Source organism: Emys orbicularis, chromosome 24 (genome assembly GCF_028017835.1).
Source record: "Emys orbicularis isolate rEmyOrb1 chromosome 24, rEmyOrb1.hap1, whole genome shotgun sequence".
In the NCBI taxonomy this organism is placed as follows: Eukaryota; Metazoa; Chordata; order Testudines; family Emydidae; genus Emys; species Emys orbicularis.
In genome coordinates, this window is record NC_088706.1 from 9,800,597 (window position 1) to 9,871,945 (window position 71,349).

At 47.4% G+C, this 71,349-nt stretch overlaps 3 protein-coding genes across 3 annotated transcripts; all 3 read right to left on the reverse strand.

The window, feature by feature from the left end:
* Positions 1 to 24,353: 24,353 nt before the first annotated feature.
* LOC135894239 (E3 ubiquitin-protein ligase RNF167-like) lies at positions 24,354 to 25,364 on the reverse strand. Its single transcript, XM_065422303.1, has one exon. It carries the CDS (start codon positions 25,362 to 25,364, stop codon positions 24,354 to 24,356), a length of 1,011 nt encoding a protein of 336 aa, XP_065278375.1.
* Positions 25,365 to 34,589: 9,225 nt separating this feature from the next.
* LOC135894277 (E3 ubiquitin-protein ligase RNF167-like) lies at positions 34,590 to 35,672 on the reverse strand. The gene has a single exon (XM_065422341.1). The coding sequence runs from the start codon at positions 35,670 to 35,672 to the stop codon at positions 34,590 to 34,592; it is 1,083 nt and encodes a 360-aa protein (XP_065278413.1).
* Positions 35,673 to 37,805: 2,133 nt separating this feature from the next.
* LOC135894326 (E3 ubiquitin-protein ligase RNF167-like) lies at positions 37,806 to 38,708 on the reverse strand. The gene has a single exon (XM_065422389.1). The coding sequence runs from the start codon at positions 38,706 to 38,708 to the stop codon at positions 37,806 to 37,808; it is 903 nt and encodes a 300-aa protein (XP_065278461.1).
* Positions 38,709 to 71,349: the final 32,641 nt, after the last annotated feature.

Sequence of the window (71,349 nt, forward strand, 5' to 3'; positions counted from 1 at the left end):
CCCACAATGCACTGGGCACTGCTTAGGTGGTCAGTGTGGTCTACTTTTTGCACTCTTCTGCACAGGGATTAAGTTACTCACTCTGCTTTGAGCAGAGCTAGACATGGTGGTAAAAAAAGCCATTCCCTTATCTACACTCGCGAGCCCAATGTCGCTGGTGGAGTTGCGTCAACGCTAAAACAACAGTGGGAAATTCTAAACCTAGGCTTAGTACTGACATAGCACCTTAGTGCCCCAATTAAGTAGTAGTTTGACAGTTGTACCAAGTAGGGTGTTAGATTCCTGCTGGATGATTTGCAACACAGGTCAGGCTATCTATCTATCTATCTATCTATCTATCCCCATACACCCCATCTATCTATCTATCTATCTATCTATCTATCTATCTATCTATCTATCTATCTATCTATCTATCTATCTATCTATCTATCTACTTGTTGCTTCAAAAGGGCTAATTTCCCAAAGTCGATGGAAATTATGAGTGACATTGATTGGGTGGAAAAATTAGACAGAAAGTTGTGAATGAAAATTGGGTGTACTTTAAGAAGAGTTTATTAGATGGCCCATATCCCATGATTACACAATCAAGAAGGACAACGTTGGCTAAAAGCCTATCCTGGTTCAGTGGCAACGTGAAGGCAGCAAATAGAAATAAAAAATAACAAAATATATCAAATGGAAAAAAGGAAATAGATAGCAGCCAATGTAAATTAGAAGTTATGAAGTGTTGAAAATTGATAAGTGAAGCTAAAGACAACAGGGAAAAATCTATGACTCACACGGCTGTGGACAATCAGGAGTTTTTAAAATTATATTTGTAATAAAATAAATTTTAGCAATAGTAGAGACCCATCACTAGATGGGGATGGTAAAATTGTCAGTAATGATGCAGTAAAGGGAGAAGTATTCAATAAATATTTATTTTCTGTATTTGGAAAGAGGAAAGTACTTCATCATTCTCATGTGTACTCATATCACAGGAAGATGATTAAGTACTTTCCTGTACAGTAATAACTAAAGAGGATGTTAAACAACATCTACTAGGGATAAACATTTTTAAACCAGCAAGCCCCAATAACTTGCATCCAAGAGTCCTAAAAGAGTTGGATGAGGAAATTTATGGCCCCCTGATGTTAAATTTTAATAAAACTTGGTATATCCATGAAATTCTGGATAACAATTGGGATGGCTTAGGTAACTATAGGCTGATTAGCCTGATATCAATCCTGGGCAAAATAATAGAAAAGTTGATATAGGCTTTAATTAATAAAGAATTAAAAGATTGGCATTAATTATATTCCTGTCAACATGACATTATGGAAAATAGGTCTTGTCAAACAAACGTGATTACATTCTTTGATAAAGGTAGCAGCATAGATGCAATATATAGAGACTTTTGTAAGGCATTTGACTTATTGCTGCACAACATTCTGATTTAAAAATTACCTCTATGCAGTGTCAATGAAGCACATGTTAAATGGGTTATGAATTGGTTGATTGACAGATTTCAATAAGGACACGTCAGTGGGGAATTATTATCGAATAGGGGGTTTCTAGTGGGACACTACGGGGATCAGCAGTAGACCTGATCTTGTTCAACATTTTCATCAGTCATCTGGAGGTACATATAAAATCACTGCTGATCAAATGTTCAGATGAGACACAGACGGGTGGAATAGTAAATAATGATGAGGATGGTCAAACGGTGATCTGGATCTCATGGTAAGCTGGGCCCATTCAAGCAAAATGTGTATTAATAACAGCCAAATGCAAAGTTATACATCTAGGAACAAGGAAGGTAGGCCATACCTACAGAACGGGTGAAGTTCTGGAACAGCCTTCCGAGGGAAACAGTGGGGGCGAAAGACCTCTCTGGCTTTAAGATTAAGCTTGATAAGTTTATGGAGGGGATGGTTTGATGGGATAACGTGATTTTAGTCAATAGGGCAATAACGTGCCATCACAGGTAATTAGTATCAATGGTCAATGCGGGTCTGGCTGGAGGATCTTGCCCACATGCTCGGGGTTCTGCTGATCGCCATATTTGGGGTCGGGAAGGAATTTTCCTCCAGGGTAGATTGGCAGAGGCCCTGGAGGTTTTTCGCCTTCCTCCGCAGCATGGGGCAGGGGTCGCTTGCTGGAGGATTCTCTGTGACTTGAAGTCTTTAAATCATGATTTGGGGACTTCAACAGCTGAGTCAAGGGAGAGAATTATTCCAGGAGTGGGTGGGTCAGCTTTTGTGGCCTGCATCATGCGGGAGGTCAGACTAGATGATCATAATGGTCCCTTCTGACCTTAAAGTCTATGAGTCTATGAGTCTATGACTGTATCCTGGAAAGCAGTGACTCTGAAAAGGATGTAGGGGTCAGTGGATGAGCAACTGAACATGAGCTCCCAGTGTGAAGCTGTGGCAAAAAGGGCTAATGTACAAACATGGGAGTTTTGAATAGGAGCAGGGAGATGCTTTTTACCTCTATCTACAGCATTGGTGAGACAAGTACTGGAGTACTGCATACTGTCCCAGACTGAGGTGTCAGTAGAGGAGGTTTTGGAACAAATTAAACAGTAATCAGTCACCAGGACCAAATGGTATTCACTCAAGAGTTCTGAAGGGACTCAAATATGAAATTGCAGAACTGCTAACTGTGGTATGTAACCTACCGCTCAAATCAGCCTCTGTGCCAGAAGCCTGGCAGATAGCTAGTTTTTTTTAGAAAGCTCCAGAGGCGATCCTGGCAATTACAGGCCAGTAAGTCTAACTTCAGTATCAGGCAAATTGGTTGAAACTATAGTAAAGAACAGACTTATCAGACCCATAGATAAACACGATATGTTAGGGAAGAGTCAACACACTCTTGTAAAGGGAAATCATGCCTCACCAATCTATTAGAATTCTTTGAGAGTGTCAAAAAACGTGTGAACAAGGGTGATCCAGTGGATATGGTGTACTTGAACTTCCAGAAAGCCTTTGACAAGGTCCCTCACCAAAGGCTCTTAAGCAAAGTAAGCTGTCATGGGATCAGTCCTCTCATGGATCAGTAACTGTTTAAAAGATAGGAAACAAAAGGTAGGAATAAATGGTCAGTTTTCACAGTGGAGAGAGGTAAATAGTGGTGTTCCCCAAGGATCTGTACTGGGACCAGTGCTGTTCAACATATTCATACATTATCTGGAAAAAGGGGGTAAAGAGTAAGGTGGCAAAGTTTGCAGATGATAAAAAATTACTCAAACATAGTTAAGTCCAAAGCAGACTGCGAAGAGTTACAAAGGGATCTCACAAAACTGCGTGACTGGGCAACAAAATGGCAGATGAAAGTAAATTTTGATAAGTGCAAAGTAATGCACAGTAGAAAACATACTCCCAACAATACATTCAAAATGATGGGGTCTAAATTAGCTGTTACCACTCAAGAAAGAGATCTTGGAGTCATCATGGATAGTTCTCTGAAAACATCTGTTCAATGTGCAGCAGCAGTCGAAGAATGTTAGGAACCATTAGGAAAGGGATAGATAATAAGACAGAAAATATCATAATGCCATATATAAATTCATGGTATCTTAAATACTGTGTGCAGTTCTGGTCAACCCATCTCAAAAAAGATATATTAGCATTGGAAAAAATACAGAAAAGGGAAACAAAAATGATTAGAGGTATGGAACAACTTCCATATGAGAAGAGATGAATAAGACGGGGACTGTTCAGCCTGGAAAAGAGACGACTAAGGGGGGATATGATAGAAGTCTATAAAATCATGAGTGGTGGGGAGAAAGTAAGTAAGTAAGTGCTACTTACTCCTTACATAACACAAGAACCAGGGGTCACCCAATTAAATTAACAGGCAGCAGGTTTAAAAACAAATGAAAGTACTTCTTCACACAATGCACAGTCAACCTGTGGAACTCATTGCCAGCGGATGTTGTGAAGGCTAAAATAATAATTGTGTTCAAAAGAGAATGAGATAAATTCATCCAGGGTAGGTTCATCAATGGCTGTTGGCCAAGATGGTCAGGATGCAACCGCATGCTCTTGGTGTCCCTAAACCTCTTATTGCCAGAGGCTGGGATTGGATGACCCAGAATGGATCACTCGATAATTGCCCTGTTCTTTTCATTCCCTCTGAAGCATCTGGTACCAGCCACTATCAGAAGGATTCTGGGCTGGATGGACCATTAGTCTGACCCAGTATAGCCATTCTTATATTCATAGACCGTTTTGTTGTCCTCATTTTAAAAAAGAATGTTGAAAAATTGGAGATGATGCAGAAAAGAGCCACAAAAATGATCCGAGGGCTGGAAAAAATACCTTACAGTGAGACACTTAAAAAGGTCAATCTGTGTAGCTTGTCAGCAAGAAGACTGAAAAGTGACTTGACAAGTATGTGTATTTGTACAAGTACGAGGAGAAAATACCAGGTACTAAAGGGCTCTATAGTCTAGCAGAGCAAGGCATAACAAGAGCCAACAGCTAGAAGCTGAAGCCAGACAGATTCAAATGAATAAGAAATCATGAATTTTTAACAGGGAGGGTCATTAGCCATTGGAGTGAACTACCAAGAAAATTGATGGATGTCTTCCCTTCTGGAAGATACACTTCCACCAAACAGGAGTTATTGGGCTCAATATAGGGGTAACTGGGTGAAATGTAAGGACCTATGATATACAAGAGGTCAGACAAGATGATCGAATGGTCCCTTCTGGCCTTAAGCTCTATGAATGTATGTAGCCATTATTAGAGCAGCCGACGCGTGACGCTTGGGTAGTTTTAGTCTCTATTGCGAAGTCTTTACGTTGTTTTCTTTCAACTCTGTCATCTTTTATTGTGATGTTGGCAAATTGTTCTGAATCTGCCTAGAGGGTCAGCTCCTTTCATCTCATCTGCTCTGCGGTGTTTCTGTGACAGCTGTCACCTTGGTAGCTAAATGCCGAAGAGTTTTACTTCGGTTTTGTTCGGTACCCAGGCACAACTTTTGTTGCCTTGAGAAAGTACGTCAGAAGCCGAGATGGACACATCTTGCATAAATCCCTCCGTGAATGGTGTATGAACTTTTTAAGTTGGCAAAATCCCCTTAAGTGAGATTTAAATGGGGATAGGCCCAGCACAGGGGTGTATTTTACCCTCCATGCACAAGTATCTACCTGCTCACCAATGTACAATTGCATATGCAGGCCCTCCCTTACCACACTCACATGCAAAACCCATGTTAATATTTCCCCTGTGATTAGCACGATGGATACATCATCATACAGGTTGGGTTTAGTGTCTGTCATCAGCTATACCCATGAATATTAGCGTATGGATTCATGCAGGCCACCCAATGATGCTGTCTGAATCCATACGCTAATAGTCATGCCCAGCTGATGACAGACACTAAACCCAACCAGGCCACGTGCTGCTGCATAGGTTTTGACTGGGTGGCTGAGAATGAGGGTTGCTACTATACAGTGTACAGGCAGTACTGCATCATTTATACTGGCATAGCTGTGTGGCCAAGGTAGATGTTGCCGTGTGAGTCCCGTTAGCATTGCTGTATGGTAGATGTGGTTGATATATTTTTGTTAGGTAATGGGATATTTCTAATATCCGATCATTTTCATGGGCGCTTTTCTTATAGATGCATTGAGTGGGAAATGATCCTGGATTAATCCAGTGAATTCCAGCATGATGCACAAGCAATCAGTAACATGGACCTAACAAACCCCACGTTCCTTTTCTGTTACTGCAAGATGTTTTATTTAATCACACTGATGCTCATACATCCTGCAATCTACCTTCCCAATCCTAGCCTAGTGAAGAGATGGCCCCGGGCTGAAATGCAACCGCTGGGGTACAATCAAAACACAACTATGCAACTCGTAGCACCAACAGAATGCCACTCGGTAAATGGGTACCCTAATTTGTCTTGTACTCCAAAGAGGCTACAAAAAGCCCTGCATGGGTTTGCCCCGTATATTGTTTGATCAGCATTCAACAGCGCTGCCATCTCACGAAGGGAGAAATAACAGAGAAATTTGAGAAGGAGCTGGAGATAAAAGGAAAGCAGTGAGTAGGAAAACATGCTGTTTCTTAATTGAGCCGGAGGTGGTGGGGGAAGGAGGATGACATAGCCTGCAGCTCTTAGCTTAGGAGAGCTCCGACTGATCTATCTCTTTCTCTCTCTGCATCAGGTGGGAGTTTGGGTGCCACCTCTCATTGACTGTCATGCAGGAATGATGGATTGATAGGCATGTACAAAAGCAAATGCACGATATGTGCATATATTGCCTTTGCCTCCCCCCTGCACTGCACGTACTATGCAGTGTGATGAGTCGCCTCTTGATTGTGCCATGGGGTTATTTTTTTTTTTACAAGATCCCACCCTCTTCATTTACCCTGAGCAAAGGACCTGGCATGTGGAACAAAGGGCTGGCGGTGACAAATATGCTGGGCACGTGTGGGCACAAAGGGGCTTCTAGTGTGTCTTTGTTCACTAGCCAGATAAAAGCCAAACTCTTTGGGAGTTGGCTTTGGGGTAAGGGAGAAGAGTATCTTACAGATCTGATTCTGTTCTTACTCATACCGGTGTAAATACCGGTGTAACCCCACTGAAGTTCCGCTAGGGTGAGAGGCAAGGCCATGGTATTAAACGAACTTTTGTTCACTTTGCAACAGCAGATGCTGCTTTGCTACTCTTTCTTTACACACACAGATGCATGCATCGTCTCTCTTCTACAACTGGGGGGAAATGAGACATGCACGAGGTGGGACCATGCACTCTGAATTCTCTGTCTTGGTGCTACATCATCTTGTTGTTTGCAGACTAAAACCACTGAGCCAGTGTGGGAGAGGGGCAGAGAGGAGTCTTCTGTGCTTCTCAGTTGCACAGTTGTTTCCCTCAGTCTGGCAATTGGCAGCAGTTGTGAGTGTGTGGGTGGGTGGGTGATGAAGTAGAGAAATGAATTTTGGCCAAGTGAGATGACTTGCCTGGGTAGGTATGGCGGTTTAGTGGGTTAGATGCCAAACTATGAGTTACTAATCCTGGGTTCTAATCCTAGTACTAGCTGACCATGGGTGAGTCTCAGTGTATGTCTACACTGCAATTAGATATGTGACTGCAGCACCTATAGACATACCTGAGCTAGTTTCACTCTAGCTAGCTTCGATACCATGCCATCATGGGCTAGTGCACACAAGTCCAGGGTCGCAGGTGGATTTGTACAACCCATGCTGCTGCCGCTTTGCCGCTCTTGTCATTCAAGATTGTCTAGATCTTGCTAGCTCGGGTATGTCTACACATGCTCCATTCACACTTTGGATTGCAGCGTGGACATACCCTCAGAGTCACAATTTCTGCTCTGTAAAATGAGGATAGTGATATTTACCTAGTAAATAACATTTGGCTTTGGAGTGGGAGAGATGGGACTAGAACTTGAAAAGCCCTTCCTACCAACTCTGGATTAATCCACTGGAGCAGTCAGTATGGATTCATATATAATTGTATCTCTCTCCTCCACCTCCTATCTGCTACCTGTATTCTTAGGCCTCGAGGCCACGATGGGATCTGTGTTGGTGGTCCCCTTTGCCCCTGGACAGCTCCATTGAAGTCAATGGGACTCTGCACAGGTGTAGAAGTCTGCCCGCTCTGATGTGATTGCAAGCTCAGAGTCTTAGACCCGATGAGGGTACTAGCACGGTTACAGTTAAGCAAATGTGGAAATCTTTGCAGGAGTGAAGCCTTAGATTGTAAACTCTTTGAGGGAGGAGCATGTCTTCAAATATTTGTACAGCACGTAACTTAACTGGGCCTGATCCAGATTGGAGCCCCCAGGCACTATTGTAGTGCAAATATTTAATAAATATATTGCTAATGTGAAGTCTGTGAGATTTTTGGATGAAAGAGGATCTAGAAGTGTAAAGTGCTGGTAAAGAACTAATGCTCAATTCTGCACTCCATCCCAGCTCCATTTAACAGTGGAAGAGAGTCCTTCCTCCTTCATGGGAAATTCTCCACTGGCTATCTGCAGCCACTTTAAGTGTTTCACTGCTTTCATGGTGCAAAGTGGCCTTAGCAAACCAGCAAATCCAGGCCTTCTTTAAATAAATAAATAAAATATCTATAGATATAGCTAGAAACACATGTCAGATGCAATCACATCTGAGTGGGCAGACATGGTCCTTGCCCCAAAACGTCTGTCTGTCTGTCTGTCTGTCTGTCATGGATAAATATAAAATATTTCTCTTCCACACTCAGTGACAAAGGGAGTCTTTCAGATGCATCTGATTTTAAAACATAACCTCACTGAACTATCATCTAGAGCTGGACATGAAATGACTTTCCCAGTCTGTGAGAATTTTTGAGATTTTGAAAATTTCTCCTGTCTTGAATTGCAACAAAAAGTCAAAATCTCAAAATTTTTTGAGAACCAATAATTTGACATTTGTGTGTGTGTGTGTGGGGGGGGAGGGGGGGGAGAGAGATTTGGGTAATTGAAACATTTTCTTTCAAATTTGATCTCTTTTCCTGTTTTAACTCTTTTTTAGTTAATGTAAATTAACTAAAATTTCAAACCAAAAAGTCATTTTGAACTGAAAAATGAATCTTTCCATTTAGAGAATGCCAAAACATCCCGTTTCAACAACTTCTAAACTTCTTTTCTTCCAAAAAATTTTCGAATTGGAAGATTTGTCCAAACAGATCTTTTCCGTTAAACAGGTTTGGTTTTGGGACTAATTAGCATTTTCTGACAAAGGCCTGGTCTACACTGGGGGGGGGGGGGGGGGATCGATCTAAGTTACGCAACTTCAGCTACATGAATAACGTAGTTGAAGTCGACGTACTTAGACCTACTCACTGCGGTGTCTTCACACAGTGAGTTGACCGCTGCCGCTCCCCTGTCAACTCTGCCTGCGCCTCTCATGGCGGTGGAGTACAGGAGTCGATGGGAGAGCGCTCGGGGATTGATTTATCGCTTCTAGACTAGATGCGATAAATCGACCCTTGCTGGATCGATCGCTGCCCGCCGATCCGGCGGGTAGTGTAGACATACCCAAAGAAACATTGAATCGGAGAATTCCCGGCCGGCACTACTTTAATTTGCTTCTCAAGATGTTTTGCTACCTTTGCTGATCACAGGAAGAACTTTATACGTAAGCCCCACGTGAGTGGGAACCAAAGTGCTAAGCCAAAACCTAGCTCGTAAGGGACTACTTTCAGAGAGCAAGCCTGAGATCTGTGGGACTGTAGTAACCTGTGAAAGGTGGTAGTGACAAATTTACTTTAACTCTTTCACTGCTGGTTGCAATGTGCAGACCGAAGTTCCTATCCACAGGGATGCCCTGCATACAGAGGGACATGCACCTTTTGTGTTCAAAGGTACCTGGTGAGTTAGTCCATCTGTAATATACCTACGCAGGGAGGAGCAGCACATCTGCTTTTCCAGCCTGCGCTTTGATCTCCTGGCTATTCCCTCCCACACCTCCTGTCGCCCCTCCTCCCCAGGCCCCCTCCTTCCTTTAATTACGTTGTAGAAAAGTCTCTCAACTCAGCGATTCAAGGTGGCATTTGAGAGAAATGATTCCCTTTAGCATTGCTGACAGCTAATTTGTGTAAAGTTTAATTACATCTAGCATTAATTAACTGGCAGTGTGTTGCGATACTAAAGCGAGACCATCTGTTCTTAAAACCGCCTCCCCTAAATTTCAACCCCTAATAATCTTGTTGCCGTGGAGGTTGTTACATTGGACACAATGCAACTGCAGCCACTCTAGGAGGAGTTCATCCCTCACTTTATATAGAGGGCCAAATGCTATGGATGATTCCTGGAGCTGCTGTCACGTAGCAATCAGCGTTTGATAACATGGATTCGTTACACTTCTTACAGTCCTCTCCAATGTTAATTCAGGAAAGTTCTCCTGCAGTATCATCTATCATGTATTACCCATTTGTTTGTGTGCATGTGTGTGTGCTTGTGTGGGGTTCTCTTTAATTGTCTTACACCATTTGGACGCAAGCAGTAGATGAAATTCCAAAAAGCTATATAGTTTACTTAACTGTGCACTGCACCTTTAAATCTCAGACTTGGTCTACAGAGACAGACAGCCATTTTGTGTTCAGCTGAGTGCAGACTGTTACAGAAGAGACACATCTGACCTTATCTATGATGTTCCCCTTACAAGACCCAGCATAGAGGGCATGCAAGGTGTGGGCCTGTAGCACACAGAGCTCCAGGGATTCTAGGATGCAGGGACAAAACTAGTCCTAGGAGTTGTTTACACTGGAAATCCAGACACTTGTATAGCTGCACCGGTGCAGGTCTCTAGTGTAGACATGACTTATACCAGTGCAAATAACACTGCACACTGTGTCTCCACTAGGGGGCCTCACTCCCTATTACTCTGAATCTTGTGCAGCCAGCCTGGGACAGGCTGGTGTATATTGTAGTAGCCAGGGGCTGAAATAATCTAATATCTGGTGGGTGCAAAAGTGGCATGAATGTGACTTTGCCCCCTTTCTCTTGGGGTTGCATCTCCTGGAGATGCACCACAAAATCCAATCCTGGGATAGCTCTTTTGGTGCAGATCCCTGGGTCCTGATTCTCCATTGCCTGTGCAAAAGGGAATCAGAATGGTGGTGGTTTACACCCACTTTACAGTGATGTAAATGGCTGCCCAAGATTCAGAGTAATGGGAAATCAGGTCCCCTATTATTATTACACATAATGCAGCATGGTTTGCACTAGGGTAAGTCGTGTCTTCACTAGAGATTTGCACTGGTGCAGCTATACTAGTAGCTGGATTTCCCGTGTAGACAAGTCCTGGGACTAATTTTGTCTCGTAACATGGGCTCAAGACACAAAATTGGTATTTGGATTTCAAAACCCTCCAATGTTTGGGTAGATTGTGGATCCAGGGTTACAAAGGAAGGGCCCAGATCCAAACTTTGGATCAGCAGCTAAATTCAGGTTTCGGGCCATTCCAAAGGTGACTGAGGTTTGTTTTGGTTGGGGCCAGTTTCTAATTATAACGAAGCCGCTAATTTCTCTTGCGCAGAGGAATTATTCTTGGATTCCAGCTTCTCCATTCAAGTCACTCACTTTTTAGTCATTTTCTTTCTTCCCATCTTTTAAGTTTTATTTTGTTTTCTGCAATTGCTTTAGGGCTCAGTCCTACCTTCTCTTGTGCTGTGTCTGGGTACAAGCATGTGTGTGTGAGAGGGGAAGATGAGGGTAAGGAGCCTTTTCTACCCCCTTCAATCAGAAAAGTACAATTCCTCTGTAACACTCAAGACAGCGATAGTACGTGAGCTGGCCTGGGCACCACATCTCTGGCTTGTATGATCCACTGGCTGGAGGCATATTCAGCTGCTCTCTAATTACGATGCAGTGGGCTAAGAAGAACAAACAAAATCTAGCCCTCCTCCCCACCAGTGGGGGTGAAACAGAGAAGGGGGCAAAGCTGTTTAAGCCAACCTCCCTCCCCGAATAAATAAACCCTGTCTAACCGCAGAGTGCAGCTGCTTTGATCTTTTCATCTAAATCCAGAATAAAATGAAAACATGCCCAGCAAAGAGACAATCCAGACCCGCAGGCTCCTGGCCAAGCCCTCAGTTTGAGGGCTTTGAACTGTGTTACGTGGCTGCTGGTGGGAGGGAATTCCTCTGGTCAGAATAATCTCTCCCACCTCATCCCAGCTGCTGGCTTTCAGAACCTGGCAAGGTTTAATAGAGCCAGGCTGCCAGCATCCCGAACTATGGGGGAGGTTGGGCCTCAAGCTCTGCTTGCAGCTCTGGTCCAGCTATGGGATGCACCTGACGGGGGCTTCTTATTGTTTCTTGTGCAGGATCCGGGATGCCCTGCTGGGCCGTTCTCCTACCTGCCCCACAGGTGCAGAAGTTCTGGCTGTTGCTGGTGGAGTTTCTGATTCCCCAGGGACTAGCCCTGCTCCTGGAGGTTCATTTTCCCTTGGCCCACCTGGCTGGCTGGGGTCTGCTGAGGGGCCGTCTCTCTGAAAAAGTGCTCTGCAAATGTAGCCCCCTGTTCAGTGTTTGTTATGTATCCCCTGCTAGTAGTGACGGGGTGTTACAGAGTGTGGGGGAGTTTGGGCCCTGCACCCCCCACTTCCTGCGATTCACCTGACTCTCAGCCAGCCAGTAAAATGGAGGGTTTATTAGACGACAGGAACACAGTCCCAAACAGAGCTTGTACGTACAACCAGGACCCCTCAGTCAGGTCCCTTGGGGGGAGGGGGAGGCGCAGGGAGCTTAGACCCCAGCCTTGGGGTTTCCTCCGTTCCCCCAGACCACTCCAAACTGAAAACCCCCTCCAACAGTCTCACCCAGCCTTCCCTCGGCTCCTCCTCCAGCCTTTGTCCAGTTTCCCGGGCAGAAGGTATCACCTGGCCCCATCCCCCTCCCGGCTCAGGTATCATCACTCAAGTAATGTCACCCCCTGCTCTCCCATCCCCCATGCAGACAGTCCCAGTAAAACTAAACGACATTCCCAGGTCAGTCCGCCCCGCTCTCTACGGCGTCACACTGGGCCACAGCAGGTCAGGGTCTACAGCTGCTTCCCACTCACGGAGTTGCTCCTTTGGCTCATCCTTTTAGTGCAGGGGTTGAATTCCCAGTGACAATCCGTGATGGCAGCCATGGTGCATATAACTATTTAACAATAACAGTAGCTGGGACTCCACTTCGTACACCAAGCAGGGTTACCTTAATCCCTGCCCTGCATCCAACAGGTGCTACGTGAATCTGAGTCCTAACCTTTTACATACACACATACACAGAGAGACTATGCATTAAACTGGGGACATTCCAGCTGCAAAGTACCTGTTCAGCTCCGCCAGTGGTGGGAGCTCCCGCCAAAGTACCAAAGTCAATTACCTCCAGGGCTGGACGGCACAGTGGCAAAACACCAATGACCAAATGGAGGCCTACCTGGGCCAGCGTTCCCACTGCGAGAGTTGAGCTGCTAGTAGCAACCATGGGAAGATTTTGTCAAAGAAGCATAATGCTGATGTAGCTCTCAAAATAATCGGCCTCCATGGTGTTTGCTCCACTCTAGGTCATTAGTTATCATTTAGCCTTGCTCTACAAGCGTAATCTTTCCCAGAAGACACTCCTACTTGCTTCTTAATCATTTTTGGGGCTCTTTCCTCAACTCCTTCCACTTTGTTTACATTGTTCTGGTAGGGAGCTGTCCAGAATAAAACACAGCATCCCGGTTGCTTCTCTCTTGGCTTAGTCCACTGTAGATTCCCTATCATTACACAATGCTTCCCCAAGCTGGGAGAAGGAAAGGCACTTTGGATCCAATTCTGCAACAGTCAGGAGAGCCTGGTTACAACCCAATTCCAGTTAGCCCATTGAGGGGGACTGTGGTTAAGTTTCCATGTACACTACATGTAGGAGCTGTGCAACATGGTCAGGACAGCCGTTTCACAGAAGTTGCAATTGTGTCTCCAACTACCCTACAAAAATAACTAGAATTGGAGTTAAAACTGGCACCGGAGGGAAAGGTAATTTATTTTCCTATTTTGTTTTTTTCCCCTGATTAAAAATATTGACAAATTTGATCTGAATTTGAAAAATTACAACCGGCTCTGAAGATAATGATGTTGAAATAGGACAGTGCAGCCAGTCAGTGTCGTAATTTGTTTTGGTTTTGCCAGTGAGGACAGAATAAACCAGACGCTACCCTGTTTATAATCAAATTGGAGAACCATGCTTTAATCCTGGGAGCTAGCTAGGGTGAAATGCTGGCTCCAGTTAAGTCAATGGGAGTTTCACTACTGACTCCAGTGTGGTCAGGATGTCACCACTAGTGCAGAAGCTGTGTCGAAAATGGAGCATTTTTGCACGTTAAGTACCATTCTCAGCCCTGTCCCATGCTGAGTGTCTGCGGGCAGGTCTAGAGGCACCTGTGTACTTTTTCTGCTTGCCTTGCTGCCAGTAAATCTGTTACATTTGTTCTAAGTTGAGACTGTCGGGAGTTTTTAGGGGGGAAAAGTTTATTTGGGCAAAACATGCCGATTTCTCGAAACGGAAACGTTTTGCTTTTGACCAAAATTTTGTCAGGAAGGTTTTTCAGGTCCAGGAGCAGATTTCTGCAGGGAGCAGGGCCGGCTCCAGGCACCAGCTCAGCAAGCAGGTGCTTGGGGCAGCCAAGGGGAAAGGGCGGCACGTCGGGCTCTTCGGTGGCAATTCGGCAGCGGGTCCCTCGGTCCCTCTCGGAGGGAAGGACCTGCCGCCGAATTGCCGCCGAAGAAGAAAGCGGCGCGGTGGAGCTGCCGCCAATCGCGATCGCGGCTTTTTTTTTTCTTTTTCCCCCCGCTGCTTGGGGCGGCAAAAACCCTGGAGCCGGCCCTGGCAGGGAGGCCCCAGAACAGTAAATAGCCCGGTGGGGAGGGCACTTCAGTGGACATTCGGGGACCCCTCTTTAAGTCCCTGCTCTGCCTAATTTGGAGCAGCAACCTGAGCCTGTGTTTCCCATCTCCCAGGTGAGGGCCTTAACCACGGAGGTTTTGGCTGTTCTAGGATCTCAGTCTCATGGTTTGTCATGAAAAATTTCTAAAGGTCGAGATTTTCGTTCCGATGTGGAATGAAAACAAAGATGGAAACTTTGAAAGTTTTTGTGAGATGGAATTCTTGTTTTCCAGCCAGCTCTAGGTCTATGCACAGGCTGGCTTTTGATGTCCTAGTGCGGGAATGATCTAGTTTGTACCTTACAACGAATACGTCTGCCATTGTCCCACAATGCATGGGTCACGGGGATCAACACAACTGAAATAAGATTGCTGGTGCGGGTGCCACAAACCAACAATGCATGCGCCAGGGCTATCTTGATTACACAGGGTGCAATTCTCCAGTGGAGAGGAGGCTACATGGGCCCAGATGCCTTCTGGTGTTGGGGGAAATATCAGCCAGAGTGTACCACTTCCCTGGCTTTACTCCTGATAACTCCCCGCCTTTCTGCCCCTGCTTAAAGGTTAGTGAGCATCAGACTCCAGCAAGGGGTGTCTCTTCATTAGAACTCAATGAGGCTCTCCCAGCCAAGGCATAGGGGTGAGGGGATTGTGGGAAGAATTCTGGCAAGCGAGAGTGTTAATTAAACAAACGCTCACCGGTGTATCAGGTGCTTTTATGTGAAACAGCCTAGCAGAAGGTTGTGTTTCTACATTAACTGTGTCTTGTTATTACTGTAATAAGTGGGAGCTGCAGAGATGGAGGGAGAAGGGCAGGTACAGCTGCCGTGCAGGTTAATGACAGAAGAAGAGCTTAGCTAAGCAGGCTTTATAGCAGACTGAATGAATAGGACAGGGGGCTTGGTCTGATTCTGGCTACTCCATTGGATCACTGTGTGTGGCTTTGGGTCAGTCACTCAAATACTCTGAGCCTCAGTTCACCCAGCTGTGAAATGGGGGTAGATAATACTCCCCTCTCAGGGGTACTCTGAGGAATAGTTAATGTGCATAAGGCACTTTGAAGTCGTAAAGCACTATGTGAGTGCTAGGTATTATTACCACCATGAACTGGGTAGTGTGTAAGTGGCACCACTGCTCTCTGCTGGACAGAACCAGAACTAATCTACTGTGTCTCATAATCCCCATACTTCTTGCTGAATAGAGATTCTCCTTTAGTTCAATTGGCTTATGGAGCACAGGGAATCTGAGTTCTGTCCCTGCTGCTCTTGTGGAGTTCTGAAAGGCCACAGCAAGCAGCATAGTGACACGTGTGAAGTTCTAAGTTTGTCACAGGATTGATAACATGAATGTAGAAAAATACTGCACCCAGTAAAAAATGTGGCAGGGTTAGAAGAAGACACTGGCAGACACAAGAACCAAATCTGGCTTGCTTACTTTAACATGTTAACTGTGTTATTTAACTCTGAAAAGACAAGGGGGGGAAGGGAGTTTGAATGAAATGTGCAATAGAAAATACAGCTGGATTGTGAGAGACAACCACAGATGCAAAACACGGGGAGGGCGGATGGGATGAGACAGACTGAAAGAGCAGGCTAGATCAGAGGAGATTGAACCTTGTTGGCAGAGAACTCAGAAAAGCACAAATGTATCACCTTTGCATGGATTCTGAAGTCTTGTAGAAGAACGGCTTTGCTCCATGAGGAGGAGAGGGAGAAGGCGTGAGACATTGTTTTTTGTATGATGGTAGCCCCAGCTGAGATTAGGACCGCGTTGTGCTAGGTGCTGTACATAGATACAGTGAAGGTCCCCACCCCAAAGAGCCTGCAGTCTAAACAGACAAGAGCACAAACTGTGAGACAAAGGAAAGATTTGCTCTATCCATTTTACATATGGGGAACAGAGACACAGAGATTAAATGACTTGCCCAAGGTCACACAGAGCCAGAAACTAAACGCACATCTTCAAAGTCCCAGTCCAATGCATTAACTATTAGGACACCCTCTTTTTCATAGGACAGAATCCTTGGTTACATGGCTGTAAATCCAGAGGAAACCTGACAGAAGTTGGTGGGAGTTGAGTGCGCTCAGCATCTTTGAAAATCAGGCCCTCGGTGTCTTAAGTTTGAAAATATTACACTTTAACCTCTTGGCTGCCTCAGTTTTTCCACCTGGAAAATGGGGATGATATTTACTTGGTTCAGAGCTGCTCAGATTTAATTTGCTTGTACAAAGGCTTCAAGATCCTCAGGTGGAAAGAGCTTGCTTAGGACGACTGAGTGCTAAAGGCCTGAGCCAAACCCCCGTGATAGTCTTTCCATTGACGTCAATGAACTTTGGATCAGGCCCTGCGTTTCTAGGAATAAAAGTCAGTATTGTCCCTACTTATTGCTAGGACGAAGCGGGAAGCATTTCCCTTTTCACGAGGATCTTGGAATCGATGTGACACGTTTTTCTTAAATTCTGTGCACCCCCTCCTCCCGTTTTTCACACAGGGAGCATTAAAGTCGCTTTGAGAGTGCCCAGCGCCGAACAGGCATGGAGAAGGCAGCTCCTGCACCCGCTAACGAGGGCAGGCTGCTGTTTCAAAGCTCCGAACCCCTGGCCAGGCGAGAGGGTTTCCCACACCATTCAGAGCTGTGGCGGCTGCACCCTGGGGCCATTAGCTCAGTGGAAAATATCTGCAGGCCACTGCGTTCCTTTTGTGTGTCAGTCTGATTTGGGGCAGGCTGTAGCTGTGCCCTGAAAACAGCAGGAGCAGGGACAAAGGTGGGCCAAGCCATGATGGCTCAAAGCCATGGGAAAGCTGTGGAGCTGATCCCTTGGGGGCCCCAGCAGTCCCTCTGCCAGCTGCAGCATGAACTGTACTGCGCGCTGCCGCTGCTGACAGAAGTGATGCACAAAGGACTGGCCATTAAAGGACAGACTCCCGGCCTGGGAGACTGAACGAAGGGTCAGTCCCTGTCCAGGACTGTGGACTCCAAGCTGCAGTGTCCCTCGCAGGCAGGGCCGCCGAGAGCGGGTTTGGACCCCGGTGAAAAATTTTTTTCAGGCCCCCCAGCAAGGGCGTGCCGGCTAAACAGAGCCGACGAGGGGAGGGGGAAGCTGGGGAAGCCGGGCCCCCTTCCGGACTGCCGGGCCCCGGTAATTTGTACCGGCTTCCCCCCCCTCTCGTCGGCCCTGCTCGCAGGAGGGAAGAGACAGGGCTCGGCTGTATTTCATGCGAATGGGATTTATTCCAGAGGCTGCCTGTTGGATGCAGACAAATCCTGGGGGGTCTCTCTGGCTCTTTAGCCCCCCAACCTGTGCTGCCTGGGGTCACCACACAGGGTGTCCCTAAATCCTGGCCTGGATTTTGCCATGGTAGGAGGCCCTGCTGAATATGGCCTGGATATGTTGCTGGCTACTCAAGCCTGCCTGAGGCGGTCTAGGTCAAAATTCTATGTGGATCCCCCTTTTTGCTCTGCTGTGGCCGCCGAGCTGTGCTGTCGCCCTGATGTTCTGGGGTCCCCTCGAGGAGTGCTCTTTGTGCATTGTACTGGCCGCCTCCCCGATGACCGAGCTGTTGGTGGCACCCGGGCTCGGGGATGAAAATAAATTCACTTGACTTTGAAGAAGTCGCTCTTGCCTTTTTTGGAGTGAGACAAATGCTCAGCTGTCCCCCGGGGGCAGGGGCAGGAAATCGGTGGGGTCAGGGCTGGGGATATCCCCCTCGCCTGTGCTGGGGTTTTTTTGGTGGCCGGGAAGCAGCATCAGGATAGCAAGTCCCACCCCAAGGGACTTGGTACTACCGCCCCCAGGGCACTGATGTAACTGATGCATAAACCCACAGCACTGGATCTCGGTCTGCCCAGCTGCCTAAGGAAACTTCCCCTTGCATCCTGTCTCTTCTGCTGCCGGCCAGATGGCTCCAGAACCCCAGAGGGGGGAATGATGTCACAGGCCCTGGTAATGACCCAGCAGTGCTGTGATCTCCCCTCTTCCTCCCCCCCCCCCACCCCCAATGTACTGCTGGGAATGTTCTCGAGCCCATTTCATTCACAAAGTGGATGTACCTGCCTCTGCTTGTAAGCGTCTGATTAAATGCAGGAGGTGCCCGCTGCCTGACCCTGGGAGGACGCCAGCCCAATGGAGATAAAAGGCTTTTCAGAGGATGGATTCGAGGTTGGTTTTGAACTCTTTCCCGGTACCTGGGAAAGGAGGGTTCTCTTATCTATGACTGCTCTGGAGGCCTGGCAAGCTGAGCGGGACTGCAAGCGGAATGGATGCCGGAGGGGAAGAGAGAGTCCAAGATTGTTCTGGCCAGCCCAGCACGCCACGTACTTTACCTAATGAGATTCCCCTACCCCAGCGGATTCTGAAAGGCAGAGCTGCGGGGGAAGCCTGCAGGAAGAGAGCTCAGGGCTGCCAATAGGGGTGGGTTGCATGGGCTGCTGTCGTCTCTCCACCAGCTGGGACAGTTTCTGCCTCTTGTAAGATGCCCCCTCCTCACACGTTTAGGGAACAGCCGCAAAAGGCACCAGAGTGTCTAGCGCCAGCCGTGGCAAAGAGCCTCCGTGATGCATTTTTAAAATTGAGGGCTTTTCCCCCGGGGGGCGGGCCAGTCCCAAAGCCTGTTGGGAACTTAAAACAGAATCATGTCATTTCACCTGGAACTACTGCAGGGATGCACCAGGATCCCACTGTCCAGAGGGCAGAGGGAAATCTTCTGCGATACACCACTTGTCTTCACTTTCAAGGCCCTCCCAGGCCTATCCCCCCTACCCATCATCAGTCCAGATGTTGACTCCTGCCTCTGATCCGCCCAGGATGCAGCCTCCATCAACCATTTGTTACATTTTCAAACAAGCACCTTCGTGCTTTCCCTCTGCTTCCCTTCCCCCCCATGCCCCCGGCCTCCCCCAAAGCATGGGAAGAGCTCCCAGTCAGCATCCACAAAGCCACATTGTCCTCCTGGAAATCCCTTCTTAAAACTCTCCTTTGCTGTGATGCCTCAAAAAAAAATTGACAATGGTTAGCTGAGATCGCTGGCCATCCACCTGACTGATATGGCCCCCTTGTTTCCTTGTGCTCCTTGCCTGTCTGTTGTCTCTTGTCTTAGACTGTAAGCTCTTTGGGGGCAGGGACTGTCTTTTTCTTCTGTATTTGTACAGCACCCAGCACAGTGAGGTTCTGGGCCATGGTATTGGATGGGGCTCCTAGGTGTTACCATAATACACCTAATAAATAATAACAATGCTGTAACTTCTTGGTCTTAAGAATGCTGATCAACCTAACTTGTCCAGGTACTAGATGCACTGTATATCCATTGTTAGTGGTGGATTAGAAAAATTCTGTTGGCTCAAGTTCTGTGTTGGTTTCTAGCCCTCTTATCCAGGGAGGAAATGCCCTCATGTTTCAGGACATAGGCCAAACGCTAAGTAATGGGGTTAGGAAGACAGTTTCTGGATTGTTCCATAATTGTCCATGGTGGGGTTTCTTGCCTCAGTTAGCACTGGCTACGGCTGGAGGCAAGTTGCTGGAGTGGTTAGATCATTGAGCTGATCTGGTACGGAGGATCTTGAATGGGAAAAGAGTAGTCCCGACTGTGGAGGTTTGAGGATGACATTTGAAGAGGGGGGAGCCCTGCGGCTGAGAAAATGAAGGCGCTAAAATATTAACATGTCCCAGAAAGCTAAACAATGGAACTTGGAATCGCCTTTTTTTTTCTCTCTCAGCGCAAGGAGGAGACAGCTGGAATGCTGGGGAATGTAATAACCGATTACCTGGCTAGCAGCTGGGTGAATGCTCTCATCCCACGCTGTTTGTGTTCACGCGCTCCTGTCATCTGCTTACGAGAGCTAATGGAGATGAAATGACCTGAGACCGGATTTCCAGGTGTGGATCTGTTTTGCCAAGTGTAGTTCTTAACACCCTATCAAGGGGCTAGAAAAGGAAAGTGCTGGAGCCCAGTCCCTCCATCGAAGTCAATGGAATTACAGCCAGGTCCTTGGGAAAGCAGGAAACAGTTAGTTTGACCTCATGTAGCAAAGGAACATGCCATCATCAAGGCATCAGGAATCCTGCCCCTTGGAGAGGCATGAAAAATGCATGGCTTTTGTCTGAGAATGAAATTTCTCTGACACTGCCTGTGACTGATTGTTTTGCAGTGCCTGTGCTGTGGGCTGCAAGGACCTTGGGCGGGGGGCGCGGGGTGTGTGTGTGTGTGTGATGGCATTTTGCCTTTCAGTCCTTTTAAAGACTTGAATAAATGTTTACACAATGACACTCCTTAGGCACGGCGCACCTGCTCTAATTAAAAGCAATTTGTTTCCTGGAGCTCTTATTATTCCTGCCATGGGAGCCCCTGTTGCTTTCTGAAAGGCAAGGCTCCAACTAATCTCCGTCCAATTCTGCCCGCACACTGCTCCTGCTTTTCCAGCAAAAGCCCCCAGGACAGGACTGTAAATAATCTTTAAGGCCACGTTGGAAGGGCTGCTAGGAAGGTTGAGTAAAATATTTGGGCTATAAACCTCCTCCGGAAGGGAGGGAAGGCTAAAAGGAATAGCTTGTCACTAACGTTTCCTTGTGATCATGTCTCTTTCCACGGAGAATCCCTGAAAGTTTAAGAAATATTTGATCTGGGGGAAAAAAAATCCCTTTGAAGAGGAAACCAATGAATTCTGCCCACGGTCTGTGCAAGCGTTTACTAGGGGAGAAGGTTATGGAGCTGTGTATTAGCCTCCTCCCCTTCATATTTAAAGACAGCAGGTGGGCTCAGTATTGGTTTGAGTGGGAGCAAACTTTAGGGCAGTGTGCCAGCATAGGGTGGAAGCGAAGGGGGTTTTGGCAACTCCCAATGCTCCTCCTCCTATAAAAGGCGGAATACCACCTGCACAGGGGTGGACCATTCTCAACGCCCACTGGGGCCGAGGTCACCGTTCGCTTGTGAGGTCACGTAGCCTAGTGCGGCATGGATGCAAAACACTACCATTCTGAGTGGTTAGCATTTTCCACTCATTTTGATTCTGCAAGGCTGAAGGGAAAGATGTACTGAGCTCATTGACTTCAGCAAGAATGGAGGAGAGCCAGGGAGCGACCAGATTTTCCATTTCGTGGCGAATTCTGCCCTTCCAAAAAATTTTCCAGTCTGAAACAGAATGAATACAAACAAGCAAATGAAAAAGAAAGTTCTCTGAAAGAAATTTTGTTTCGGGTCGATCAAAATATTTCCTTTTGATTTTGACCTTTAAAAACGTTTAAAAACATTTTTATTCAAAAAGAAACCCAATGAATTTGGTTTTGAAAAGTCATTTCAAAAAATGAAACATCAAAATGTTCCATTCTGAAAAAGTCAAAACCGGATGATGTTTCAACATGATCAAAGCACTTTGAGCGTTTTTTTAAAAAATGAAACCTCATCAAAATTGATACCTTTTTCAAAACATGTAGATGAAAATGGTATTTTTTGTTGAAGAACCAATTGGACAAAAATGTTTTGACCAGCTCAAGAGTTGAGGGTGCTTAGCAACCGGCAGGAGGCATTCAGCGCCTTCCAAGACCAGCCCCAGTCACTCAATACTACTTGCAACCTAGCTTTTGGGGTTGACTATCATCTCGGTACAGCTTGGTCCCTCCAGGTCAGGCATAGCATGGTGAAAAGGCTCAACACTGAATGGATATGAAGCTTGAATTCTCTGTCCATAGTAAGAAGCAGCTCAAAGTTGGAAATTCTTGAGGCGGTACCGTAAGAAGCCAAGAATCAGATGAGCACGGGGGCTTAATGGAAAGAAAATCAGTGCATTGGTGAAGCAAATGTGGGAAAGTTCAGCTGCTTGGAATGGTGTGAGGCAAGGGACAGCTGCCTGCAAACTAACACATTATTTAGAAGGCAATGTTCATAAAAAAGGTCAGGTTTTGTACAGGCTTTTATATATGTTTCATTGACCAAAGCCAAAGCATCTCTTCTTCTAATTAAATGCATGTCATTCAGCCAGCACGACTGCTGTGACGGATGCTGGCAATTAAATCAACAGTGTGTCTCCTTTTTATATTCATCCTTTCGCTCTGCAACTCTTATCGGAGCCGAAGCAGTGAGTACTTAAGGTCATTTTTGCTTTGGGAGACATTCAAAGCAGAACAAAGCCTGAGCTAATAGTTAAAAGGTTTTTCAAATTTGATGGGGAAAATGATTGGAGTCCCTCCCATTCAGACCTGAAGTCTTCTAGAGTGGCCCTCAGTGGAGAATTCCAATCTTCCTTCAAGTGATTTTCTTTCCCTTAATCAAGATCTTCATCTTGTGCCTTCCAACAAGATTTGCAACCTGCCTCAAATCTCCCCATTCCATTCTACGGAATGACCTTCAATTTAGATCCTCAGACTGTCCCCGTTACGTGTCTAGAAGGAAGTCGTTCTCCTTCAATCCCATCATGGAGACGGGCTGAAATTAGCAGGACGTTGTCAAGATGGCTGTCTAATTTGTTTTGATTAAGCCAAATTGTGCTGCAGCAGCAATTTTTTAGTGTATTAAGGACAAACCCTCTGAGGGATAAATTTTACTGCAGAAGGTGGAAGGTTGATCTTGTAAGATCTTTGAGGGAAAAAATATATAATGGAAGCAGAAAGATGATGAAGCTTAATATTTAAAGAGGTATATTACATGCAGCATTTGCACAGTGGGAATTCAAAGCATGTTGATAATTCCCTTTAAACAAGACCTGTGCCTGCTAATGGTGAGCTGGCTTGATAACGCATTGGGTCGGCCTGTCTATCCATGTAAACGTTCTGTTGAAGGATGGTAACATAGCTACGTATCAAAATCAAGCAGGACTCCAGTTAATCAGGGCAGTCAGGCCAACTGGGTTGGCTTTTCCCCACGCTTGTGGTATGTAGACAGAGATAGAGACAAGTTAAATACAAAAGATGCGTAGATCCTGGTTCTCAGATGGTGGAAACCAAGATAACTCCAATAAAGTCTATGGAGCCACACTGATTTACAAGAGCAGAAAATTTGGGTCAGCAGAGGAATAAAAGGAAGAATGATTGAGAAAGAAGCATAGTGAGAGACAGATAAACAGGGAACCTTGGGCATGCACTTCCCGTCTCTGTGCCTCTGTTTCCCCACATCTAAAATGGGGATAATGACACTGAACTTCCTAGGTAAAGTCCTTTGAGATCTATGGTTGAAAAGCACCCTAGTAATTGTAATTGTTATTACCATCAGAGTGCAAAGCATACGTGATATTAATAATAAACATTTTGATTATTATTATTAATTATTATTATTATTATCATCCTTGTTGTTTGTTGTTAGTAGATTTTTGGTCCATTTAAGGAGCTGCAGTAGGAGACGGTGAGGGCCATCTAAACAGAGATGTTCACAGGAATGGGTTGATTTCTGATTCATTTTATTTCCCCCCAACCTAATGAGTTTTTACATCTTCCAGCTGATCTCATGTAACCAAACCCAAACTGGTGCTAGACGTTACCCAGAAAAATCTGTGTGGAATAAACCATCTGCAGAGTATGAGGCATGTGCGGAAAGACAGTTGTTAGGGAGAACTTGAGGAAAAGCAGAGGATCTGGTGGTGGCTTCAAGCCACTCTTCCTCATGGTTTGACAGCGGATATTGCAGGCCACTGCTGGATGTTCTGGTAGCTAGACCTGGTGTGACTCCAGTTGACTTCAGCAGAGTCTCACCTCCCTAAAACCAGCTTGGATTCAACCTGCTGCCCAAGATAAGCAGAGCAAAGAACGTGCATTTGGTGTTCCACTGCTCATCACTGTCTGCCTCCTCTACTCTTCCCTTTCCATGTCTTTCTGGGTCCATGCTGAGCTAAAATGATTCCCAATAAACTTTGGCCAGAGGTAGAATGGACAGGGAGGATGGAAGGGGAAGCTAAGAGTATGGGGGAGTCTGGGTTTGGCACAACTATGTTAGTCAGATTTTGGTTTGGCCGTCCCAGGAGTGGCTCCATTACTGCCCCTCCCTGTTGTGCCCATCTTCCTCATCCCTCTCCTCCTCTATACATCCCTCTATGTCCAAGTCAGGGCTTTCTGCTGCCACCGTCACCCTCTGCATGCAGAGAGGGCAGGTCTTATTCCTGGTCTGGGTTAAGAGCCACAGGTCTATGCATTTGCCATGATAGGCATGGGAGCAAGATAGGATCTTCAGCATGTCTCCCTTTTCATACATCTCCAGGCAGATGGCACATTCGGTGTACATGGCGCCTCTCTTAAACGTGCTGGTGGAGGATTCCTTCCCCTGCTCCTCTCTTAGTGGGTTTCTCCTCTTCCTCCAGATGTGGTACCCTATTGTGTCTTTCACAATGAGCAGGATGCCTGTCACTATGGCAACCAGGAAGCTAATTGCCCTGCAGACTGGAAGAATTGGGACATGGGAGCAGTGTCCCAGCAGCTGGAGCCGGCACCTGCAAGCACGCGGGCAGGAGTTCCCAGCATCCTCCTCCCAGGCGAAGTGATAGCATTCAGGGACCAGGATGACGTGAGCTCCTTCATCAGAGCGGCAAACCTTTCTCAAGAGCTTGGAGGTTGCTTCCCCAGTGAAGACAGAAAGTATCTCGATCCACTGCTGAATCTCTTCCATGCCAATCGCCATATCCACAAGGGCTTGTGAGTTCACGTTGTGCACGATGGCGGCTCGGTATCCGGCTTGCTGAGCGTGTTGGACCTTGGCACCGAAAGTGCAGTCGTAGCTACGGATGAGCACGATGAAGGCTGCGGAGGAGTTGTGGGGCGCCGGCGGGCTTTCGATAGGGTGACAGGCGTTTGCAGGCATCGCCTCGATCAGATAACCTGTCAGTCCCTTGCCGGGGAGCAGAGGCCCAAAGAGTGCAGGGAGGGCACTGAAATCTTGGCTGGTGGAGTTACGGTTGTAAATTGCCCGGATAAAGGCTTTGCCGTTGGGCACCAGGAAGAGCAGGAATACAGTGGCCATGCGAAAAGGAGACTGGGGCAGTGGCCGCATGCTGGCAGCTAGTGGAGAACTCTCTGCACCGGTGCTGGCCTGGGTCTTGTCTAAGAGAAAGCTCTGGCTTCGGAGGCCTTTATGGGAAACAGTGGACTGAAGGTGACTACTGGATCTTCCATGTGTCAGAACAGACTGGAGCCTTCCTGCCAGGCAGTGATAGCAGCAGGACTTGACAAGATGTAGTGGGTGTTGGGTTATACCCAAGCCTTCAAGCTTCTGGTTGCAGCTTCCTTCGCTTGTCAAGCTGGTCTGTTTGCTCCCAACTGATCCTTAGCTTCTGCTTCCAGCTGCCAAGCAACCTTCCAGAACCTTCTCCCCAGGTCCTTATGACCTCACTGTGCAGCTGTCCTGCAGCTGCGGACATTTATTTCTCCTTTCTCTCTCCCTGATGACTCTTCTCCTTGGCTGGCTGGAATCACCTCCACCTTTGCCCTCTGCGCCTGCTATCCCCTCTTGCCTCCCTCATCCTTCCGTTCTCTGCCTCCCTCTGTTCTCTTCCCCTCCCGAGCTTCCCTCTCTCCCCCACTAACTTCCTCTTTCCCGTTCTTGGTTCCACCCCACCTTGGTTTCTGTATCTCTCTCCATGGCTCACCCCTTGGCCCTCTCTCCTGCACTGTCTCTTACTTAGGGGCTGCCCCTTACCTGGCTTTTCCTTTGGTCCCACTTTGCCCTGTCACCTCTCTGGCTCTTTCCTTAGTCCTCTGCTCCCTATCTGCCCCTGGTTCCCCTCTCTCTCCCTCCGCCCCATTGCCCGGCCCCGCTCCAACACCCTTGTCTGGTTTCCAGGCTTTTCCTGAGGAGAGGCATATAAATTATCAAACCCATCACTGAAGCTCTGCCAGAAATGGCTTGTATGAATGGTAGCTTTTCTTCCCGTTGCAAACAGCTTTTCTTCGCTGGCCTCATCCTCCACACCATAACTGTGGCATGGGTGATATTGCAGCATGACATGTACCTATCATGGCTTAGTGCTGTAGAATAGACTTCTCGCCCGGCCTGGGTGACATCACTGCTTCACTGCCTCGTCCAGTCTCTCTCTCTCTTTCTCACGTCCACCCCAGCCCTCGCACCATATTTCTTCCTCCCATCCTGTTTGCAAGTCTCTAATTACAGGTTTACATTGTTTGACAGGGCTTGAGGCATTTCTAGTGGGAATCCCCTGCAGCAGGAATAGGGGGAATTGGTTGGGTCATCCCCATCCGCTCAGGAATGCAGATCCCACCTCATTTTGTGCTGCAGAAAGCCAGAGGTAGTACCCTGCTCCATTTAAGCAGGACCTGTGGGCTTGGAAAGACTGCGTTTCTTATGATTGTGCCACTTACCCAGTTCCAAGGCAAATCATAGGGGATGACTTGTGACTATTGGTTATTTTTATCACCGTAGCACCTACAGGGCTCCAACCAAGATCAGGGCCCATTGTGTTAGGTGCTTTTGGCACCAGGGGGCTACTACCCCTGAAATGGATCTTTAATGGCTCTCAGTGGGGCAGATGACTGTCGTACCAGTGCAAAAGGGCCACAGTAATGATCTTGCATACACTGCAGTTGATTCGAGAAGGAATTACACAAGCAGTAAAGGGTTCCATTAAGCACATCACGCCTATGTTAGGCGTTTAAGAAGTATACATTAAGAGCTATACATTCCTCTTAGCGAGCCTCCCTTTCACAAACATACACAAACAGGCCCTGCGCTAGCCTCACACAGTTCCTGCTTGGCAAACTGAGAAGGTGGTTACCAATTCTATGGACGGCTTTTTCTGTCCAGGTCTGCTCTCCTCAGCTCTCTGGTCTGTCTCGGGTTCCCTCGAGGCCAGGCCTTCGCTGCCTGGAAACCCCTCTGGTCACAGTCCTACTCGACCCCACGGAGCAGAGTTTTGGCTACTCTGTCCAGCAACTTCTTCAAGTGTCAATTAAGGAATCCCCTCTCCCTTTTCTCCTCATCTCTCTCTCTGACAGTAACTTACTTTGCTTGATTCTTATCCTCTTTTTCCTCAAAGGAGTCACATGTCTCAAAAGCATACCCAGTGGGCGTGTGGTTATTAATTTTAAAAGGGGCTGGGGGAGTGGGGGTACTGAACAAAGACCACTCCACGTTGACTCACTCATCAATCATTCACTCTGGCTCTCTGCGTGGTGTCCTTGCTGTAAGGTCACTATAACCAGGTCCATGCTGGAACTTTATGCATGTGATATTTACTTTTGCAGAGGCCCATATTTGCCAACCAATAGGTTCAATATCAATCTCACACGCAGGCTTTGCCCGTCCTTTATCAAATCTGCTTCCGCTTTAAGGGACCCTGTTCCCAGGATCCTCTGCATGTTTAAGTCATGTCAAGTTATGCTCATACCATTCATTCAGTACGGCACCATCCCAACAGGTGCCGTACATACAAGAGAAACAGTCCCTACCCTGAAAAGTTTGCAATCTAAATAGGAAAGAGTAGGAGGGGAAACAGAGGCACATGACTTGTTTGGGATTGTGCAGCAGGATAAGGGAGGAACAGGAGTCAGGAATAGAAAGCTACCTCACAGGGTGTTGTGAGGATAAATTCATGAAAAAAGATTTGAGAGGTGCTCAGGGCTAGCATGGGAGAGGGGATGGGAGGAGGTGGCTTAGTAACTAATCGTCATCTTTTACGGTGGGTGTAAAATCAGTCCTTGTAGTGAACTGATTGAGAATAAGTAGTTCAAAGCTACTTAGATTTGCTTTTGGCTCAGCTCACCATTGCAAAGAGAACTGGAATACTTGGATGTTGGTTTTCAGAATATATATGTGACTCCAGAGTACGGAACAGCAGGCAGTTCCAGCGCAAAGGTAAGACACAAAGTAAGAGGAAGGTTCTATCCAGAGAGGGTGGAGAAAAGTGGTCAATAGGATTTATAGCTGCAATTGTATAGCCAAATCCTGCTCCAAGTTACACTGGCATAAACCCAAAATAACTTTGGCTGTCCATAAATGACAAAGTGCATCAGGGGCCTTAATTTTCCATGGTTTTTTTTAGTGTTACAAAGTGTTTCACGGGGAGAGTGGGTCTTGAAAATCACCCAAACATGTGTTACTTAATTTATGGACAGCCCCTGGACTTGAGTGGAGTGACTCTGGATTTACACCCATATAAATGAAAGCAGGACTTGGCCCATAGAGTGGACTTGGCATCACGCAGCAGGACTAACCCTGCTGCCAGCTATGAGCAAATGCCCTGGAGCACATCAGAGCGTGACATCTAGGACCACACATGAGCTATGAGAAGCGGATTTTGTGAGCCAAACTCTTTTTTTTTTTTCAAAGCACCGATTCCATTTCCCTGTGTTCTTAAGCAGCTTCAATCCATCTTACTGCATTACAGAAACTGTGTTGATTGTTCTACTGTAGTGAGTAATAACAACTTGTACTTTCCAGATTACCCCAGAGAACTATATCCACGGCTTAGCTGTACCACACATTCATGAGTGCAAAGACACCTTGGTGTAACTTGATTTGTCACAGTGCATAAAAACTTCTCTGAGAGCAGAGCAAGAGAAGTGGTGCAGCGTGTAACGAGGCAGAGGAGTGGGTGTGGGTCAGAAAGAAGGGGATTTGGAGGCAGAGAAAGAGAGGAAAGGTGAAAGGGGCATGGATCGACTCACAGTAAAAATTTCAACAGTGGAAGAATGGGCTCTGGAAAATCAGGAACAGAGTTGGGGGAGAAGGGAAAAAAGAAAAAGAACTGGAGTCTTGATGGGGGGAAAGAGATGGAACGGGAGATAAGCCGGAGGGAGAACAGGGAAAACACAAGATGTATGTTTCCATACATACAAAGTGTCCGGGTGACAACCAGGGGTTTTGTTAGTGAAATTATCTAAGTCTCCCCTTCTCTTGCCCCTGCACTCCCAATAAAGAAACCCTGCTCAGTACAATGAAATCAGAGTTGTCAGTGCTAGCAATGCCTGGCCCCAAACCCAATCATGACCCAGGGACTTGGTGACTGCATCCAGAAGGTAAAGCTGGATTGGTTCGCACTGACCTCTTTTGTTAGTACAAAGTATGCAGGGCAGAGGGTTGCCTTCCCAATCTGCCTATGCAGGTGTAAGCTTGTCTGAAGGGAGGTCACATTGGACTTAATTGTGACTCAGATTGGTGATGCTTGGAGAATGCATATCAGTCACAAGGAAGAGAGAGACTCTCTGGAGAGTAGGGAGGGGTCCTGAGGATTGATCGAGCATCATTTCCCAAGTAGTTAAATTCTGCTCCAGTTTCCAAGGTCTATCCTTTTAATTTCACCTCTCCGCATATAACCAATAGAGCTGGTTGGAAAATGCCATTTTGACAAAACTGTCTGGGTTTTTTTTTTTTTTTTTTTTTTTTTTTTGGAGAAATTGTGTTGATTTTGACAACATTTCATTTAGGAAAAAAATGGAAAAAAGCTTCAAAAATGTCAAACTGTCTTGTTTTTGAAGTTTTCAAAACAAAAGTTTTGATTTTTTTTTTGCTTTGAAATTTTCTCTATTTCATTTATAAATAAATAAAGGGTTGAAATCAAAATGAAATGTTTCAAATTTAGCCAAATTAACTGTTTTAATTGACCCTAACCTAAATTATTTTTGGAATTTTGTTTTGCCAAAAAAGTCAAAATTTTTGGCTTTCCATCTTGATTCAGGACCAAAAAAAGGTTGAAATCTCAAAAAGTTTCCTGGGATGGAAATTCTGTTTTCTGACCATGTCTAATATCAGTGAGCAGGAAGGGTGAAGAAAGGATCCAATCAGAAGGGTCCAATCACCAGTGGAGATGGATTGCTTCCATGGAAGAAATCACATTGGTCCTACTCTCATTGAAGTCATCGGGCACAGGATTGGGCTCCAGGAGCTAAAACCCACCCTGCACAATGATGGATGGGAATGTAGGCAGGGCCCCCCGGGGGCGGGCAAGTGGGGCAATTTGCCCCAGGCCCCTGGCCCCGCGGGGGCCCACATGAGAATATAGTATTCTATAGTATTGCAACTTTTTTTTATGGAAGGGGCCCCCGAAATTGCTTTGCCCCAGGCCCCCTGAATCCTCTGGGTGGCCCCGAATGTAGGTAAAATCCCCATATTGCAGGCGGGACTCCAAGCTCCATACAGCCTTTGTGAAGAATAGGGGTTGCTGGTTCTCAACCCAAGTTGATTCTCTCCTTCCCCATCCCTCCTCCTCCAGATGGTTATTAGGGATGCAAGGCGAAATTCTCGGCTGGTATAATTCCACTGAAGTCACTCGAGTTCTGCCAGTGGGGCATTTGGCACATCCCCTATAACTATAGTAGATATTATATGTCAGTCTTCAAGGCTGAAATTTACTCCTGTGCATCAGCCATCACAAGACTTATCCATCACTTATGTCCCACTTAAACCCTCAGAGTAGTTCCTTTCTTAGTGCTGGCTCTTTGCACAGGGATGAGTTTCATCCTTACTGATAGGTTGCACTTAGGTGGCTGATTACCCTGTGTGTAGCCTGAATTGCTCCCAGTGATCTATAGTGCTGACATTTTGCTGGTTGTCTAAGTGTGATAGTTCTCTGCACTGGGTCAGGTCATCAGCATTTTCCTCCGTGCGTCTGGTAAAACTCCTAGCAATATAATAAACTATACACACACACACGCACAAGCCCTGCATGAGAAATGCATGAGAAAAACGACAAAAATAAAGCTCTCACCAATAAGATCTATAAATCATTCTTTGGTTCTGTGCTTTATGCAGGGCCGGCTCCAGGCACCAGCTTAACAAGCAGGTGCTTGGGGCGGCCAAGGGAGAGGGGCGGCACCTGCGGCAATTCGGGGGCGGCAGGTCCCTCACTCCCTCTAGGAGCGAGGGTCCTGCCACTGAACTGCCGCCGCCGATCGCAGCTTTTTTTTTTTTTTTTTTCCAATTGCCGCCGCCGATCGCAATCGCGGCTTTTTTTTTTTTTTTTTTTTTGCTTGGGGCGGCAGAATTGCTGGAGCCGGCCCTGGCTTTATGGGAGCAGGGAATATGCTAAAGGGGGCAAGAGGGCTCTTTGACAGGCAGTTAAAAATATTGTAGAGCCTTCTGACTGGATCCCATCTATATCTCACTTAGCAAGATTCTGTCTCTGACTGGATCTTTTGGAACTGATCCCCTTCCAATCTCTTTCGGCTTGGGAATATAAAATCGGGACATCTGGTCACCCTACTACTGTTCCTGGTTGGATCCAGAACACCTCTGTAATTCTGCTTCTACGCTGGGCCCTTGTCTCAAATATTTTCAGGTTGTTGTGGCCTTTTTGGTATGGAAGGTGTTCGAAGTCAGTTAAATGTAGAGGTAAACATGGTTTCTTGCTTGCCTCTACTTTGGATCTCAGTTCAAGTGGTGAAATGGGGACTCCTTCCTGGTAATTGTTCTGCTCCCTCTTAAAACTGATGACTCCCCTGGGTGGCTTGCTGACATTTAAATTAACAGCAATTATACCAAGACAGCAGATTGCATGGACTTCAAGGAAAAGAGGGGAGAGCACTTCCAGAAGCTGCTGTAATATAGCTGCCTGCCTCTCTGTACTCTCCACATGAGCCTTGCCCCTCCTTTTCCAGCCCCTCCTCTAACCATGCTCTCCCCAACTTTGCTCCTAACCGATGATTAAACCAGAACATGAATTGAACTTGGTTTCAGTGTCACACTGGCCAGATCCTGAGCCAGGGTAAATCTGCGCAGCTCTATTGAAGTCAATGGATTTTCACCGATTTACTCGAGCTGAGGATCTAGCATCTCCATATTTTTCTCTGGTGCATTTCCTTATGCAGACGCTCTACGGTTTATCCTCCACACAGGTTGTAACTTGGATAAAGCAATCTCTAGAGAAGTTACTAATAATCAACCTGTGGCAAATAGGAGCACGTCTCATCCCAGCAATAAGCCAACCTGGCTCTGCAGACAGTTATTAATGTTTGATGGAGGGTGGCAGATCAGACAGCTACAGTGCAGGAGGTCAAGGCATCTGTGGCAGACGCTTTAGAGTTATAGTGTGATAGTCTTTGATAATGGTAAGCAGAGTGGAGAACCCATCTCTTCCTTTCATGTCCAGATCCTGCCTCTCTTGAAGCATTTTGGGTCAGTTCAATACCCCGAAATAAAACATTTCCGTTTCAGGAATGTCAGAATGTTTCCCTTCAAATGAAAATGTTGAAACGAAACCTTTCAGTGTTTTCAGAACTTCCATTCCATGATAATATTCAGCATTTCAACATTTCATCCTATTTGGATGAAAACAAATGTGGGAATTTTCTGTGGGATGGAAATTCCAAATTTTGTTTAGCTCTAGTTATGACTTTTCCACTTGGCTTATACACCTCACTGCATTTATCCATGCATTGCTCAGCTCATTGCTTGATTACTGCAATGTGTCATACCTTGCGATACCCTGAAGCTTCAAACAATGTAGAAAACAGCAGGATATTTTCTTAGTGGAGTTTCCTTTCCATAGCATGTTGCACCTGCGCTTTGTAGGTCGCACTAGCTCCCTGGTTACTTTTGGGTGTAATTCAAGATGTTAGAATATCAAGGTTGGAAGGGACCTCAGGAGGTCATCTAGTCCAACCCCCTGCTCAAAGCAGGACCAATCCCCAGATAGATTTTTGCCCCAGATCCCTAAATGGCCCTCTTAAGGATTGAGCTCACAACCCTGGGTTTAACAGGTCAATGCTCAAACCACTGAGCTATCCCTCCCCTATTGGCTTGTATCTATACAGTGCTACAGGGTCTAGGCTCTGGCTAGCTTTGAACCCCTGCCAAAATCTTACAAAGTCCCTAGTGATTTTGGGTGCCAAACTTGAGACATGGGACAGGGGCTTAATTTTCAGACAGCGTGTTCTGAAAATCAAGCCCTTTTTAGTTGTCTCAAAATAGACACCCAGAACCAGAGGTACCCAAAGTCACTAGCCTCTTTGGAAAATGTTGGCCATAGACCTTCCTTCATCTGTGTGACCCTGATGGTTGAGATCTGCCGACAGCCCAATGACTTGAATGCTGACAATTGGTAGCGGGATATTCACATCCAGCGAAGAGCGCTGGGCTCTGGTAGTGGTGTAACAGTGCCTGTTGATCAGGCTGATGATGATCAGGAGAGTGTATCTACATGACCGGCTAGTGTAGCTGGTCATAGGGCGTTAATTGACTGTGGGCTGAATCCTTTGCTGGTCTGCGGCTCTGGCTCAGTGTTTTCAACCTGAACTGGAGATGCACTCAGAGGCTCTCCAAAATGAACAAATCGCTCTTCCTGTAACCAATAGAGAGAGAGGACATGAATATCTGATTTGGGGCATGTTAGTACATAAATCCTGCCCTTCTTACAGTGTTTAGAAATGCTTGGAAAATGACCCGGAAAACCCTGGAGAGCAGGCGCTTACATGTACCTGTCATGTCTGCCTCTGCTGAATGCATGGAGGGATCAGCCAGCCTTCAAAATGCAGCCGATTATGCAGCCCTTGAAAATCGTTCGTATCTTTTCTCTCTGCCCACCTGCATGGAGTGAATCCTACTTGAATGATTTGGACCTTCAGTCGTCACCACCCCTTGTCTTAAGGGACCGTTTTAAAGTATCCTCAGAGTACCCCTGAACAGTTCGGCTGCACCTGTCGCTACAGACTAACCTGTACTCTGCAAGGAATTGTTACCGGGCTCTTGAGTTGCTGCCAAAGGGTAGCTCAGGTGAGGCAGCGAGGTTCAGGGGACAGAGCGCTGGCCTGGAAACTAGGAGAGCTACATTCTAGTCCCAGTTCTCCCTCTGATCTGGGTCAGTCACTTCAGTCAACAGTCAGGTTCTGTTTCCCTGTTGTTCTCTTTAGGTTGGAGCTTGTCATGACAGGCGATGACTCGCTATGTCTACATAGCATCCCGCAAAATGGGACTCCAGTCTCAGTCAGGGCCTCTATGCACTGCCACAATGCAATTCCTTAAACTAAGATTCACTGCATGTATTTGTGTATCTATATTCCATCTAGACAAAAGCAATAGGAAATGTGAGTGGATGGGGACCAGAAATTCCCAGGAACTCAATGATATCAAATGCATTTAATTTCCACGAGCCTAAGGAGAGTTACATTTGCAGCAGACATTTTATGCCTTTTATTGTGGGGAGTGAGAGAAAGGAGCCAAAACTGAACGGAGCTAAACGCTTCCCAATAGACAGGCTGGAGCTAGTGATGGACAAAAGCTGGGGGTCGTGTGGCTTGGACTGATATTGGTTTGGTTTGATTCTAGTACTCAATGAGGGTCATTCTCCAGCTCATCATACCCTTCCTCAGTGTCCACACTTTGGTCGTCTTCTTCCTCTCCCTCAATATACTCATCGTCATGACCATCTTCGTCTTCCCCATCCTCCGCGTGGTCCTCCTCTCCCCCCACTTGCTCCTGTGGGTTCCTCCCTCCGTGTAGACTGACATCCTGAGCTTCAGCAGTCACCTGCTGTTTGCAAAAGGGGCAGGTTTTATTCCTGGGCTGGGTGTGAAGCCAGGTGTCGATACACGCGCAGTGATAGGCGTGAGAACAAGGGAGGATCTTTAGCTGGTCTCCTTCTTCGTACTCGGCTATGCAGATCACACACATCTCGTACTGGTCTCCCCTTTTGAAGGTGCACATGGTTATCTTCCGGCCCTTCGTGCACCATCGTGCGCAGACCACAAGCGGGATGGTGCAAATGATCACGTTGATCATGAACCCAAACTCCTGGAGGATGTAAGGAATGACGTGGTATGCGGCATATTTAAGCATGCGTGGCCAGTGCTGTTTAGCAGTAGCCCACATGGAAGGCGTAGTAGCATCCTGGCAAGGGTTATGAGGATGTTTGGGTGCCACCAGGGTGACATAAGCCCCTTTTTCATAACGTGAAGCCCTTCTCAGATGCATGTAGGCCGATTCCCCTGTGAAGACAGACTGGATCGCAATCTGCTGCCTGATTTCTTTGTCGTCAGTTACCATGTTCACCAGATGCTCTGCATTCACGTTGTGCACGACGGCGGCTTGGTACCCGGCTTGCTGTGCGTGAAGGACCTTGACCCCAAAGGGGCAGTCAGACCGACGGATGAGTGCGATGAAAGCCTCAGAGGAGTTGGAGGATGCTGGCGGGCCTTCTATAGGCTCACAGGCGTTTGCAGGCATGGCCTCGATCAAGTACCCCATCAGCCCTTCACTCGGGAGGGGCGGTCCAAAGCATGCAGGCAGTGCGTTGTAACCTACGCAGGTGGAGCCGTGGTCGTAAACCACATGCCCAAAGGCCTCCGCGACAGCAACGTCCACGAGCAGGAGCACGGCGACCGCACGGAGAGGGAGAGGGAGCGGGGGCCTCATGCTGAACGCTGATGGGTCTCTCTCTGTGCAAGTGGGCAAAGAGGAAAGGCGTAACTGTGAAGGATCTTAGGAGGCAAACACACACTTATCAGCCTGTCTGAATGGTATCAACCTAACATTCCTGGAGTCTTTGCAGAAGACAACAGCAGCAGCAGCAGGATGGTAACTATACCCCGCCTCTTCCCTGGAAGCTTCTGCAAAAGGCTTCCTTCAGTTCACCATGCTGGGCTGCTGCTTCCCCGGGCTCCACCCTCTCTCTCTCTCTCTCTCGCTCCTTGTCTCCAGCTGCTAGGCAACCTTTCCTCCCCACCTCCCCAGGGCTTTGTGACCTCACCCAATGACTGCTGCACTTCCCCAGGACTAGGTCCCTGTAACATCACTGCCAACATGCCTTGCACCCTTCTCTCTTCCTCTCTTCCCTAGTTCTCTCCTGTCCACCACTCCTCCATCTTTCTTGGACCCAGTTCTGTCCCAGTCCAATCTCTTGTAAGTTATCAGTATCTCCTGCTGCACTCAAGGGTTGTTGCTCACATCCTTCCGAGGGATAAATGCCCCTTCTCTTGGCAGTCTTCCCACTGCAAACTGAAATCCTTCACCTTGGGTAAGAACATGATGCCTGGAGAACACTGCACAGTAGGAATGATCTATTAGGATCATCCTCTCCCATGTGGGAGGGGAGATATCAGCCCAGGTTGGTTGACTGAACTTGCTTTCTGCTTTAAAAACAAAAAGCCCCACCTTTTCCTTTCTACGAGTGTGATCATCTAGTGGATGTCAAAGCACCTAAAGCTACAAGGCCAGAGCTTTTTGTCATTAGATAATGGAAATAAATAATCTAAATAAGTAAATCATCATTCAAAATAAAACCAGCAGAACTTGAAATTACATCCATCTGTCCATCCACGCAGAGCGAAACCAACGATACGCTCTTGGCCAGATTGGCAAAAGCACGTAGGTTCCATGTAAGTCACCAAAACAAGTGGTCAGATTTTCTGAGTGCGCAGAACACTGGATTCGTGCTGAGTGTTGACTGAGTTCTTCTGAAATTCTGGTCTCAAGGGTCACAGTGGGAGCTGCTGGCCACCAAAAGATCTGGCAGTGTTGCCAATTCTCATGATTTTATTGCCTTGCATGGTGTCAAGTATCAGGGGGTAGCCGTGTTAGTCTGTATCTACAAAAACAACAAGGAGTCTGGTGGCACCTTAAAGACTAACAGATTTATTTGGGCATAAGCTTTCGTGGGTAAAAACCTCACTTCTTCGGGTGCATCCGAAGAAGTGAGGTTTTTACCCACGAAAGCTTATGCCCAAATAAATCTGTTAGTCTTTAAGGTGCCACCAGACTCCTTGTTGTTTTCATGATTTTATTGCCAGTCTCGCAATATTTGTTGTTTACCTCAAAGCTCCAACTGCTGGAGTCAAGGGATTGAAAGAGAATCTCAGCTTTCATTTAAATGTCTAGCCCAGGGCAGAGGAAGATTTAAAATGTGACTCCAGTGTCAGAAACTGGAAGGCGAATAAGAAGATCCCAAAAGTTTATTATTCAGAAATATCTTATGATCTGTAAGCCAATCTCAGGACTTTGGGGAGTGTTCTGACACATGAATTTTGAAAGCATAGGGCTGACAGTGGCTTTGGCTCAGCTGTGGGAACGGAGTACTTGAAATTCTGGCTTTGAGCTCTTTGGAATACCTGGCTACATGAGCCTGATATCCAGAGGTTCTCCGTCTCCCACTGAATCCAGCTGGCGCTGTGAATGCTCAGAGTCTCTGGCACTCGATCCCTACAGAGCTGCACCTTCAGTGGTCAACTCCTTGCTGAACTGTCTCCTTTAAAGTATCCCCAGTGGTCCAATATGGTTTTGTTAGCTCTGTAGTTAATTAAAGACTCACCTGTACTAGGCAACTGATTGTTACTGGTCCCATGGGCTCTGCGTAAAACAGGTTTCACTGTCTATATTTTCCTCCTGGAGAAAGCTAAAGGAAATGTTAGTGATCTGTGTGTGTGTGTGTGTATGTGTGTGTGTACACCAGAGACTTCCAGCAGCTGTGATCTCAAACTCATTTTATTTTCCCTCATCTAAAATGTTTTACACTTGCAGAGGGACATTTCGATGCCTGTCCATGTCAAAGGTCTATCTGGCAACAGTCACTTGCTGTTTGCAAATTGGACAGGTCTTACATTGGGGCTGGATGCGAAGCCACGAGTCTATGCACGTGCCATGATAGACATGAGAACAAGGGAGGATCTTCAGCTGGTCTCCTTCTTCATACTCGGCCATGCAGATCACACATGTAACATACTTGTCTCCTGTTTTGAACGTGCTCACGGTTATCTTCTGGCTCTTCCTGCACCATCTCATGCAGCCCACAACCAGCAGGGTGCACACGATCATGCCGATTGCCATGCCAAACTCCCGGATGAAAAGAGAAATCACGCGTTTGGAGCAATATCCAAACTGGAGATCCCAGTAGTGCCTAGCAGTGTCCCCGATGGAGAACTTTGCATTGTTCCAGCAGGGATTATGATAATGTTCAGGTACCACTAGAGTGACATGAATGCCTTTTTCAGAGCCCATAACCCTTCTTAGCTTCTTGGAGGCTGATTCCCCAGTAAAGACAGAAGGAATTCCAATCTTCTGCCTGATTTTTTCAACATTAGTCACCATTGTCACCAGTGTCTCTGAGTTCACGTTGTGGACAATAGCCGCTTGATAGCCAGCTTGCTGAGCATGAAGGATCTTAACCCCCAGCGGGCAGTCATACCTACTTATGAGCGCGATGAAGGCTGCCGAGGAATTGCCGCCTGCTGGTGGACCTCCGATAGGGTGACAGGCGTTTGCAGGTGCCGCCTCAATCAGATAACCCCTCAGGCCCTCTCTTGGGACCGGAGGCCCCAGGCATGCCGACAACGCTCTAAAATCTATGCAGGTGGAATTCTGCTTGTAGACCACGTAAACAAAGACTTCAGCCATGGGCGCCTCTAAGAGCAGGAATACAGTGATCAGGCAGAGAGGAGTTGGCAGCAGAGACCACATGCTGGCAGCTGCTGGTGGGCTCTCAATGTCCTGACCTAGTTCCTATCTAATCGCAGCCGTTGGCGTCAGAGGACTCGTTGGGGAACAGTAGGAGAACTCAGCTCTGCTCATCTTCTTTGATGGCATCAGTGAGACATGCTGAAGCCTTCTAAGGCAATAACAACGACAGGATGAGGCGGGTTATTGTCTCCCAGTCCCTTCCCTTAGAGCGACTGTCAGCAGCTTTTTTCACTGTATAGTCCAGCTGGATGGCTCCCAGCTGATGCCTCCTTTCTCATTAGCTGCATGCAGCTGCCCAAGTCTTTGTGACATCAGTCACTGACTGCTGTGCTTTTCCCGGACCCTATCTCTGGGTCCCAGTAAGAGACAAGGCTTTTGTGCGAGGGAGGGAGGGGGGAGAGAGAGAAGGGAATTTCGGAAGTGCAGAAAGAAGAGAAGCGAGAAGAATGAGATGCTCCCTGAGATGCCATCCAGCCCTGAAGGTGGAAGAAGGTCGTAGCAAGCCAGCAGTCCTTAGTTTTAGAAGATGACAGGAAGCAGCAGGAACCAGAGCCTCTTAGAGAGCATGGGCTAGTTGTGAGAAGGAAAACTGTGAGGCTGGACAGACACCATAGTGATGGGCACTCTTATAAAAAGCCTAGATAGCAGGGTGGTCTTGTGGGAACATCTGAAGGACTGAATAGGCCTCTAAGCTTTTGGAAGAGTTTATTCTAAAACCTGAACCTCCCTTCATTTTTCATATGAATTTTGGCCCGTTTGTGCATATTTTTACACGCCTGTACCGGGTTTGATGCGTATCCTGGTGCGTGTTTTTGCAATATTGATGCTGGGTTGGGGGACATCATCTTATATTACAGTAACACCTTGCGATGCCAACCAAGGTCAAGGCCCCATTATGCCAGAGGCTGTGCAGACACACAGTCAGAGAGAGTCCCTAGCAGCCTCCTACATTCTCCAATTCATCTGTGATCAGATTGGCAGAGGGTCTGGAGAGTTCAGATGCAACTGCAGGCAAGGAGCGACGCTTCGTTCCTAATATAATCCTGCAATCGAGGAGAGAAGCATGCAGCACAGGGACCAAAGGGCTCATCGGATTTCAAGGAGTTTATTTTATTCTGGTTTCCTTAATACTACCCTGATATTACTTTTTGAGGTCTCCAAGCTCTGTAATTGTTACAGCCATGGCATGCATGTAAGACTAGGAGGCTGAGCTGCAATGAGGTCCAGGAGTGGATTTGTCTTTAGAAATTATCATTCTTTTTACTTCATATTAGAGTAACGCGTCAGGTATGGTTACACAGCCCGCGACAGCGAGCGTCCCAGCCTGGGTCAATCAGAAATGACTTTCCCCAGAGCCAGCAATAGATCCTGGGTCTCATGAGTCCCAGTCCAGTTCCCTAAAGGCTGGCACTCCCTCTCCTAGAGAAGTGGTCTATAATAGGAATAACTGGGTTAGGAAACCTAATCGATCTTTCCAGTTTCTACGTCAACATCTGTCGCAACAGTAACTGTTGCACAGAGTAGTTGTTAGGCCAGGGTGGCATCGTAGGGTGGGTAACTAGTGCCATTAGCAGGAAGGTTTGGGGCAATAAGAAGACTGGTGGGTTTAGAGCCTAACTGGAAAGAGGGGATCTGGGAGCAGAAAGCGGAGTGGGGAAGGGACTGAAGCAGAGAGGAGGCCAGCATTTGGGGGAAATGGACACAAAAGGCACGGAGCAGCAAATGTAAAGCTGGAGGGACAAGCATCAGAGAGGAGGGATCCTTTCTGGAAGGGGAAGGAGAAGTGGCTGGAGAGCAGGAGTGAGAGAGAGGGGAAATGAGGCCAGGGTTCGAGTATGGAGAAGAGAGGGTCTAGGGGAGTGAGGAAAGGGAACAGAGGCTGAGATTTTCAATGGAGCTGAAGGGAGTTAGGCACCGAAATCCCGTTGAAATTCACTGACGCACAGGGTTTGCAAGAGAAACCGCTCAAGGAACATGCTGTATTCCTTACAACCAGCGTTTAGGAGAAACTGTATCTCCTCCCCGCGCCCCCGGATATACTCAATGCAAATCAGCATGAGTCATGCATGCGTGTGTTAAATATGTTGCAGCCACTCCTGGATGTGTCCTCTACCCATATCCTCTGGGGTGTGTGCAATCTACTTCCTCAATATAATTGCGACTTATTTAAATGTCAACAAGCCGCACATGGGAGGCAGCAGTTATATGAGAGAGCAGAGCAATTACAGGGAACCGGTCCCATTTCACCACTTGAACAAAGATCCAAACTAGAGGAAAGGAAGAAACCATTTACCTCTCTATTAACCGATCACTTACACTTCCTGTACCATTCTCTTACAGTCCATTGTTGGGCTGAAACCCTCTGTAGAAACGGAGACCCAAGACCAGATATTGCTTTCACTTATCCCCGTGGAAATCCTGAGCGACTCCTGTGAAGTCCATGGAGTTACTCTGGATTTACACCAGTGTAATTGCCACCAGAATCTAGTTCACAGGAGACTGGTCCTGCCCGGAAGATTCAATCAGCAACTGAGATATCGAGGTGACTGGCGCTGTCACAGGGACATCACTGTAACTCTAGCAAAGATTGTATTTCTGGCCTCAGATCCAACGTGAATTGGAGCGGCTTCAACGGTGAAATAGATCTGGATGTTTTATTCAAAGGCTTTTGCAGCACTAGAAAAGCAGCCCAGCCAGGTGTGTGATGTGGGTTCATAACTAATGTGTCTCATTGTTCCTTATTATTTGCATTATGGTTGTATTTAGCATCCCAGTGGGGTGCATATATATTAGGTCCATTATCCTACATTCTGGACCATGCTGCTTCTCTGTGTTTATACTGAGCTCATAACGCTAGTGGCGAGAGCTGGTACACTGGAATAAAATGACTGACATTCTCCTGGCTTTCTGGGGACTTCCCCATTTCTCACTCCCTGCCCTCATAAACCTAAATTCACTGCATGTATCCAGCAACAGCCGGCTTCCAATGCAGACTCATAGCTAGGGCTGACCGGAAAACAAGAATTCCATTTCACACACATGTACACAAATATCGAGTATTGTGCCTTTGTTTTCATTCGGCATTGGAACAAAATCTAGGCCTTTTGAATGTTTTATTTTTACAAAAAAAACCCACCAACAGACCCAGCTCAGGATAGCTAATTGGTTTAGAGCACTTACCTGCAACGTGTGAGGAGCCTGGTTCAAGTCCCTGTTGTGCCTGATTTGGGGCCCTGTCTCTCAATCTCATCTGTTGGTACCATTTCACTTTGTATAAATAAATGTTCATTAGGGCAGAGAGTGTAGCCTAGTGGTTAAGGCACCTACCCAATCAGACAGTGGGAAATTTTGGCTATTCTGGGGTCTCTCTCTCTCTCCATCCTGGATCTGAGAAACTTTCTCAACAAATTGGAATTTTCTGATGAAAAAAACATAATAATTTCCTGACCACCTCACCCTACAGGTCTCATTTAGCAAGGGGTGTGTGTGTGTGTAGTATTTCATAGATAAAATGTATATCTTTACTATTCAGTAGGGTGGTTTTTATGATTATGGTGATTTGTTGTAGGGGGCTGCGAGGGGAGGATGGGGGGCTTTTGATGATCTCCAGGTGAAAACCATGTCATTATAGTGCTAGCAATAGTTGGATCAGCGGGTGTAATTCACCCCGCAGGGCAGTCAATAGGCAGACCGTGGGCCAAATCTGCACAGCCAGATGCTTTTGAACAGACCCCAAAATCTTTTTACGTACTTATTATTATAATTATTGTTATTAGTTTTTAATTATTTTCTCTGGAGTCTGGACCTTGATTATACCTTGGCCAAGAAATCTGGACTGTGACAAAAAATAATTGATTGCCCCTGTGCACACACTGACTAATCTGCTCCCTGACCTGTAGCAAGCTACGCCTGGGTGGAGTCCTGGAGAAACATAAGGTTCTGAATGGAGGGAAACCACTGTAGGATCGGGGGTTGAGTTATTGTTTCCATCTAAAGAGTGACGCTTTGATATAGATTAATAGATTTTCTGGCAGGAAGGGACCAACTAGCCTATAACTCACCCGACCACTTTTGCGTGTTCACTTTCACTGTAGTGTAGTGAAAGGTTCCAGGCCAGATTCTCAGCCAGGGCAACTCATTGTAGCTAGATGGACTTCAGTGGATCGACGTTGCTTTACGTCAGCTGAAGATCTGGCCCTCTATCTCAAATATCCATTAGAGGGAGAGAGAGAGAGCGATTCTGGGTTCAAATACACCAGCGTAAATCAGGAATAACATCACTGAAACCAGGTTTCAGAGTAGCAGCCGTGTTAGTCTGTATCCGCAAAAAGAACAGGAGTACTTGTGGCACCTTAGAGACTAACAAATTTATTTCAGCATAAGCTTTCGTGGGCTACAGCTCACTTCTTCGGATGCATAGAATGGAACACACAGACAGAAGATATTTATACATACAGAGAACAGGAAAAGGTGGAAGTACCAATACCAACTGTAAGAGGCCATTGGACTTACCCTGTTGGGAAGAAGACCAGAATCAGGCTCAGAGAAAGAAAGCAAGATTTCCTTGTGCACTACAGTCCCTGTTAACTCGGTCACCCCCCCGCCCAGCGATCCCGCTCACTTCCCTCCCCACAGCACATGCACGTACAGGGGTTTCCCCTGCCCCTGTCTCTCGCCTACATTTCCCGTGGGAGGAGACAAAATCCCCCTTCCAGGTTATTACAGAGTTACACGCATGATTATCTTGTCTCTAAACGAGACAGCGGATTACACGACGGTCACTTCTGGACCTGCTCACATGTACCACTGATCTGCAGGGATGTCTCTTAACGGTACAGTTAAAAAGTGAGTAGCCCCCTGGGCCAAACCCAGAGGTAGCTCTGCTGAAGTCAGTTGCACTCCCACGTCTGGCAACTGCACTCCTGTGGTATCAGTGTGCTCTGTAACCAGTGTCACCCCAGAGTGCCAGCGAGGGGTTCTTTTTTTTTGATGATATTTGTACTGGAAAGAAAGAATATCTTGCCCTTACGCTATACATCCCAGGATCTCAGACCAGTTTTGATGGTAAGTATCCTCCCCATTTCACAGATGGGAAACTGAGGCACAGAGAAGGGACGTGACCTGCTGACGTTCACACACCGAGTCAGTGGCAGAGACGGGAGTAGAACTCGGGGGCCCTGAGTCCCGCCATCCCCCATCTTACACTGCCTTTCCCTACCACTACACATCTCAGCCCCTGTGCCTTATGGTTTGGGGAGAAAAAACTAAACACGATAGGGATCACAGACCTCTGAAATTCAATTTGACTAAGTTTTAAACTGCTTCAGTCCATTGCTCCAACCAATGGTTTATATTATGACTCGCTTAGGGTGACCAGACAGCAAGTGTGAAAAATCAGGACGGGGGGGTAATAGGAGCCTATATAAGGCTTTGTCTTCACTACCCGCCGATCCGGCGGGTAGCAATCGGTTTATCGGGGATCGACTTACCGCGTCTAGTGAAGACGCGGTAAAATCGATCCCTGATCGCTCTGCCGTCGACTCCGGAAATCCACCTCGGCAGGAGGCGGCAGCGGAGTCGGCGGCAGCGCGGCAGCGGTCGACTTTCCCGCGTCCTCACCACTAGGTAAGCCGACCTAAAATACGCAACTTCAGCTACGGTATTCACGTAGCTGAAGTTGCGTATCTTAGGTCAGACCCCCGCTGCAGTGTAGACCTAGCCTAAGAAAAAGACCCAAAAATCGGGACTGTCCCTATAAAATCGGGACATCTGGTCACCCTAGACTCGCTATTCCATTGACTATCACTCCAGTTTCTTGCAGACTTTCTTTCCCAGGAGGGAGAGTTTATTGGCTGATGGGAAAGCCTGGGGTGCCTGGAAGCATAAATCTGTTTAGCAACCTTTGATTTCCCCTCCCCTCTTTGGTCTAGATGCCCCATTTCTCCTCCTGCCCCCCTCCACTACTTCTCCGCTTGCCACTGCCTCATCTGTCTCTCCACACACAGGGTCAAGTACTCTCCACTGAAGTGGGAGTTATTCGCACCCTGCCGCTGCCGCAGGAGAATTAGGCCCCTCGAATCATTTCACTGGCTCCCCCCCGCCCTGCTCCTTGCCAAAGTCCTGTCCCCTTCTTCCTTCTCTGCCTTCAAGGCTCCTTCCCTGAGTAGCCAATCCCCTTTTGTTCCCGCTCCACCATCCCTCTCCCTTCCCATGAGAAGCTCTCTGCATTGTTGTGACAAATCAAATTACCCCGTTGTGTGCCTGCCCTCCCAAATACATGGTGCAGGTAAGCTGTGAATACAGTTCCCTGGGGTAATCTGGAAAGTACAAGTTGTTATTACTCAGTACAGTAGAACAATCAACACAGATCCTGTAATGCAGTAAGATGGATTGAAGCTGTTTAAGACCAGAGGAAAATGGAATCGTTGCTTTCTGAAAGGAGTTTAGCCCACACAATCCAATTCTAATGCGAGAGGAGGCCAGAGCTAAAGCCTGGATCTGAAAATCATCTAATTTGCGGAGTGGGAGTGCATACGGGAATCCAGACCCAGATCTAGATTTTGCAATGCCAGATGCCCCTTGTAATCACACCAGTTCAGCAAAGTACTTAAGCACATGACTAACTTGAAGCATGAGAGCGATTGCGCTGATTTCAGTCACACCGCTCAAGTGCTGAAAGTTAAACATGTGCTTAAATCCCTTGCTGAATCGGGGTGATAACGGGAAGAGACAAAACCTTGGAAATGAGAACCCCAGACTCTGAGTTTCTCAGCTATCAGGCTGCAGATCTGTACTTTATGGCTGTGGTCCGTATTTAGACCTAACACAGCAGCTGTGTGTATGTGTGTGTGTGATTATTTATTTTCTGATGTAAAGCTTCAGCGATGTTCCGAGCCCTTACGTGGCCCCAGAAACCACAAACTGTCATACCGGATGGAGGGCACGTACTCCTAGCTAGGTGGGACAATGCTAGTCCTGCAGAGTGAACCAAAGATTAAGCCCAATCTAGCTATATAAGGTGCTGGTCATCTTTCTTCCATCTGCTGTAGGCCTTGGAAGCAGAGCAAAGCCACAGGGCTCCTGGGGGAGAACCCCTTCCATCTCGGTACCTGACTGGGAAGAGGGAGTGCAGCTGTCAGCTTAGAGAGCTTGGCAGAGGCCACCGGGATATACAGCATTGTTGCACGGGACCTGCACAGAGCCGTAACTAGGCATTTTTTAGCGTCCGGGGCGAGCGACCATATTTGCGCCCCCTACCGATTTTTTTAGTCATTTCCCGCCCCTTTTTTCCGCCCCTGCGGCTTTGCACCCGGGGCGGCTGCCCCGCTTGCCCCGCCCTGGTCATGGCCCTGCCCTTGCACGTTAGAGCTGAGCAGCAGGGCCCTCCTCCACGGAGCTGTGTCGAATTTCCAGGCTGATGGAGTGGCCGCCTGTGCAGTCTCCCATTGCCCAAGGATTAAAGCAGCTGGGTCTCTGCTTTGGTCTCTTGCTCACAGGAAAGAGATCACAGACAACAACATTCCAATCTTTAAAAAGCCAGAGGCAGAGCGTGGATAGGCTTTCACCTGTGCCGAGTTGGGCTCTGAACTGCCATAACACATCATTGTCGATTTTAAAGCATGGCCTACACTCTTTGGGCCTCTTCTCCTGGGAGATGGACCGATAGGTTATTCGATCAGGGCCGAGCCTGAAACACGTAGAAGGTCCACTTGGCATCCAGCAACTCTGCCTTCATTGCACTCATCCGTAGGTATGACTGCCCGTTGGGTGCCAACCACTAACAGCCTGGGATGAAGAAGACGCTTCCACTGCAGGTCAGTTATTCCATAATTAGACATTGTGGCATTTCCTACACATGTCTCTGAAACATCTCACACTAGCCAATGCCAGAGGCAATTTCTGTATTCCAAACTGTTCCTAAGATTTTCCATCCAGCGTCTCCTCTGTCCTAGTTCCCTCTGGACCCAAAGACACACTCTCACCCCCTCCATATCTGGGTTGGGGCTGATTGGACCCACCCACCAGGGTGGCTTAGCAGTGGCTTGAATCTTAATTTAGGTTTTTAGCTCCTGAAACTAGAATGACTCAGCAGAGGAGTCTTGCATGTGACTACAGGACCTAAGTTCTGGTCTACACACAGAGTTGCTCCAGTTTAACTAACGGTGTGATTTTAAACCAATTTAGGTAAACTGGTGACAATTTGGATGCCCCGATATCAGTTGAAACTTGCCATCTATCGGTTTAGCTTGAACCTGTACACTAGGACTGGTCTACACCCAAACTGGAACCAAAATAATGAAATCATTTTGAACTCAAACCTCTTTTGATCTTGGCCAAAGTCTGTTTTTACTCAAGTTCAATCAAAGTAGGACATGTCACCCAAAATCAGAATGCCCACCCAGATTTGCACCAAAATAACTGATGGTGCAGGTACAAAAGTTGGACTGTTACTTAAGAATGATTAATATTGTGTTTGGATTTGTTACTCGGGTGCTATTTCTGTACTGTATAATGGTCTGACTAGGTAGCAGAGCATAGCCACCTAATAGCCTTTCTAACAGATGGGGGAGGTAATAGCTTTCATTGGGCCAACTTGTGTTGGTGACAGAGACAAGCTTTCAAGCTACATAGAGCTCTTCTTCGGGTCAGAATGAGTAACCTTTATGCCTCTAGTAGCCCATGGGGTTCACCACCAGCAGTCTGAACAGGATTGGTCAGACTGGGAGAACCAGATAAGTCACACACCGACATTCAAGAGGCTTTGGGCTGCCTAGAAGTTGGATCTTTTCTGCCCCTGTAACTTAGGAAGAAAGTCTAGCTTGTCATGAAGTGTAAGCTCAGATGAGTCTAAAGATGCGTGTAAGCTGTGCGTTGTTTTAAAATTCTTTTTTCTCCGATGCTTGGTTCCAATTGCTAAATAAATAGACTTTGTTTCAAGAAGGCCGTTGGTTAATCTCATAGGTCACAGATTCCTGAAGGGAAGAAACACATAAGAACATAAGAACGGCCGTTCTGGGTCAGACCAAAGGTCCATCTAGCCCAGTATCCTGTCTTCCAACAGTGGCCACTGCCAGGTGCCCCAGAGGGAATGAACAGAACTGGTAATCATCAAGTGATCCATCCTCTGTCGCCCATTCCCAGCTTCTGGCAAATAGAGGCTAGGGACGCCATCCCTGCCCATCCTAGCTAATAGCCATTGATGGACCTATCCTCCTTGAATTTATCTAGTTCTTTTTTGAACCCTGTTATAGTCTTGGCTTCTGGCAAGGAGTTCCTCTGGCAAGGAGTTCCACAGGTTGACTGTGTGTTGTGTGAAGAAATACTTCCTTTTATTTGTTTTAAACCTGCTGCCTATTAATTTCGTTTGGTGACCCCTAGTCACCACCGATGCCTGAAGCCCAGTTTGGGCAGGATGGCAAGCAGTCGGTATAAACGAGATAGGGTTTGCAGGCCACGTCTGCACTGCAATCAGCGGTGTGACTGCCGAAGCTTTGATGTAGCTAGTGTGAACAACAATCGCAGTGTACAAGCCTGGCCAGGGGCTTACACTTAAATCACTACAGCGACACTGCAGTACCCCTTCAGTGTAGAGACTTATTACAGCAACAGGAGGGGACCGTTCTCCCCTTGCTATAGTTAATCCACCTCCCCGGGGCGATAGCTCGGTTGATGGAAGAATTCTTTTGTCCTAACTCTGTCTACACCAGGGGTTAGGTCGGTGGATTTTTCACACCCCTGTGCGATGTAGCTGGGTTGACCTCATTTTTTAGAGTAGAGCTGGCCTGGGTATGTACTAGAGTGGCTAGGCTAGCTACAGCTTCACTGAGGGATAGCTCAGTGGTTTGAGCATTGGCCTGCTAAGCCCAGGGTTGTAAATTCAATCCTTGAGGGGGCCACTTAGGGATCAGGGGCAAAAATCTGTCTGGGGAGTGGTCCTGCTTTGAGCAGGGGGTTAGACTAGATGAGGTCCCTTCCAACCCTGATAATCTATGATTCCACTGTTATTTGAGCTAACTCAATAAAAGCTAGCTTGGGTGTGTCTACACCTGCTGCATTCACACCTCTGATTGCAGTGGAGACATACCTTCAGTGAGGAAGAATCATGATGTTCCATAGGTAACGGCAAGGGGCTAGACACCTGAGGGATGAGACAAGAAAGGAAACAGAGGTTTAGCTAGCCTTGTAAAGATGGATTAAAACAATTCCATTATTTTGCCTCCACTTTGTAGACAAGGCTTCATTTAGAGAAGAATCAATATAAAGCAGGTTTAAAGTGATACCAAATTGTCCACACAATGGTTTGCACAGATTTAAATTACTTTTTAAACTGATTTGATTTAAACTGAACTAATGCAACTTGTGTGTGTAGACAAGCCCCTAAGGGTGCATCCACACAGGACAAAAGCTAAAAACCTAGCGTGTACAAGGCAGTTGTAGTTTTAACACGTGTTAGCAGGTTGAGGTAAACTCTAGGCTCTCCCCATCTGTTAGAAAAAAAATCACCCCTTTCGCTACTGAAGACAAGGCCTTTTATACGTCTCTTAAAGCTGACCACATGGAGCCAGGCCTGGTCAAATTCCATCAGGCACAGTGCACTGTTCTGCATCATTACCCTGGGAAGCCAACCCGTGGCTTCTCTGCTTGAGTTCTGCGAGGGAGCATTTGCAATCCGAAAGCATCACCTTCATTAGCAGAGGTCCGTCTCCTCCCCTTTACCATTTCACCCGCTGCTGTTGATTAAGTTTCTCTTTGCTGCTCTTCCAGGAAGCCACAGGCCTGTTGTTTTGGAGAAAGCCTTAATTTGTTTACTCGGGCATATGTTCTGTCTTGTATGCTGATGCCTCACAGCTGGCCTCAAGCAGCCCACGGCAGAGGAGCACCAGCAGATTAAGTTTAAACCAAAGGAAGTCTATCAAAGCCATCCTGACGTGCTAATCCAAGTGTAAGCGCCATGATATTGATGTGGCAAAGCGTGTTGCCCTCTTATTGCAGATAAGCATCTTTCCGCTTGTTGCCATTCCCCTCACAAGATAGGCTCACTCGTGGTTTGTCTGTACAGCGTATCGCGTCACCATGAAGATTTAAAGATTAAAAAACCGAAAAGAGATCCCCCCCTCTAGTTTAGAATGCAAAAGCTTTGAGCAAGCAAGAGAATCAGCTGTTTACTTTGAAATGTTAACTAGAAGGCTGCCCAGACGGCTATCACTATCAGAGGCTAGATGTGCCCTTTCACAGTGTATCGGCATGCCAGTGTCAGCCATGTTTGTGGGCATGCAAACGGCACGGGTGGGCAAATGCAACCGCTCAGGCACCCCTAGGTTGGAGCTGGTTCCCTGCCACCTTACATTTTGTTCATAATTTACAGCAGGGCGTGCTGCCAGTTGGACACTTGGTGGCCAGATTGTCCCAATCACTCAGCACCCAACAGGCCGAACTCTTTTGAAAACCCGCTTGCTTCTTTTGGTACCTAACGGGAGCTGGTGTCTGCTGAGACGTAGCAGAACTCTCTCCCTGGAGGTGCTCTCTGCAAAGCTGGGGGAATGTGTGCATGCCAGGGATTTCGCTGACACAGACCCACATTGTGTAGGAAGGCATTTGCCGGTGCCTTCTTCCCCAACACCCACGAATAGCCCAGTCGCTTGGATGCTTCTGACGTAGGTTCCATCTTGGTGGTGTGGATTCCATCCCTCAGCTCTCTCGCAGGATCTGTAAGTGAAGCCCTTTTACTCTGGCTCTTTCGTGAGCTCGGAATGGGCCCACAGAGATCGGTGCTGTGCGCCCTTTGGACTGGGGGATCTGAGCCACAAAGTTCAAACCCAGACTGCCCCAAGGCTCAGGGTGTTTGGAGCTGGGGATGTGGTTTAGCCTCACCATGTCATTACCCTACATGTTGATGTTATGAGCCAGATTGTGCTGGATGGACATGGCACGGTGGAGTTGCATCTAGGAATCCCCAGGTGGCACCATGATTCAAGGAGGTACAGTCTGTCTTGGGGATCCCAGGCAGAGACCCACTGCTACTCCCCTTAGAACGATGCAGCGTGTGCCCAGACATTTGTGCCCTCTTTCTCCCTTGGTGGGTGTAGTGGTTCTTTGTGCTCAGTCGAATGTAGGGAGGGGGCATGAGTGAGAAAGCACGCTCCTTTTGTCCTCCCTTTCCTTGTGCATCCATCCAGGAGACAGGCATAATCTAGCCCTAGATGTGCTAAGAAAAGTCATTTAGATGCTTCAGATCCATTGTCAAGCTGTTTTCTCTTTTTTTAAAAAATGATCCTGGTTTAATTTGCCTGTTTGCAAATGGCTCCTAAATAACACACTTGTCTTTGGCCAATTGATCAAAAGGATTCTCCTTGTGCATCCAAATGGTGACATTTGCCTCCTGTATTAGCTGCATTTCTGGGGAATTCGTTGCTCTTTTTGTTTTTAAATGATTTTTTTTTCAGGTTGAAGCCAAGCCACATAACTATAGGGATGGAATCAATAGCTCACAGAACTGATAAAAAATTAGCCAGGTTTAATAAAGTTCATGCATGGCTTCCTATCGCAGCTGTATATCAAAAGGAAAACAAATATATTGACTAGCTCTCCTTAGAATAACAGCTATAAGTCACTCTGTGAAATAACCCTATTGTTCTGATGGTTATGGGAGCCAGTATTGATTAGAGCTACCAGGGACAAAAATCAAGACTTCTGGGTACTCTCCCCAGCTCGGCCACTGAGTGACTTTGAAGACGTCAGTTAGGCAAAAATTTTCAAAAGTGGCCACTAATTTTATTGTGCCTTAGTTTTTAGGTGCCCAGTTTGAGACACCGAGGGCCTGATTTCCATGGGCGCTGAGCACCCACAAATCCGTTTGCAGTCAATGGGTACTGTGGGTGCACTCTGAAAGCCAGGTCCTAAGCCTCTCAAGAAGGGAACCCAAATTCACTTTTGAAAATGTCACTTCTTTATTCCTTAGTTTTCCCATCCTTAATGTAAGGTGCGTGTGTGGGGGGCGGGGGTCAAAATATTCATCTACCTTCCAGAGCTGGTGGGAGGGTTACTTACATGATGTTTGTAAAGTGCTTGGAGCTCCTTGGATGAAAAGAGATAGAGAAATGTTATTGGAGGATACAGTTAGTCATTATTGTTGTTTTATGAGGACGGGCAGGGCCCATTTCTCAACCTTTAAAATTTTTACCCAAATCTTAGATGACCTGATTTTTTGTATCTGCCTCTGAAACAAGTTAGACTGGGGGATACGGAGTGAAATTCTGACTAAGTATCAATTTGCCCTGTGGAAATTTTCCCTTCTGATGCTTCTCGTAATCCTGGCCTCCTTGCCGTAAGTGAATAGAGGCATATGGAGCATCTAAACTTACTTAATCAATGTTCTCATTCGTCTTCATTTGCTCCGGCTGTAATGGACAATGGACACATGATTGTCCTTTGAAAATTACTGGTGCACGACCATAACTGCTGCTCCATCGACGCTCCATCTTCCTGGAGTGGAGAAACAGTTGCACCTAATTGTACATGGTTTGAGCATGTGGCATCCAATTCTGTGTGCAGCCAACAACAAGGGCATCTGGCACACAAAGGTCTGAGAACGTAGCGAGCTGGGTATGGACGCAGAAGGCCCTGCAGTGCGACGTGCAGTAAGGGAGAGATAGGATTCAGCTGCAATGAACATAAAGGGGATTTTTTATTGAGGCAACTGCCCACAGACGGACCCTGTGGTTCTCGCTGTCTGTACCACCCAGACTGGCTAATGCAGGATAGGTGGTTAGTGTCAGGATTTCCCCGTGTCCCGGCACGGAAGCCGCAACCATGGCCTAAGTTGCTGATTGCACTGCATAGACGCTCTATAGATCAAAGGGTCTAGTTCCCTCTTGGCCTGTACTACACCAGTGCAAAGGAAATCCGAAGGGGAGCACTTTATGCTCGCTTTGCACTGATGTAAGTGGCTGCACAAAGGCCACAGTGCATCAGGCCCCCAGCCTTTGAAGAAGACTTTCTATGGGCAAGTTGGACACAAGAGACTCCAGTTTCCCATACAACTCCCACTGCAAGCCCTGGCTCAGGGACCCATCTGGTGGTGCAGCTTGGAGTGATAGGGGGCAGGCCCAAGGCACATAGCACTACAAGCAGCCCTCATCAGATTACTGTAGAGCAGACTCTTTGTTTTGGTTCACACTAGGGTTCATCTGGAGCAGCCCAGAAGCCAGAGGACCAAAATGTAGCTTAAAGCTACCTGTGTCTTCCATCCTTCCTTCCTCTTTCTGTGCTGCACCTCCAGGAGGCAGAGGACTGCACCTGAGCCAGAGGTTTTCATACCATTGCATTGATATATTCACTTGGATCCATAGTTATTCTCCTGGCTGAGGAGCTCGCTGGACAGTTAATGTTGATTTTCAATAAGTCTTGGAACACTGGAGAAGTTCCAGAAGGCTGGAAGACAGCTAATGTTGTGCCAATTTTTAAAAAGGGGAAAAGGGATGACCCAGGTAATTATAGGCTTGTCAACCTGACATTGATCCTGGGCAAGATAATGGAGTGGCTGATACAGGACTCGATTAATAAAGAATTAAAGGAGGGTAATGTAATTAATGAAAATCAACATGGGTTTATGGGAAATAGATCCTGTCCAACTAACTTGAAATCTTTGTTTAATGAGATTACAAGTTTGGTTGATAAAGGCAATAGTGTTGATATAAAAGACTTCTGTTAGGTATTTGACTTGGTAGAGCATGACACTTTGATTAAAAAAATAGAACAATATTCAGTTAACAGGGCACACAATCAATGGATCCACAGCTGGCTAACTGACAGGTCTCAAAATGTAATTGTAAACAGGGAATCATCATTGAGTGACATGTTTCTAGTGGGATCTCAGAGGGGTTGGCTCTTGGCCCTACAATATTCAACATTTTCATCAATCACCTGGAAAGAAGTATAAGATCATCATTGGCAAAGTTTGCAAATGACACAAAAACTGTGGGGAATAGTAAATAATGAAGAGGACGGGTCACTGATCCAGAGCGATCTAGATCGCTTGGTAAACTGGGCGCAAGCAATGTAGGCCATACTTACAGGATGAGGGACTCTATCCTGGGAAGCAGGGACTCCAAAAAATTTGGGGGTTGCTGGATAATAACCTGAACATGAGCTCCCAGTGAGACTCTGGGGCCAAAAGAGTTAATGTGATCCTGGGATGCATAAACAGGGGACTCTCAAGTAGGAATAGAGAAGTTATTTTATCTCTATATTTAGCACTGGTGTAACTGCTGCTGGAATCCTGGGTCCAGTTCTGGTGCCCCAATTCAAGAAGGATGTTGGTAAATTGGAGAAGGTTCCGAGAAGAGCCATAAAAATTATTAAAGGATTAGAAAACCTGCCTTAGAGTGGTAGACTCAAAGAGCTCAATCTAGTTCGCTTAACAAAGAGAAAGTTAAGGGATCATAGACTTGATTACAGTCTATATAGTTGTGAGGAATACATATTTAATAATGGGCTCTTTCATCTAGGAGAGAAAGGTCTAACACCATCCAATGGCTGGAAGTTGAAGCTAGACAAATTCAGATTGGGAATAAGGCATAAATCGTTAATGGTGAGAGTAATTAACCATGGGAACAATTTACCAAGGATTGTGGTGGATTCTCCATCACTGACAACTTTCAAATCAAGATGGGAGGTTTTTCTCAAAGATCTGCTCTGGGAATTATTTGGGGCAGTTCTTTGGCCGGTGTTCTACAGGAGGTGAGACTAGATAATCACAGGGGTCCCTTCTGGCCTTGGAATCTGCTAACCCATTCCTGTGCATACCGCTGACGTTAGGAGAGGGGCATTTTTGTGAATGGGACGTGACCTAAGAATCATGAGGCTATGCTCCCTCCACATCTGGCTTCGGGCTCACCCAGTGGTTTAGGGTTAGGGGGGGAAAAAAAGATTCCATCCCTGGGCAAATCCAGATTGAATGTTTCTCTGTGGGGCTAAGGCCATTCACACCTAGGATGTAGGGAGTCAGGCTCGCTGGGGCTGGCAGATGTTGCTCTGAAAGCACTTTGATGTAAAAGGAAGAGAAACGAGGAGGGACGGCACTTGTATTGGCTGAGGGATATTCAAGGAAACGTCAGTAAGACCCAGCAGATGCCCATCGTGCCTGTTCCTGATTATGTTGGGTATGAGTGGAGTTCCTCCAGATTTACACCAGTGTAACTAAAAGCAGAATCAGGCCCAGTGGCAACATTCCTGCTCCCTCCCAGGTGAATACCCTCAGGGGGTCCATGGAGATCCTGGGTCTGCCTCTACCTTGCCCTGCACCTTGTGTGAGCGCTGACTCCAGTGGAAAGGGGGTGCCTTCTGATTTGGCAGTGCTTTACGCCCACCGTGCCCAGCCCTCAGTGACTGCACGAGGAGCGGGGAATGGAGAATTGGGCCCACTGAACGAGTGCTGCTGAGTAGCTTTGACTATCTGTGATGACTGCTCCTTCGGCGTCTCTGCCAGCATCCCTGTCATTTCTGCCTCGGGTCTGATTTCACTTCAGATTCCCCCGCCAACTCCCACACTGCTTCTGGGGCCAGACCCTCCCAGCGGGTGTACATCAGAGTAGCGCCGTTGACTTCGGCAGATAGACGCCCACTGAGGAACTGGTATCTGCTCTTTTAATCATCGACGGTCACCTTTCAATGGGTGATTTAATGGCTACAGCCCCTTCTTCCCCTTAATGAAGTGAGAGGGAAGGAGCAGCTTTCCCAGCCAGGCATCTGGAAAGAGAAAATAAATGGAGGGTGAGGAAGTCCTGGGTGGGTGTTATTGGCGGGGACGTTAAGCATATAACATAATTTATCGCTTAAGTAACCTTGAAACAGCTTTCATTGTGATGGAGCAGCCAGACTGGCACAGCAGTGGGCAGAGAGAAAAGAGACCTCTCCTCATATGATTCACTCCAGTGTGCACCTGTCAGAATTCATCATCCGGTTAACACCGAAGCAAACACCACTGTATTTTCCATATTTTCCCCTTCCTCTTTTTTCCATACTCCCCACCTTCTCCCGCCCCACTTGCCACCACCAGAAATTAAGATCTAGAATCCTCTTGGACAGCTGGGTAAGACATCGCTGGGGATCTGAAATGCAGGACAGGAAAGAGGCATTGGTGAGTGACTGGAGTGGCTTTCTGTGTGCAGTCACCCTCCGGTGACCTGTATGTGTGTGTGTGTGTGTGTGTGCGTGCAGGGAAAGTGTAATGAAGACCAGAAGGCTGTTTGTGTGTGCCTGCATGTGTGTATGCTTATGTGTGCAGGGAAAGTGCAACCGGAGATCAGAAGAGAATGTGGGAGAATGTAACATAGACCAAAAGTGTGTGTGTGTGTGTGTGTGTGTGTGTGTGTGTGTGTATTCGCATGTTAAAGATGTGTCAGATGGGGGGGGGAGTGCCCAGATGAATATACAATAAGAGCTAGTATAAAATTCAGGGAGTGGGTGTGCATAAAATACACCGGAGGCTCCTGCAGGTTAGTGTATAATAGTGACAAGTGGGTGTGTGCGTGTGTCTGGATGTAGCTTTATGGGGGCAGCACAGCACAACAAAGAGCAGAGCGTGTGAGTGTAGGTGTATACTCCATTGGTATAATAAAGTTTGGGGGGCGATAAAGTATGTGTGTGAGTTCGTTCTGAAAAAATCAGACTCCCCCTCCTCTCCTACAAATGTTTACCCATTACTGGATCCGGATTTGAGCCAAGCCTGTTTTACACCACTCAGATAAATGTGTTTTTTCCTTTTCCTTTTCCTCCTGACTTTGCACTTCCTGGACAGCCTGGCAGCAGAAATTCTTATGGAACAGGTGAAAAAGTCAGTTCCCGGGATTTATCCAGCCCAGCTTCACAGGCCCAAACTGCATCTGAACTTTCAAACCACTTCTCCAAAGCAAACCACAAACTCTGTCCTGTCCGTTTCGATTGTAAGAATTGTGGGGCAGGGACTGTCTCTCACTATGTCTCTGTACAGCATCCAGGACAATGGGGCCCTGATCTCCGTTGAGGTCTCTATGTGCTACTGGAGTAATAATAAGAAATAATAATAATGACTGAAATATTTGAGGTTTCCCCATCACTAATGAAGATCAAAAGGAAGGTTATATGGCTGCATATGCAATAACTAGCATTAAGTTTGATATATGTATTTACACAATATGTGGGTGGTAGGTTGCCATGTTTTTGTTGCACTAGACATGGCAATCTAGGTGGATAGAATCAACAGAAGAGGATTTCTGTGTGTGTGTGTGTGTGTGTGTGTGTGTGTTTGCAGGTGTAGGGGATTTTGCACAATATTGTGTGAGTAATAATTAGAGCTGGGTGAGAATTTTCCAACTAAAGGTGTTTTCCGCCCAAAAACTGACACCGTTGTGGGAAATGGCTGGTTTCAATGAATCTCCCAGTTCAAACAAATTTTGAAAAACCAAGTTTCAAAATTGTTGAAATGTCCTGCGTTGACATTTTCAAAATGAAAAGTTTTGAATTTTGGTTCAAAACAAGATTTTGGTTTACAATTTTAGTTAATTTCTTATAAAATAAAGTGGGCTTATTTATTTATTTATTTATTTAAGAAACAGAAGGTTGGCATTGAAATGAAACCGTTCCAAATTATCAAAACAAAGCATTTACATTGACCCAGTCTGAAATGTTTTCAGATTATTGGTTCATGACATTTTTCAAGATTTTGACTTTTGTCCCCATTTGGGGGCATGAAAAACTTTTCAAATCTCCGAAATTCTCATGGGGAAGGAAAACCATTTCCTTCCCAGCTCTCCCGTGCACAGTAAGGTGTGAGAAACAACACCTCGCGTGTGCTCACCAGGAAGTGTATCCAAACGGACTCCCTGTATGTGGCTGATGGGAAATGAAAACATTCAATACTGATTTCAAACAGGAATTGATATTACATTCAAAACTGATATTCAAACAAAAATAAAAAATTCTCTTTAAAAATGTTGTGGAAATGTTAGCAAAAAATGGATTCATTTTGAACCCTGCAAAATGGGAACAGGTTCAAAAATCTCCCTAGAAACTATTGTACCACCGGCTCTAGCAACAATCTTGGATGCTCAAGCTATGGGGTGTGAGTGAGACTGTCCCCACTTCCTCAAGGTACCGAATTAACTCCGAATGAAGTCAGTGGTAGTTGGGTCAGGTCCCTGTGATGCGTGAATCTCAGCGAGGCATCATGGACAGCGGCAGGATGGTCGGCCCTGTTGAGGCAGTGTCCTTAATCTCCTGGAGTGATCCTTTAGCCATAGCCCTCCACCCCTCAGCTCAACCCCTCTCTCCAACCAGGCGTTTGCTGATCCCATTGTCTCATCCAGTGGGGGGATCTGTTCCATTCTCCATGCTCACGACGCACAATCCTTCCGTGCCGATTAAAAGTCCTCTCACCGGCAGGTCTTTTCCCAAGGGATAATCCAAATCTCACAGGGTTTCCATTATAATAAAACAAATCTCGCTGCCTGCGTGGTTCTCATTCTGGAGGCGCAATCCGCCACCAACTCCTGGCGACAAACGGCTCTTTCACTGGTGCTCACTAGACAGCTGGGGCCAAAGCCACCCTCTTCGTGAAGCATTTCCCCAGTGCTGAGCTCTGCAGCTGAAACTCAGAACTCCCCCCCCCCCCCCAACCCCCACAATCAGGCGCATCCCCAGCAAAGTGGCTGGAGAAGCCCTGCCTTTGTCTGATGCTTCCCACGGCAAAGCTACCTTGGTCTCCTCTGAGGCCATCACTCAGTGTCACACATACCATGGTCACTAGGGTCCATCTACACAGAAAGCAGCAGCAGCCTGCGGCAGTGAGTGTCAGAGGCTGGGTCTACAGACATGAGCTCACAGGGCTCTACAAACAGCTGGGTGGATGTTCGGGTTCAGGCTGAAGCGTGGGCTCTGAAGCCCACCTCCCTCTCTTAGGTGTGAGAGCCTGAGCTCCAGCCCAAGCCTGGACATCGACAAGCCCTGCAGGCTTGAGTGTGTAGGCCTGGGCTCCGAGACTGGGCTCTTGAGGGTGGCTGCGTGCTGTGTAGACGTACCCTAAGAACACTATTAGCCCAGCTACTGAGTGCAGCTTTGACCTGTACATTGAGTCCAATCCCCGTCTTCAAATAGAGCCGCTGTCTGGAGGAAGCCTTGAAGAGGCAATTAAGGAAGCATCTGATCCAAAAAAAAAAAAAGTCTCCGTTTAACCCAAAGCAGAGAAGCCAAGGGGATTGTTGACCCAAAGCCGATATACAGCGATCAAGGGCTTCTCTGCTGTTTCACTGGCCCTCAAAGCTAACTGATAGGTCTCAAAATGTAATTGGAAATGGGGGACCTTCATTGAGCGGGTTTGTTTCCAGTGGGGTCCCTGGCTCTATGCTCGTTAACATTTTCATGAATGGAAACATAAAATTATCACTGATAAAGTTTGCACAAAGCTTGCAGAAGTGGTAAATAATGAAGAGGACGGGTCACTGACACAGGGTGATCTGAATTGCCTGATAGGCTGGACACAATCAAACAATACGCATTTCAGTACGGGCAAATGTAACTGCTTGTCAAGCAATCCAAATGTCTAATGTGATCCTCGGATGTATCAACAGGGGGATATCTAATAGGAGCAGAGAAGATATATTACCTCTGTATTTGGTATTGGTACAACAGGTACTGGGATAGTGTCCAATTCTGGTGCCCACAATTCAAGAGGACGTTGATAAATTGGAGAGGATTCAGAGAAGAGCCGTGAGAATGATGGCAGAATTGGAAAACAAGCAGAAGGTTAAGAGGTGACTTGATCACAGTCTATAAGTACCTACATGGGGAAGAGAAATTTGATAACGGGGGACTCTTAAATCTAGTTTACAAAGGTCTAACAAGATCCAATGGCTGGAAGTTGAAACTAGACGAATTTAGACTTGAACTAAGGTGCAAATGTTTAACAGTGATGGTAATTAACTGTGAGGAAAAACCTGTCAAGGGTTGTCATAGAGTGTCCATCAATGGCAACTTTTACATCAAGACTGGAAGCTTTCCAAAAGGTTTGCTCTAGTTCCAAGAGGAATTAATTCAGGATAGTTCTCTGGCCTATGTTAAACGGGAGGTCAGACTACATGATCCCAGTGGTCCCTTCTGGCCTTGAAATCTATGAAAGTTAAGAGCATGGAGATCTAGCTATTGCAGGAAATATGGCATTAGATGTAATTGAGCTATTTGAAAAGATGCTGTCAAGCCCAGCCATGATCTTTTCCAGTGGTTCTGGTCTTTGTGCAGCTTGGACTTGGTGAGGGGGGAGGGAAGGGTTTACATCGTGTGTGGCATAGGTGGCGTGGTGGCTAGGGCTAGAGGGGGCTCAGCTGCCCAGATGCATCTCTGAGCCACCCTTCACCCATGCCCAGATCAGCGGGTGAAGCCCCACATCTGGAAGGGAGCAGCATGAAGCATTGTGGAGGCGGAGTGCAGAGCCAGGCCCAGCCCTGCGAGACAGGAGCCACTGCTATGGGGTGAGTCCGGGGCGGGCTCGCTCTCCAACCCCCCACCCCCGTTCCCTTAGGGCCTCGTCTCCACAGTGCCTGGGTTAGAAACAGTGAACCCCCAACACACACTGGAGAGTGGGCCCTGCCACCCTCCCTGCCGAGAGCTATTAAGTTTTGCTCAGTCCCCACAAAGAATATTTTCACCAGTCACCTATGATGGCAGGAGTCAGGCGAACCGGGGGCTTTTTCCTGGCTTTACCACTAATAATCTCAACTGGCAAACTCCCCAGCTGAGAGGCAATGTTGTCCATTTTACAGGCCACTGGCTTAAAAACCCTGGCTACGTCCACACTTAAAATGCTCCAGTGGCAGCGTTGCTGTGGCACTTCAGTGTAGACACTTATTACAGCAAGAGGAGGGGTTCTCCCCTTGTTGTAGTTAATCTAGCTCCCCGAGAGGAGGTAGCTGGCTCAACGGAAGAATTCTTGCATCTGCCTAATGCTGTCTACATGGAGACTAAGGTTGGCTTAGCTGTGTCACTCAGGGGCTTGGATTTTTCACATCCCTGAGCGACGTAGCTGGGTTGATCTAATTTTCTAGTGAAGATTAGCCCCAAGAGACCCGGGTTCTGTTCCCTGCTCTGCCGCTAACCTGCTAGGTGACCTTGAGCAAAACTCTTCCCTTTTCTGGTCCCCTCCCTTTTGTTGGATTAGACCAGGGGTTCTCAAGGTGGGTTGGGACCTCATTTTAATGGGGTCGCCAAGGCTGGTGTTAGATTTGCTGGGGCCCAGGGCCAAAGCCCGAGCCTCACTGCCCGGGGCTGAAACCAAAGCCCAAGCCCAAGTCCCACCATCCAAGACCGAAGCCGAAGCTGGAGGACTTCAGCCTTGGGCAGGGGGACTAAGGTTACACGCCCCCCGGCCCAGGGCAGAAGCCCTGGGACAGCTTGGCCCCCTCGTCCGAGGCAGCGGGGTTTGGGCGGGCTTGGGCTTCGGTCCCCGCTCCTGGGGTCGTGTAGTAATTTGTGTTGTCAGAAGGGGGTCACGGGGCAATGAAGTTTGAGAACCACTGGATTAGACCACAAGCTTTTCAGGGCCAGGTTTTTTCCTCCTATGTTTTTAGTACAGCACCCTGCACAATAGGGCCCTGCACTCAGCCTCTGTTTGCCATTACTGCCAGGGCAGGGAGGGTCACCTTACACAGGGCCTTGGGAGTATGTTTCCCGTCGACAACAAAAGTTTTCCCAAGAGGCGTTCAGCCTCTTATTTCTAGACAAACTTCTGCTTCCAGATCCGCAGGGCAGCTCTCAGCACAGATTCTGGTCCAAGCTCCTAGGAGGAGGAAACTTGGGAACGGCAGCTAATAGACATGGAAACAGGGTTGAGGAGCTAAGCGCTCTCATCCCTCCCAGCTAGGGTCCTATTACCCCCCACCCCCTGTCCCGATTTTTCACATTTGCTGTCTGGTCACCCTACTCCCAGCCAGGGTCCAGGACTGGCTCTTTTCCAAGCTCTGCCTGCCACCCTGCATTGTACCCACAGAAAGGGAAGAGAACAGCCTGGTAACCCTGTGAACAGCACTTTATATCTCACAGCCTCGCCTTATGGAGTACTGTGAATCCTCGGCCCCTTTGTAACAGCCCCTCTGTTCTCCCATTCGTTCCACTGAGGAATGAGCCGGAAGGTGGGAGCGAGGGGAGAGTTTTGGGTTTGATAGACCAGTAGGGTGACCAGACAGCAAATGTGAAAAATCAGGACAGGGGGTGCGGGGTGATAGGAGCCTATATAAGAAAAAGACCCCAGAATCGGGACTGTCCCTATAAAATTGGGACATCTGGTCACCCTATAGACCAGGAGGGAGAGATGGGACTGATGAACCTTGGCTGTCAATTGCTGTGTGTTTCTCTAAATGAAATTAGTATGACCCTGGAAACAGGACACAGGGTTGAAAGTCAGGGGTCCTGGGTAGAGCTACTGATTGACAGAGTCTTTTGGTTTGCCGGCTATTTGCCAAAAACAAACAAAGTTTTAGGTGGAACTGTAAACAGTGGTTTTCAAAATTTTCGGTGAATTGAAAAGTAAAAATAAGCCCATTTGGTTTGGGTCAAACAAAACATTTTGCTTTGACAGAATCAACAAGTTTCATTTAAATGTTGACCCTTTTACAAGGGTGGTGATTGGTTTTTAAAATAAAATTAAAGGAGTTTTTTTAAAGCAAAAAGTCATTTCACAGTGAAAGAGTGAAACATTTCATTTAGAAAAGGTCAGCAGAAAATGTTTTGATGGGGGTGTGTGATTTTTTAAAAGGTTTGTGCAACTAAAACAATTTGGTGAAACTGACGCAAATTCGCAGGGATTTTTGGTGTCACCGAATCTGCATTTTTCACCACAAAAAGTTTCAGCTGAAAAATTTGACCCAGCTGTACTCCTGGTTTCTATTTCCAACGCGTCCATGTGTTCTTGGGCCCGTCACCTTCACCTCTACGTGCTGCTTTATCCCCTTCTGTAGAATTATTGTTGAATCAGATAGCGGTAGCGCCCCCATGTGTACAAGGTATTTGTCAAACACAGAGGAAGACAGGCCCGGGTTTGCAAAAGTGCTCCACCCAAACTAGCTCCCCATCTAACACTAATGACCAGAGTCTCAAAAGAGCTCAACAGCCAGCTGTTGAAACGTTGTCCCTTTATTTTGGGTGCCTAAATGACTACTTAGCTCTTTGGAAAATCTGGCCCTGATTGCAGAGGCTGAGCAATTGAAAATCAGGCCTTATCATCCATTACGATGCCCTGAGTCATCCAGTCACCTTAGACCATTCTTTGGGTCTGTTTAATATCTGCAAGCGATTTCCCCACACTGCAAGATGAAAAATATTAACGATTCAACCAGGGCCTGGCAAGGCTCCAACTCTGCTGAAAAATGCTGGTGTACAAAACAGGCACAGCTGTATGTGTTCCGCAGCTGTTCGTCTGCAGAATGCACTCCACAGAGCCAGCCTGCCCGACTTGGTTGGGCTGAGAGGTGGATCCAATTTGGGAGAGAAACAAAGTCGGCAGCAGAGACTTAAGAAGCGGCCGTGAATCCGTCGTTATCCCCGGTGCTTTTCAATGCAGAACGTTGGGCCGTATTTTCAAAAGGGCTCAGCCCGCACAGTTGGCAGTAGATGAGGGCCAGATTTCCATTTTTCTGCTGAGAGAGAGAGGGAGATTGAAGTTTGCTTGGATTGGCCCTGCCCAAGAGACGGCAAGCCACATGCTCTGTGGGCTGATCCAAAGCCCAATGACTTCCATGCCTTTTCACTCAGGTTCTACTATACTAAGCAAAATCACACAGCCACGCTTACTGGTTGGTGCGGGAGGTGAAATTTCCTTCAGCACAATTGTTGAGGTGCCTCCTTCTCCTTCGGTTTCAGAAGCACTCGGGTGTTTCTTTTCCTGCAAACTGCACAAGTGTCAGAGATGCGAGAGGCAACACAACGCTTCTGATCGTGGCATCAGGGCTGGCTTCCCGCATAGCCCGTTCAAATTGGTGGACGAGGTTCGCTAAAATAGGGAACACATTCTGAAGGGTTGAGGTAAGGACAACAGCTGCCTTTGCGAGCTCGTTCTTGCCAGCTTTGCTTTCCACCGTTTTTTGTTGCTCCAGCAGCCTCTCGGGCATTTAGTATGTTGAGTTCCTGTAAGCTGGATCTTTCTGCTTGAAGTGATATTATTTTGGCAAGTCATTTTCTTCCTGGAGCTGGGTTAGGAAATGTCTGGCCTTGATGGAATTGGCATATAGGGCCTTACACACCACCTGTAACATATTTTCCATATCACAGTAACTATGCTCAGCATGTATTATAGCAGGGGTAGGCAACCTGCGGCACGTGTGCCGAAGGCGGCACGCGAGCTGATTTTCAGTGGCACTCACACTGCCCGGGTCCTGGCCACCGGTCCCGGGGGCTCTGCATTTTAATTTAATTTTAAATGAAGCTTCTTAAACATTTTAAAAACCTTATTTACTTTACATACAACAATAGTTTAGTTCTATATAATAGACTTATAGAAAGGGACCTTCTAAAAACGTTAACATGTATTACTGGCACGCAAAACCTTAAATGAATAAATGAAGCCTCGGCACACCACTTCTGAATGGTTGACGACCCCTGTATTAGAGATAGACTCTGCTGTGTTTCTCCATACATGAAGAGTGGAGAGATAGTTTGGGCCTGGTCTCGCTCTGTTGTCACTCTCTTGACTTCAGTGGAGCGACTCCTGATTTACCACCCAGGTAAGTGGGTAAAGAATCAGATCCTTTTGAGCTAAAACAGCCTTTATTTTAGATTTAAGAACACAACAATACAAGAGGAGACAAAGGAATGTCTGCCTGATGGAGAGAGAGCACCCAGTGTGCACATCCTCCAGCAGTCTGCCCTTAGCTCTGAGGACAAGATGGCGGCTGAGCTCTGAACATAGGGGGCGTGTGTCCAAATTAGGTAATGTCTGAACGTGATCTTGAGGTGTCACGTTAATTAACACTGATAAATATGACGTGGTTGACAAGGACAAGTCAGCTGACCGCAGTTGCCCATAGTGCACCCATGCGGGTTCATGGTGACCAGTTGACATGATGTTAAACATGAGTTGTCTGTGTCTCCACTGACTGCAAAATCTTCCTAACATCACATTGACTAACAGGACTCCTCTTCTGTAATGATCTAATTTTCTGGTGAAGACAAGCCCAAGGAGACTGCTTAGAAATGTAAAGGTGCACTACCCCAAAACCCCCAAAGGCACCACAATTCCAGAGCGACACCACAGAATACATGCTGTCCAGATACCAAGGTGATGGGCATGGTATAAATGCTTAGACGGATGGAACCAAAATGCTAGTGCTGCACGTCTGAACTTTGGGATACGTTTGGATACAGATTTATGCAGAGTCCAGCTTTTCTCTGGTTGGCAGCCGGTGCTGCTCCTTAAATGCGTTAACTTTGCTCTGCCTTAGAAGGCAAATCTTTGGAGGCTTGAATGATTTAGGGTGGGCCCCACAAAGGTACTTAGGGGCCTGCATCCTGTTTTTGGGCACCCAAGTCCTAAAATTCCACAAAATTCACACTCGGCTTCTGCCTGACCCTGTGGGCAGCTAAACTCATTCAATGCCTTCAGTTTTTGGAGTAAAATTTCCCTTGCAGCCTACATTCCTGCCTCTGGGCACCGGCACATCTGCCTCACTCTAGGTGTCCAGATGCCCATCTCCTGCCTGATCCCCAGAACGATCCACGAACCGGGGGAGGACGGGTTTGGCTGCCTAAGTCACGTGAGGGGCTTGATCCAGTAGGGTGGTAAGAGGCCACCTAAGCCCACAAAAAACCTAGGGGAAGGTGGTTTGCGATTTGCTGGCAGAGATAGGTGCTCCCGGCAGCCCAGACTTAAGCAATGAACTCTGAGAAAGGGGCAGGACTTAGCACACCCCCCTCTTGCTGGCACCTCCCATTGGCTAGCTTAGGTGGCTTCCCACCTAGGGTGCTGGCTTTGCGGATCACATTCTAAGGTGTGTATCTCTCCCCATTCACTGCACAGGAGCCTATGCACCTCGCTCAGGCTCCGTGGATCGCAGGGTTGGTCCTGGGATTTTCTAGGCGCCTTAGTCCCTTTTGTGGATCTGGGCCTTCGTACTTAGAGCAGGGGGTCTGGAAGCCAGAGTTTCATTCATTGCTCCATCACTGTGACTCACTGGCTGAGCATTTCATGTAAACGTTCCATGCCTCAGTTTACCCCTCCACCAGCAAAGATGATAAGACTTACTGACATCACCAGGGCAGTGTGAGAATTAATTAACCCTTGGTCAAGTATACGGAGATTGCTGGATGAAGGGCTGCCAGTGATATGCAAAACAGCATCATTGTGCATGGATAAAATGTAGAATCGTTGCAAAAAAGGTGCTTAAATGAATGCATCCAAGGGTGCATTATGGCATGGCTTCTCTTTCTGTCATGGGAGTACCCCAGGGGAATCTGGAGGCCAGCAGGGTTCTGAGGTGGGTGTTGAACTGAAGAGACAAGCTCTGTAATAAAACACATGCAACAAACAGAAAAGAATATGAAAAGAAAGAAAGAAAAAGGAAAACACTAGCTGCCTTAAGTTTTACACACACACACACACACACACACACACACACACACACACACACACACACACACACACACACACACACACACACACACCGTCTGCCTGAAAAGGAGCCAGAATCCGTTTTTAAATTACTGATGCGTTTTTCTTTTTTTGGAGGCAGAACTAGTTTGAAAAAGAGTCTTCAGAGATGAAAAAAATAGCTGGGGAGGGACAAACTCAATTAGCTAATTAAACATGCAACAGAGGGACAATATTCCTGATTAATTAGAAAAATGTGCTCCCAATTCTAATTGCTGATGATTTCTTTGTGTGTGTGTGTGCACAAATTAATTGTATTCATTGGTTAGCTGGTTAGCAGATAATGTAATGTTTGAATTTGGGGGTGTTAATTATTTTTTATTATATTTGTTTCAAATCAGGGTGAGTGGGTGGGACTGGCTGTACACTGAAGGTTTGTGTACTGCCCTGGAGGTTAGAGACCAGCGAGGAGTTAGAAAAACAATAATTACGTTTGTTTAGGCATTTAACTCCACTGCCTTATTATTTATTTGTATTCTCATAGTGCCTAGGAGCTGCAGTCCTGGACCAAGATCCCTATCCTATCCTATCTCCTAGGATAGCACCTAACACTCATTGTGTTAGGTGCTGTACAAACCTGTAGTGTAAAGAAAATCCTGTTATATTCTACTCCATCCTCAAACTCTCCAGCAGGATGTTAGAGATGGGACTCCATCGCAAATCAGCGATTCCTCCTCTCACAACACAGGAAGCACTTGCAAAGTCAGCCACCTCTAGGGTGTTTAACAGTGAGAGGAAGGATCGTTTTGTGGTTAAGTTACTATCCTAATGCTGAGACTTTGGCTCTATTCCCAGCTGTGTTATACATTTTCTTGAGGAATATCATCTCACCTCTTCATGACCCACCTGCAAAATGAAGATTGTGACACATCCTTTCTCTGTGTTGTCTGTTTACAGTGTAACTTCTTCAAGGACAGTCCTTGTGTTTTGTGTGGGCAGCACCTGGCACAATGGGGCCCAAATCTTGATCAGGGCCTGTAGAATCTACAGTAACTCCTCACTTAAAGTCGTCCCGGTTAACGTTGTTTCGTTGTTAAGTTGCTGATCAATTAGGGAACATGCTTGTTTAAAGTTGTGCAATGCTCCCTTCTAATGCCGTTTGGCAGCCTCCTGCTTTGTCCACTGCTTGCAGGAATAGGGCTACCATACGTCCGCGGACATGTCCGGCTTTTCACTCTTTAAATAGCCGTCCGGGGGGGATTTCTAAAAATCTAAAAATGTCCGGGATTTCCCCCTGGTTGGTTATTTATCGACCGAAAAGCGGCTGACAGGGCAGCCGAGCGCCGCTAGCATTGGGGCCTCGGCAGTCAAAGCCCCTTCCCGGCTCCCCCCATCTCCTGCAGCCTTAGCACGCCGCCCGGCAGCGCTGGGGGGCGGGGCTGTGCGCCTGTGAGGGAACGCGGCGGCGGGGCTAGCAGCGGCGGCCAGAGCCCCTCCCCTGCTTCCCCCCTCCTCCACAGCCTCAGCATGCAGCTCGGTAGCACTCGGGCGGGGTGGGGCGCTCCTTGGGGCGCGGAGCCAGACACCTGCTCTAAGCCGAGCGGCACAGTAAGGGGGCCGGGGAGTTGGAGAAGGGGGGCAGTCAGGGGACAGGGAGCGGGGGGGGGGTTGGATGGGTCGGGAGTTCGGGGGGGGGCTGTCAGGGGGGCAGGGGTGTGGAGAGGGGTTGGGACAGTCAGGGACAGGGAGCGGGGGGGTTAGATGGGTCAGGGGTTCTGGGGGGGCTGTCAGGGGGCAGGAAGTGGGAGGGAGTGGCTAGGGGGCGGGGCTACCCCCCAATGGAGTGTCCTCTTTTTTGAAAGTTCAGATATGGTAACCCTATGCAGGAAGAGCAGCCCCTTGCAGCTAGCTGGTGGGGGCTTGGAACCAGGGTGGACCGGCAGCCCCCCTATCAGCTCCCCGCTCCCCTAAGTTCCCTGTGCAGCAGCTGCCCAGCAGGCTATCAATTGCCGGGCAGTTCAGCTGTCCCTCCCCCCACTGCCATGTGCTGCTCCTGCCCTCTGCCTTGGAGCTGCTCCCCAAGCCTCCTGCTTGCTGTGCAGGGGGGGAGAAAGGGAGGTCTAATGTCAGGGTGTCCCCCTCCCCCCTGTTCCTACACCCTGCTTACCCCTTCGCCATATAGAGCAGGGAGGGGACACGGAGGGAGAGAGACATAGAGAGCTTGGGGCAGCAGCTGCTGTCTCAACTTCCCGATCCACTTAAAAAGACAATGCACTTAAGAGTGGGTCAGCTTACTTAAAGGGGCAGTGTGCATCTCTCTCTCTCTCCCACACACAAAGTGTGTGTCTGTCTCTGTCTGCCATGCTGTTTCCCCTGCCCTCCATTCCTGCTGCCTTGTAGAGTGTGAGAGGCTACATTAACAACAATGTGTTAACCCTTGAGGGCTCAGCCAAGTGCTAGTTCATCATTTAGCAGCAAGGCATTCCCTGGGAAATATCCCACCCTCTGACTTCACCACCTCAACCAAGCTTCACAATCATCATAGCGGTGAACAGTATTAAATTGTTTGTTTAAAACGTATACTGTGTGTATCTATCTATCTATCTATCTATCTATCTATCTATCTATCTATCTATCTATCTATCTATCTATCTATCGTTTTTTTGTCTGGTGGAAATTGGATTCGCTCAACATCGTTTCGCTTAAAGTCACATTTTTCAGGAACAGAACTACAACGTTAAATGAGGAGTTACTGTACAATAATAAATAATAGTAAACTCGCAGAACCCTACATAGCATTGTAGGACCGGAAGTGAAGACATATCCCCTGGGCCACTGTAATTACAAGGGAGAATTTAGGTAAAGAAGCCACTCAAAGTGGAGTTTGGCCCCGACATCAGGGCTAAGACCACTACTTGTGTTCAAGTGCCCTGGCGGGAGGGGGTCATTAATGACTCCGAATGGTCGGGCCTGGGTTTTCCATCCCATCCAGAACTTCCTGTTGTCTATCTGCTCTGAGGGCTGCCTCTCAAGGTATTTCATAAAAATTAAAGAACACGAGGCGAGCTCATAGTATACATGATAGAAAGAAGCAGTAGAAAGACAGCGAGTTGGAGTCTGATCTCATTCACACTGCTATAAAACTGGAGTGACTCCTCCCCCCCCCAATTAACACCAAGAGCAGATGCTAGCCCGTTGTATGCTGATTAAAGTACTTGGACATAAGGACAATGGTGGGGGGGAAGGAGAAATTAAAGGGCACTGCTCCAGGCAAGGGAGAAAAGGGGAGCTGATTATACAAGACCAACTTGACAGGAGCCTAGAGATGAGTCACACCCCAGAGTTGCAGAGGAGAAGGCTTTCCCACCCACAACAGCAACATTTGGCTCCCCCTCGCTGTCAGTCAGCAACGAGGGAGGAGGAAGCTGATTGGGCATCAAATGGGCAGCAGGAGCAGTTCCCCCTCCTTCCCCATTGCTTCGGTGATGCTCTCTGGATTCTCGCTGGCGAGAGAAAGTCAGGGGTGGAATTTGCAATTCAAATCCAGGGCCCCCTCCCATGCACTACTTAATGGACCAGGGGGCTTCCCTGTCCCTTCATCCTTTGCCTGGCTCTGGCAGCAGCCAGCTTTCTGTTGTGTGGGATGAAATCACCTCTCCCATCCATCTCCCTCCGTTTCTGCTTCTCAACCCCCGCCGCCCCCGGTCTCTCCCAGGCTGTGCCCTTGCTTGCAATGTGACAGTGGCAAACACTGCCAATGTTTCCTCACTGCTGCTGCTGTCTTCCCCCCCCCCCCCCCCCCGGGATTGAGGCGAGGGATTGAGGCGAGCTGAGCCTGGTCCAGGAGCAGCATGTGTGTGGATTGGATAAGAAGCAGGATCCACTGGCCTGTGAGAAAACTTGGCCGATGCCTGTGCCGAAACTGTCCTCGTTAGACGGATAAACCAGCATGTGCCAAGTAGCGGGAGGGACAGGGACGTGCGATGCTCCCACAACCCACACACCTAGGCATTCAGATGGGTGGTGCTTAGATAGCTGGGCTTGGGAGCAGGTTCCCTTATCTCCTTCCAAGCCATCTCTGCTGCACCCACTCTCTTCTTTTCTCCCCTCCCTTCTTTTTCTGGCCCAACCTCTCCATACTCTTACTCTCTATTCCTGTCTGCTCCCAACTTCCTCTCTGGTCTCCCCTCATTCTCTTCCTCCTTTCCCTTCCCTGCTCTTCTCCTGGTGCTCCCATCAGCCTGCTCCTCTCTGCCCTAGAGCCCGAGCGCATGGCCAGCAGTGTTCATGGGTATGGCTGGAAGCAGGTATCTGGGCGTGTGTGTATGGGGGTGGGGGAGTGTTGAGAGGGCTGGGTGACTTTTTCCTCAAGATTTCGCTTTCACTATCATTACAATTAAATTTGGGAGACAGGAATCTGTTTCCCAGGAGCAGGAGTCCCTGACAGAACCTCTCAGTCTGCAATATGTTATGAACACTCCACACTTGAGTGCCTTTATCAATAGCCCGATTGACTTGCTGCCCGGACTCATGTCATGGGCCGGTCTGTAGACTGCCTGGGCGAGCAGAAGATCTTTGTGGGAGAGGGGGGTGCGTGCGTGCAGAGGGGGGCATGTTTGCTGGGGAAGGGCGCAGGTTAACAATTATGACTTTGGACGTGATCCAGCTCCGTGTTGACTTTGATGTGAGCTGAAAGGAAACGTGGTTAGCTGGAAATGAAAAGCATTGGTGGAGCAGGCGCTTTGTATCCCGAGGTTCCGAAGAGCAGGCGCGGCGGCACGGTCAGCAGTGCCAAGAAACAGCAGGCCCAGATGCTACCAATTTCCCTTCATCTCCGTGTATCAAGCAGCACGGGCCCAGCGGTGGCGGTGATGATGAGGGTGATAATTTGCACTTCGCTCGCCCCTTCCCTCCGAAGATCGCAAGGCATTTTACCGACGTTAATGAGCTAAACCCTCGCACCGGCTCCTCTGAGAGAGCTAGCCTGGCCCCCTCCCTTTCTTTTATTTTTTTAAACAAATGGGGAAATGGAGGAAC

Bases quoted from the DNA above. Each gene is read 5' to 3' on its own strand.
- LOC135894239 (XM_065422303.1), bottom strand. From the start codon at position 25,364: ATGCGGCCACTGCCCCAGTCTCCTTTTCGCATGGCCACTGTATTCCTG.
- LOC135894277 (XM_065422341.1), bottom strand. From the start codon at position 35,672: ATGAGGCCCCCGCTCCCTCTCCCTCTCCGTGCGGTCGCCGTGCTCCTG.
- LOC135894326 (XM_065422389.1), bottom strand. From the start codon at position 38,708: ATGTGGTCTCTGCTGCCAACTCCTCTCTGCCTGATCACTGTATTCCTG.